The sequence below is a fragment of the Oryza sativa genome, chromosome 1 (assembly GCF_034140825.1).
Source record: "Oryza sativa Japonica Group chromosome 1, ASM3414082v1".
NCBI classification, from domain to species: domain Eukaryota; kingdom Viridiplantae; phylum Streptophyta; class Magnoliopsida; order Poales; family Poaceae; genus Oryza; species Oryza sativa.
This window is the reverse complement of record NC_089035.1, coordinates 37,725,210-37,786,157: the sequence shown is the minus strand read 5'-3', so window position 1 is coordinate 37,786,157 and position 60,948 is coordinate 37,725,210. Positions and strand designations below refer to the sequence as shown.

The 60,948-nt window shown below is 43.9% G+C and overlaps 6 protein-coding genes and 1 non-coding gene across 12 annotated transcripts in view; 3 read left to right on the top strand and 4 right to left on the bottom strand.

Annotated features, from left to right (window-relative positions):
• Window positions 1-1,809: 1,809 nt before the first annotated feature.
• Window positions 1,810-5,796, bottom strand: LOC4325060 (uncharacterized). 4 transcript variants are annotated; one of them, XM_015767022.3, is made up of 6 exons: window positions 5,672-5,796; window positions 4,522-4,787; window positions 3,152-3,435; window positions 2,844-3,055; window positions 2,496-2,760; window positions 1,810-2,348 (listed from the first exon to the last, which is right to left on the bottom strand). In XM_015767022.3, the coding sequence occupies exons 3-6, from the start codon at window positions 3,407-3,409 to the stop codon at window positions 2,040-2,042; spliced, it is 1,044 nt and encodes a 347-aa protein (XP_015622508.1). In that variant the 5' UTR covers window positions 3,410-3,435; window positions 4,522-4,787; window positions 5,672-5,796; the 3' UTR covers window positions 1,810-2,039. The 4 variants fall into 4 exon arrangements, with proteins under 4 accessions (XP_015622508.1, XP_015622510.1, XP_025878131.1 ...); XM_015767024.3 differs by having other exon boundaries at window positions 4,604-4,787; window positions 5,672-5,776; XM_026022346.2 differs by lacking the exon at window positions 5,672-5,796 and having other exon boundaries at window positions 3,553-4,704.
• Window positions 5,797-9,987: 4,191 nt separating this feature from the next.
• Window positions 9,988-12,251, top strand: LOC4325059 (protein TRANSPARENT TESTA 1). Its single transcript, XM_015770348.3, has 2 exons — window positions 9,988-10,898; window positions 11,359-12,251. The coding sequence occupies exons 1-2, from the start codon at window positions 10,203-10,205 to the stop codon at window positions 11,791-11,793; spliced, it is 1,131 nt and encodes a 376-aa protein (XP_015625834.1). The 5' UTR covers window positions 9,988-10,202; the 3' UTR covers window positions 11,794-12,251.
• Window positions 12,252-23,795: 11,544 nt separating this feature from the next.
• Window positions 23,796-25,631, bottom strand: LOC4325058 (sialyltransferase-like protein 1). The gene has a single exon (NM_001428177.1). It carries the CDS (start codon window positions 25,347-25,349, stop codon window positions 24,168-24,170), a length of 1,182 nt encoding a protein of 393 aa, NP_001415106.1. The 5' UTR covers window positions 25,350-25,631; the 3' UTR covers window positions 23,796-24,167.
• A 4,523-nt stretch (window positions 25,632-30,154) lies between these two features.
• On the bottom strand, window positions 30,155-30,293 carry LOC112937698 (small nucleolar RNA Z247). The gene has a single exon (XR_003240360.1). It is a non-coding gene; the product is annotated as a small nucleolar RNA Z247 (small nucleolar RNA).
• Window positions 30,294-33,013: 2,720 nt separating this feature from the next.
• LOC4325056 (uncharacterized) lies at window positions 33,014-36,056 on the bottom strand. Its single transcript, XM_015765994.3, has 5 exons — window positions 35,752-36,056; window positions 35,545-35,651; window positions 34,798-35,299; window positions 34,121-34,236; window positions 33,014-33,440 (listed from the first exon to the last, which is right to left on the bottom strand). The coding sequence occupies exons 1-5, from the start codon at window positions 36,031-36,033 to the stop codon at window positions 33,236-33,238; spliced, it is 1,212 nt and encodes a 403-aa protein (XP_015621480.1). The 5' UTR covers window positions 36,034-36,056; the 3' UTR covers window positions 33,014-33,235.
• An 83-nt stretch (window positions 36,057-36,139) lies between these two features.
• On the top strand, window positions 36,140-40,725 carry LOC4325055 (transcription initiation factor TFIID subunit 12). Of its 2 annotated transcripts, XM_015765993.3 has the most exons (8): window positions 36,140-36,704; window positions 37,770-37,934; window positions 38,246-38,824; window positions 39,406-39,480; window positions 39,759-39,837; window positions 39,949-40,013; window positions 40,117-40,152; window positions 40,386-40,725. In XM_015765993.3, the coding sequence occupies exons 1-8, from the start codon at window positions 36,183-36,185 to the stop codon at window positions 40,491-40,493; spliced, it is 1,629 nt and encodes a 542-aa protein (XP_015621479.1). In that variant the 5' UTR covers window positions 36,140-36,182; the 3' UTR covers window positions 40,494-40,725. The 2 variants fall into 2 exon arrangements, with proteins under 2 accessions (XP_015621479.1, XP_066162059.1); XM_066305962.1 differs by lacking the exon at window positions 37,770-37,934.
• Window positions 40,726-59,873: 19,148 nt separating this feature from the next.
• The window catches only part of LOC9271540 (cytochrome P450 94C1), a 3,913-nt gene continuing 2,838 nt past the window's right edge, over window positions 59,874-60,948 (top strand). For both annotated transcript variants that reach the window (XM_015768296.3, XM_066305961.1), the window contains exon 1: window positions 59,874-60,948. This exon is cut by the window's right edge and continues 779 nt beyond it. In XM_015768296.3, coding sequence (XP_015623782.1) covers window positions 60,150-60,948 — 799 coding nt within the window. In that variant the 5' untranslated portion in view covers window positions 59,874-60,149.

Sequence of the window (60,948 nt, the reverse complement as noted above, 5' to 3'; positions counted from 1 at the left end):
AAACTAGACCTTGACAAATACTATAACTAGAAATAGACTTTTACCTCTGTGTCATAGGCCTTGGTGATGAGGCCCAACATCTTAGCGCCAAGCCCATTAGCGCTGGCACCTCTGACATTTTAAAATGATGCTAGACCCACCTAGAAAAGCAAGTGAGTGTGATGCAGTGGTAAGTGGTATTTGTTTTGCCTTGAAGATCATAATTCGAATCCCCACTGCAGCATGATATTTTTTATGGGAGGCTGGGAATTCCCTAATGGTGAAAAACACACACACACATACAGAGAGAGAGAGAGAGAGAGAGTCACAACGGTGAAACTGAAGACCTGGTGAGGAAAAAAGAAGAATAAACAAGAAATGGCGAGTAAAAAAAAAGAAAACCAAAGAGGTCACGAGAGTATGGGTTTCAAACCCAAAACCTTCCGGTTTACAAGGGAGAAATTTACCACTAGGCCAATTAATAAAATTTGTTAAGGGACAACCTAACATCTTTTTAATATACAGTGCTCAACGCCAAGACCCATGGTGCTAAGGTAGATATTCAATTTTGGTTATAGTTTTTTTTCAAGATCTATTATAAAATAAGTATTATGAAAGGGTCAAAGTGTGAAGTTCTCGGCCATTGCTGTCTAGGGAGCACTGTCATCCACCTAGTCAAGCGCGTAATTCACCCAAGGTCATCGATGCCTTGGTAGTTGGCAGAGGAGAGCTTACGGCAACATGTTGGTCACTATAAACCTCTCAAGACTAGGATCGTGACCTGAGCGGGTTGGTCGACCGCCTCCCCCGCCCTCACAAGGATGGGCAGATGAGCTCGAGCTCGAAGAGGCTAGCCAGTCACCATTGTTGGGCAAGCTTTAGCTTGAGCTCGTTGATGTGTGTGGAAAGGGAATGGGGGAGAAAAAGAGAGGGGCACGGACCTATAAGGTCCATATATTGACTTAGCCATTTGGACTAGGATGAACTAGCCATGTCAGCTGAAACCACTCGAGAGAGAGTCGATGTGCACTCATTTTATAATTTGGAGGAGCCTCTATGCACTAGTCTCATAGTTGAATTGGACCTTTCCCATTGTTGATGCAGCTCAACTTTTTCGTGCCTATATGTGGGCTGAGTGGCACCAAGCTTTTAACCCGAGTAGGATTTTGCGATGGACACGATACGAAAGAGGCCTAGCAGCGATCCAATTACACTCTCACCGTCTCACGGCCCAATATCAGAAAATAAAATACCGTGCCGATTTATAATTAAAATTAAAAATATACTGTTCATTTAATTTTTTTCTCATGAATATTCAGGATGCAAAAATTTTTACGTAAATGTACCATTGATCTCGTACAAACATTGCGCAAGAATAATGTCGTGGACGGTATTGCGCGGCGAAAATGTGAGACCGCGCGGTCTCGCATTATGGGAGAGCGAGACTAATCATTATTAGTTAATTAGGATAATTAGTCTCTAATTACTATTAGTTAATTGTCAATTAAGTAATTAAGCACTAATCAAATGAAGCCGTTGGAAGATGTCGCTGTTTGATTTCGCGAGACCATATAGTCTCGCTCTTCCATTGCGCGCGACCACGCGGTTTCGCACTTTAATTTCAACGCGCGATACCGCCCACGACGTCACACCCACCTCATTTTCGCATAACGGTTGTGCGAGATCGACGGTATATTTATGTAAAAAATTTTACATTCCGAATATTTATGAGAAAAAATTGAATGAACAGTATATTTTCAAATTTAATTATGCCGATTTATTGTTTTGTATGAACGGTTGTGAATGAACAGTCTTTAATTCACCTACGCGGAAAAGAAAACACAATCTATATATTCAACACTAGCCTGATCGGAGCACAGACTGCGGTGCATATCAGAAGTTAGAAATTCACAGGATTTTAAGTTCGATTTTCTAGTTTAGCAAATCGGAGGTTTATTCCATCAACAACTACAAGCACCGCTTGGACCTATATTCCTCCCCAATCTGTGAGTTTGTGTTCCCCTCTCTGTGTAGCGAAACAGGACACGAACTCGATCTGTCTACAAATCTCGCGGCTCCTCGCCGAGCAGGAGCTCCCGGACGATCTTGTCGCCCAACCCGTCGGCGCACATGAAGAGGTGGCCGCCCTCGGGGTGCTCGTGGTACCGTACCCACGGGAGCTTCTCCGCCACGTAGCGCTGCGCCTCCACCCGCACGATCTTGTCCTCGCGCCCTTGCCAGATGCTGACGACGCCGTCCCCGTTGGGGAACGGGTTCTCGATCGCCGTCGGGTCGAACTCCCACGCCCCGAACAGGATCGTCGCGTCGCGGCACAGCGAGTGGTAGGCTCCCTGCTTCGTCGCCCTCCCCTGAAACAGTTTACACGCACGGCGAGCCCGTGTCAAAGCGACTCTCTGTTTCGTTTTCATTTAAGGTTTATTCTGCACGAGTGCGTCTTTTTTTACTCCTAAGTTTTAGTATAGTTGGTGGACATGGGATCCGGTGCAGGTGCTTACCCTGTCCAATTGGCCAGTTCTCTGAATCTCAGCTAGGATCTCCCAGTCCTTTTCAGTGAAAGCCTCGGGCTTCCCCTCCACGATCGGTGAGATCCTGAACCACTTTTGATTGAACCAGGCGTAGAACAGCCAAGGCATGTGGTGCGCGATCCAGAACGTCCTCCGGTCCCCGACGTCCAGCTTGCGGTACGCACTGGCCGACACACTGGCGGGCATCGGCCACCAGTAGTTCACCGCCGGCACGACCAGCGCCACGCCGGCCAGCCTGCAATCGTCCAACCTCTCATCAGATACTGAAAAAGAAAAGACCGATCAGATGAACTGATGCTGTGATGCATATGTTTTGACCTGTAAGGGATGTAGTTGAGGCAGCTCCACGCAACGTAGCCGCCCATGGAAGTCCCAACCACATAGAACTTCTCCCCGAGCTGCAGCTTGTCGGCGAGCTCCTCGACGTCCGTGGCGTCGCTCTTCAGCCCCCGCTTCGGGTTGGCGTCGCTGTCGCCATACCCAGCCCTGTCGAAGTACAGCAGGTAAATCCCCAGCTCCTCTGCCAGCTCCTGCAGTTAAATTAAACAGAGGGGATCAAGGTATAATTCACAACCAAGAACTACATCGACGATCGCGCATGCAAGTTTAGCAGCAGCAGTTGTTACTTGGGACACCGGGAAGTCGGATTCCTTGGTGGAGGCGAAGCCATGGGAGAAAATGATCTTGTACTTGGCGATCTCCCTGCCGACCCCGGCTTCCCTGTAGGCCAGGTGCCGGCCGTCCTTGAGCTGGACTCTCGGAGAGGAGACCGGTGGCCCTCCCGGACCGCCCAAGATCGGCGGCGGCGGCGGCCGCGCGACCTTGTACGCCCAGCCCAGCAGCGCCACTGCAGTGATCAGCACTAACTTGGAGAGCGCAACCATCGCGAATTCCTGGTCGATCTACGAACCTGCAGAGATCGAAGGCAGTGAAATTAAAGAAACTTAGTATAACGCAGGTGACGCCCCGATGATTAGCCGGAGTCCGAGCATGCTTAACACGGTGCAGGCAACATCAACATTTATACCAGGAAATCGTAGAGACGGAGCGGTTCTTCTCACAATCTCATTTGTCAGTTTTACTCGTCAGTGTGCAGCGTGAAGTGGTCACCTCTCGTGGAGTCGTGGTCAGGTTTACATGTGAAGTGTCTATGTCGAACACCGGCAGTGGATCAGACGATCAGTGAATGGTACGATAATGATTGTACCGTGGTGTTCTGCCGGGGTGTAGAGTTGGTCGAACTCGCGGGATCGATCTTGCAGATCGCGGCTATGAGATCCACATATCTACATCATCACCCATATCCATGTCAATTGTACCTGATGTCTCCAAGACTCCACTTGTACACGCGGGGACTGGTACGATTGCTACGAATGGTGGTACCGGCTGGCAGGCTGAATTGGCCGTAACTGCGTTTTTTTGTGTAAGGTGCAACTGCCGAGTCCGTTCTGGCTGCTGAGCTGTGTGCTACCGGGGGGAGCAACAAGAACAGCGTGATGTTGATTTTGTTTGCAGTCCGATCGATCTCGCTCGATCTGTTCGTTTGAGACGACAGGAGGCACTGGCGTCTTCTGAGAGGATTGTTTTACTGTGCTCCTAATTAACACATGATTGTTACTGTTCGAAATGATATCGCACAATGCACATCCTTAGTCCATAAAAGTATTAGGTTGGTACTTGTCCATGATTTATTGCTGACTTCTCTTGATGGAAGTTAGAGTATATGGATTGCAGAGAAAGTGTGGACAGGCTAGGCTTAACAGGCAATACAATCATGGAGCTGGGCAGCTGGACTTGGCCATATAAAGATAAGTAGATAACGACAGATCAAGAACTCTTGCCCGGGTCATCATACGAAACTAGAGGAATAAAGATTCCATGAGAAAAATCGCTGTTCATCCGTTCCGATAATAGGAATGGAACAATGAAGAGGGAAAAGATGTTCGTTCAGAAATGAAGTGAGAGAAGATAGGAAAAGTCTCGCGCGCATACTTACAGTTTTGAGGGAAAAAAAGAGCAGCAAGATGAACATCCGGTGAAACACTATTTTTGTATATGGTTGAGGCAAAGTGGCCAACCAGTTCGTCTCCCTCCTCGCTGTGCTCCGCCTCCGCACTTCTGCCGGCCGGCTCGCCTCCCCGATCCCCGCTGCTGAACCTCGCCGCGCTTCCGCCGCCACGCTCGAGCTCGCCCCAGGCGGCTGTGGATCTCATCCATCCATATATCTCAAGCAGGACATTTTGCCAGCCACTGATTGGTCCACTTGTGTATTCTCAGAAAAAAAACAACCCGTCCACTTGTCAGTTGTCACTGTTAGAATTGAAGATAAATCTTGAAATTACAAACGGTAAAAAAGAAAATGAAAAAAAAAACTCCCTGCACTGCGCTACTTGCCTACTCTCCTCTTTCTCGCTATACGCACATACATCAGTCATTGAAATGTGGACTAAAATCAGGTTCTTGGTCCTTCCAACGGAATCAAGGAAATACAATTACTCAAGAAAAAGATAAAAATCTAGAGCTTTCCAACATATACCTGATAAAAAATCACACAGGAATGTTTAGCTTATATTCATATGGTTATCTAAATCGCTTATTAGCAAATAAAAAATTATTCATGAGTAATTTTTTTATATATGTATCCTTAGAGACTCAAAAGCAAATGATATAAAATAAATTATATCAAATTCAAAATTAAATTCTAAAATTCAAAATTTGGCTTATAAGGATAAGTATAAGCCAAACAATAAGGCCGTAAAAGAACCGGTGAAAAGGATCTATCTCAATGTAAAAATAGATAGGGAAAATAGAAACAGATCTGAACAGGAAAAAAATATTCCTAGATAAGAAAAACAGAAACAAGCGGTGTATCGTAGCCGCCACAAAATTGGAGACAACGAAGACGGTAGCCATGACATTTTCCGGATCCTTTGGAAGCTGTTCATTCAGGGGAGCAAGGGTATCAAGTCGTCGACGACTAGCCGTGATGGTTTATTAGTTCGTAAATGCGGATGCTGGACGCATCAACCAGCCGATGAACACCAAGGTCGAGCATATCCATGCCGTCCATAGCAACAATGGCCACAAGCTCAAGCTCGACAAAATCGACAAAAAGGGAGGGAGCAAGGAGGTCTCCAGTAGGATACCTCAATGGGGAGGTTCGAGGGGCAACGTCGTTGTTGCCGCCATCATCTTCCTATTGCTCTCGCTGGCATCGTCTTCCTCATTGGTTATTGTATCCCTTTTTTATGAGCTCAGACATGCATTATCGGTAGCCATGGCTCCAAGACGCCAGATCTAACAGCCTTCAACTCTCAATGGCCACAAGCTCCAACGACAGCGACAAACAACAAAGCACGATGGAACTAGTGAGCTGTGATGGTGACAAGGCATCGAGATCCTTCCGCCTTTTCTTTTCCTTTATATTTCCTTTTCACCCTATTAAGCTGGTGATCAAATAACAAAGTTGTTTACTGTTTCGTAGTTCTTACAGTGGATTTCCAATCTTTTCTTTTGAAAACTATAAAGTCCCAATCCACAGTTAAAATATTTTATCTATAATAAGTTGTGAGAGTAACCTCACATTCATAGTGTGTTAGTTTTATTACGTGATGGATTTTATTTGTTTAGCTGATTAAATTCAACAATGTTAGGTTTTAGCACAATTTAAAGTATTATAGACTTAGTACAATGTCTCTATATATTGAGATAATCGAGAGAGGGAGGTGTCAAAGAAAAACGGTGTCGCCATGGAGCCCAGGACCCACCTAGATATCTGATAGAAAAAACGATTTAGAAAATGCTTCTCTTCATATATTAACGAGAAATCACATTGACCAAATAAAAAAAATCTATGACGCTTCACGTACCATTATGTAATTTTTTGAAAAAAAAAAGGTCTACGAAAGGGTACAGAAGTAAGTTGTAGACTTTATATAATTCAAACCAAAAAAATAGATCAAAATCATGATTCTAAGATGCATTCCTAATAAGACATGTGTTTTCTCCAATGTGTGACCACTCCGGGTCCACACCAGTCATGCGCACCATGCCTGCGCAACTGCGACACACGTGCCTATGAAACCGCGAGAGTCGACTCTGATACCATTTTGTAACGTCCCGCCTCTCCGAGGCCAGGCCCGCTTATATCTGGTAGCTTTTATAGGTCATAGACTGCCCTCACAGACCAACACAAGTTTTTTCCCATCCCAAATTGCTCCAGGCCAAGCACGCTTAACCTCATAGTTCTTTGGAGATCAACAACAGGCGCGCTCGATCGAGCATGAAAACAAATAAAATGAGAGTGAGAACTAAGCAAAAAAAAAAGGTATGTGTGCAACAAAGGTTTAATGGAAAAAAAAACAATTATCATGAAATTCATGCAAAACTCCTCGGTAGGAAAGAAAAGGATAGAAAGTAAGTAAAGGGAAGATGGGAGAAAAAAAAGTAATGAGAGAAAACAAGGTGATTTGAATAAAATTAGATTTGTGTCTTGATCATTTTTAGGTATTTTTTTATTTGTTTAGCTGATTAAATTCAACATTGTTAATTTGTTAACACAAATAAAAGTATTATAGGCAATTTGTTAACACAAATAAAAGTATTATAGGCTTAGTACAATGTTCCTATATATTAAGATAATTAAGAGGGGAGGTGTCAAAGAAAAACGGTGTCGCCATGTAGCCCAGAACCCACCTAGGTATCTGATAGAACAAAATGGTTTAGAAATGCTTCTATTCATATATTAACAAGAAATCACATTGACCAAATAAAGAATCTATGACGCTTCACGTACCATTATGTACTTTCTGGAGAAAAAAGATTTACAATAAACAATAAAATTAAAGGGTATAGAAGTAAGTAGGAAAAAAACCAATATCAAAATCGTGATTCTAAGATGTGTTCCTAATAAAACATGTGTTTTCTCCAAACGATCACAGGTGTGCTCGACTGAGCATGAAAACAAAGAAAATGAGAGTGAGAACTAAGTATAAAAAAAGGAGTGTATGCAACAAAGGATTGATGGAACAAAAATACAATTATCATGAAATTTATGAAAAACTCCTCGGTAGAAAAGAAAAGGGATAGAAAGTAAGGAAAGGGAAGATGGGAGAAAACAAAATAATGAGAGAAAACTAGGGGTTTGAATAAAAGTAGATTTGTGTCTTGATTTTACACCCTATTTCTTAGCACTTACATATCATTTTTAGGTATATGTTAGATTTTAGTTTTCATTTTTTAAAATATTCATCTGATCGAAACTATGTATTGCTAATACTCGATGTTACACAGGCTAAATACCCAGCGTGCCAACGTGCGCGCTGATTTTCTAGTCTATTCTATCAGCAGGCCAGCAATGTTTGGTATCTAATGGGCCCGTCGGACCACTTATCGGAGGACTTGACATTGGGCCATATCACTTACTGGGCAAGATTGGGCCGATCAGCGTATTGTCCATGAAGGCTGGAGAGAACGACGAAACGGGGCTCCAAAAGCCCGCATGTGCTCATAGGTCGTTATGGCCTTATGGGCCTTGCCGGAATTAGCCAATTAGGCCTTACAATTCCAACGTCCGACGTCGTCTATTAGAGACGTTCAGCTCATCTCATCATCCCCCAAAGGCCTAAGCCCCCACGATCCCCATGCCGCCGTGCAGCGCACTCGTATATTCCACGCGACGCGAGAGACTCGACCGAGTCCAACACGGGCGCTGCTTTTGAATCACCTCGCCACTAACTTTCTACGGTTTGGTCCAGGTTTAATGATGGCGCCACCGTTTCAAAAGGCGACCGATCGATCCAAATCGCTAGCTCGTCCATGTACGCTGCACGCGTATGCCTACCTACGCGCGCGCGCGCAGCTCGTGCATGCACCCGCCTTGAGCCCTTGACACGTCCCAGCTCAAGCTCAAGAGCTTTGAACGGTTGATGGTTGGCGCGCGGCGTGGTGTTGTAACGAACCATGATTTTTTTTTTCTCCCTTCCTTCGGTGCGGTCTGGTCACCCAGACTGGCGCCCATCGGTCGGTCGATCGCCTTTTTGACGGAGTCTCGCGCGCGGGCCACCTGATCAAGGGCGTCGCTCGTTCTACTGGGAGTAAGGTAAAGTTGCACTCTGCCATGTCGGCATAAGTATTTTTCCGGCTCCCGCCGATCTTGCCGATCACGAGGGCGATCACTGAATAGAGAGAGAGAGAGAGTAGATCATTGATAGAGCAAGTTTATAGTATAGCCAACTACTGGTTACAAATTATCTATAGTCAACTTAATAGCTAATTCATATAATAGTTACCTATAAATATATACTACACAATCAATATCTGGTCCCACCAGTCATACACACATGCGTCTTGGAGTTCGTGTTACAGCTGGCTACAAGTCTGTAGTCCGCACTCTTATCTCTTCTCTTTTATCTTCTTAAAATATTGTACCTGCTTTTAGAGGGAGTCATCATGAAATGAGTTGGTTCAAATAACATGGATTTTTTTGTTCCTTGCTCTCCTCCCTCGCGATCGGGAAAAATCCACAACGACCGCTTGTTTTTGGCTTTTCGGCGGCAGCAGCAGCAGCACTGCGTTGCCCCGCGTATGGCAGTGTATAGCATTCTGGCGTATAGTGGGAAGTGGATTTTTGTTCCAAAGAGACATTCTCTTGTTTTGTGCATCTTGTGTAAAAACTTTTGAGCTCTTCTTGCGTGTGTACACTAAATAACAAAAAGAAAAATTAATCAGAAAATAAATCCAAAACAGAACGGCAAAAAGAAATAAAAAAACTGGACACCGCTGCCGCCGTAGGTGCACCGGACAAAGACACACGAACAATTCTATCGGGTAAAAAAATAACAAATTTAATTGTAAATATACATATATTAATTTAAATTTTGTTTGTAATTTTTGTTACAATCTGTAAAAGTTGAATTTTAACTTGTATATTTGTGGATTGATACATTACATATTGATCTATCTTATTTATATTTTTTCATAACATGTAACCAACGGTGGACATCCACTCGAGTTAAAATAGTTTCCCCAATTCTATCCTCTGTCTCCCTGATTCCCTACCCGGTGTACTGCACTTGGCCAACCGATCAGCCCTGCAGTCGCGACGACGCTCCTGCAGCCGCGCGGCACGCGTGGGCCGCCGATGCAAGGTCCGAAACCAGGCTAGCTAGGTACGCCGCACGCAGCAGCCACCAGCACGTACGCCACAAATAGCACCAGCAGCCAGCGATCCTCAGCGAAGAAGGGCCACGCAGCTAGCAAGCGCGAACATATTCACACTCTCACGCGCTATCCCATGATCCCAATTCCCAACCCTGGCGGCGGATTTGCCCAATTTGGCTCGTGTGTGAAAGCCTCCAAAAGAACAAAAAAACCATCAAGAAGCGGCCTTGCATATACTACGTACTAAGAGACATACACCCAAAGGCATATAAATGGCCCCCAGCTCCCAGCCAGCCATTTCAGTTTCTTCAAGACCGTGACACATGCACTCCTTGACATTAGGCTATATACACATTTCTTCTAGTTCTTCCTCCCCCTCCTCATCTCCCATCTTCCCCACGCCACCAAACCCCGAGAACAAGAAAGCTATATACCATCTCTCATGCGAGTAAATAATTAAGTGAGAGCTCTCTGTGTGCGTATAAGTAGAGATCGATCGGTATAATCGAGGACTACATGAGGATGGGGCTGCGGACCTGCAGCGCCATGGAAGGTGAGGTCGTCGCCGCCTCGCCTTTCTTCGAGTGGCTCAAGCCACCGCCGCGGCCGGCGTCATCCTCGTCGTGGTCGTCGTCTTTCTCCTCGTCGTCCTCGATGGCTTCCAGGGATCAAGAAACAGTAGTACCTGGTGAAGATGGCGGAGGTGAAATTCAAGAAGATCATAAGAGCGGTATGACTTGTTTGCCGCTGCTCAGCATGCTCGAGGAGGGGAATTCGAAGAGGCATGAGCACCCTGTGAAAGAAGAGATCATGAGCAGTGCACACGCAGCCGGGGTAGTGGAGCCTGGCGTGGAGTTGAATATCGGCTTGCCGGTTACAGGATCTAGCGCTCAGGAGGTCACCATGGAGGAGGACGATGAGGAGGAGGATGACGACGACGTAGGGGAGGAGGAGATGGACGAGTGGAAGCCTATGCATGGCGGTTGCAAGGTGGAGGGGGATGAAGAGCAGTACGGCGAGGCGGTGGCGTCGGTGGAAGGGTCGAGCAGCATCACCGCCGTGGGGGATATGTTCGGCGGGGTCGGGGCGGAGAGCGGCGTGGCGATGAGCAGCCGGTATTGGATCCCGACGCCGGCGCAGATCCTCGTCGGCCCGGTGCAGTTCATCTGCCATGTCTGTAACAAAACCTTCAACAGATACAACAACATGCAGGTACTACATGACGTCCTTGATCTTTGTCAGCTAGCTTCCATTTTGATTTTTACCTAGTACATCCCATGTTTTCATAAATTTTGAAATTCTTATATGCTCATCTTTGGAAAAGGAAATCCCCCGCAGATAAATCTAGTTTTAGAAAATATATTTTCAACTGTGAGTCTGTGACCGACACGGACATCACAAACTCACAAACTGAATCTACAGGTGGTGTGACTGCCTGAAGTGTTACGTATCTGAGAATGTACAAAACACACAATTATTTCGTATACAAATCCCCACAATGAGATATTCTCGTGCTTCGGCGCTAATAAGTGATCGAACACTAACACACACTATATAACCACTTCATTCGTTTCTTCAATTATTCAGAACACATACTCCAATTATCGTATAGCTCTCTGATCGATCGTACGTTGCAATATTAATTGATGATGTGGGGATGATGATGATGCAGATGCACATGTGGGGGCACGGGCGGGAGTACCGCAAGGGCCCGGAGTCGCTCAAGGGGACGCAGACACTGGCGATGCTGAAGCTGCCGTGCTACTGCTGCGCGGCGGGGTGCAAGAACAACGTCGCCCACCCGAGGGCGCGGCCGCTCAAGGACTTCCGCACCCTGCAGACGCACTACAAGCGCAAGCACGGCGCCAAGCCCTTCCGCTGCCGCCGCTGCGCCAAGCCCTTCGCCGTCAAGGGCGACTGGCGCACGCACGAGAAGAACTGCGGCAAGCGCTGGTTCTGCGCCTGCGGCTCCGACTTCAAGCACAAGCGCTCCCTCAACGACCACGTCCGCTCCTTCGGTGCCCACCACCTCCCCGTCGCCGAATCCGCCGCCGCCGCCGCCACCACCCCCGCCGACAAAGACCGCATCATAAGCTTCCAACGGTGAGAAATATCGATCGGTCGAGGTCGACGATGATCGATCATGATGTGTAGGCTGCAGTTACCTGGTTCGTTACTAAGTCTATGTATACGTGAGCACTGCTGCTCGCGTATATATCTACTTAGTAAGTTAACCATGCAATTGTCCAGCATATAGACAACAAGTTAATCAAACTATAGCTACTAGCTAGAGAGTAATGTATGCTGATATGTGCATGCATCCGTGGGGATTTAGGAGGAAATTTAAGCAGACTATTAGCACACAATAATTAAGGTGGCTTTCAGCCGGTGCCGATCGAAAGCTGTGAGCCTGTGAAGTAGATGAATTTTCTTCTGCCAGAGTGTGAGCTGTTTAGTGAGGCTATGTCCCCAGCTTTGTATCGGAGAAAATTTCTCAGCTTCACAGGCTAATTAAACAGGTAATTTGGAACCTATTTTAATTTACATGCATTTATTAAACGATTATTGATCAATGAGAGAGCTGATTAATTCTTAACTTATATCGATCGGATACTGCTTAATTTACCATCATATATCTGTGTAGTTCTTGATTAATTACCCTTTTCCCCCATGAAGTAATCTTTTTTTTATTAATTATGCATGCATGCACTACAATTTTTTTTATCATCAGTATATATATAATTTTGTTTTCTTGAAATCTGCCTGTTTCAAAATTTATAGAAGAGCAAGTAGAATCATGGAGTTCTGATAAGATGACTGAAATAATGCTATATGTTGAAGTCATTTCTGTGGTTTTCCATGCATGATCGAAATTCTTGGGTCGATCATACATCTGCAGGGGAATTCTCCTTTTGATAGGAGAAATAGTGAATAATTATGTTCATATATCCATGTGAGACCGATATATAATGGTTCAAGTTACATACCAGTACTGATTATTAGCAACTTTAAATAAGCTCCCACATTAATCGGAGAATTAGCGAATAAATTGGCTATAAATCCAAGTGGGAGCAAGATAATATATATATAATGGCTAAGATTAAAATAAGAGCAAGTTGTTAGTTAGATTTTTCATAAATTTTAAATCATGACAATACTATAGTGAAGGCTCCAAACCATGTATAACTTTGTAATATCAACTCCTAATCCCCAAACTGTTAAATGAAAACCTAAAATTAAGACTCCATGGGAATCGCAAATTTTTATTTATTAATTGAAAAACTTTAAATTATTAAATTAAAAAACTTTAAATTATTAAATTAAGAAAATATAAAGAAACTGAAATGTTATTAGGTAGATTCTACATGATCTTTTTGTAAGATCTATGTTTCAATTTAACCTATGACCATTAATTAAGTTAGATTATTTTATTTTTATGTAAATACAATAAAGTTCACGTATAACCTATACCGGAATTTCGATGGAGATTATTAGACCGTTTTGGAATGATACACATGTTACGAACCAGTTGTAAATAAACCATGCATTAGGCAGAAAATTTTGCCAGTTAGCAATACCCATGTATAAAATTGTCCGAGTACAATTTTTTCTTTACTGAGAATAGAGTGTTTATATTAACCCTGATGGACTAAAAAGGTTAATTTAGATTGTCACCCTTAGCAACTGCTTCATGCCACCTGCAGCTAGCATATGACAACCCCGGGGAATGATTTTTGCAGGTAGGAGTAACTGTTCGTCTGCAATCTAAAGAAAATCAATTACGTAGTACTCCCTCCGTCCTATATAATATAAAGGATTCTGAAATAATGTGACATATATATTCTAGTACTATAAATTTGGACAGAGAGTATTAGGATGTGTCACATTCTTCATATATAATATCTTATATTTTGGGATAGAGGAAATAGTGGATACGAGTGGTTGCTAGCTCTGTTTAATCTCTAAAGCAACTCCTGCTAATTGCCACAGGCGATATATGTAGGTTTGCAGTTAGACACCTAACTAATTTCGACTCCTACGACTCTACTAGTTGATCACTTGAGTCAGGCTAGCTATAGGATAGCATGCGACGTGGAGGATGCTATGCAAATTTTGGCATGGGTTGTGTTTAGATTTAAACTTTGGATCCAAACTTTTAACTTTTTCTATTATATCAATCTATCATACACATAACTTTTCAGTCAAATCGTACCAATTTTAACCTAAACTTTTAATTTTGAAAGAAATTAAACATAGCCCTGGTATGTGGTGCACCGTGCACGCCTTATATGGCGTTTGCTAGCGCCATAGCCGTAGCTAGCAAAAATTTCAACATTCTTCGCGGAGGCATATGTGGCGAAGTCAAACTTAGAAAACGACGGATTCACGCGCAGCTAGATACTAGCTAGCCACCGATCGCGTCATCAGACACGGCCAAAAATCAAAAGGCTAATCTGGACTCAAGTGCGGCGCGGTGCACCTAGATTAAGCGTAAACGCGCGCGGAGACACCCACCAACCCGGACTAATTATTATGAGGGCTGCTACCCCACGGGATTCCGTTGCTTCTAGCAGTCACGGGATAACTAAAAATCCCGAGAGATTTAATAAGCACCATCAATTTCGTGGGGAAGCCCACACTATCCTGCGATTCCACCTTATCCAATCCTCCCTGGTACCTTGGGTAAGGTACCGAGGTGGTACCTAGTACACTGATATCAGCTGGTACCCCGGTATCGACTAATACCTGGTACCTGGGTATCGATTGATACCTGGTACCATGGGTATTGAGCTGATACCTAGGTATCAGGCCTTGGTACCTGGGTATCGACTGATACCTGGTACCCTGGGTATCGAGCTGATACCTAGGTATCAGGCCTTGGTACCTGGGTATCAGTGTAATATCCAAAGAGAGAGGAGGAGGAGGAGTCGCGGGTCAGGGAGGTTGAGCAGCGGGGCGGCGACGGAGGAAGAGGAAGAGGAGGCAATATATCTGGTGCCTACCTTGTGCCATTCCGTCGCTCGTCGTCGTGCCTCGCTCCAAACCGCCGAACCCGTGGCTCCATCGACGCCACCTAGAGCAGCTCCTCGTCGCTCATGTTGTGCCAAGCGCTCGCCCCCGGTGGCCGCGTCCCCCACTCCCTGACCGTAGGAGGCGCCAGCGCCGCCGAGGAGGAGCAGGGCGGCAGCGGCGAGGAAGCCAATGACAAGAACGACAAAGAGGAGGAGCGGCTTGAGGAGCTTGATGGGGAGGCTTCTCGGCTGTCGTCGCCCGTGGTGGTCGGGAGCCCCGCTGGCTGTCGTCCAGGTCGTCCGCGGGGGTTGGTGGTGACGACACCGTCGTCGTCGTCGCCATCGTTGCCACCGCCGTCGTCGCCGTCGCCGTCTCCGTGCTCATGGGTGGCAGTCACAGAGAGAGAGATCGAGTGGAGGGGAAGAGACAGAGACAGAGAGAGAGAGAGCGAGTGGAGGGGAAGCGACACTGAGAGAGGGGAAGAGGAGATAAGGCAGTACTACTATCCCGTCTCTACGGGATGCCGTTAGGTAGTTTTTTTGAATTATTATGGCAAGAATATATATATTGGCTTTATCGAGCTAAGAGCCCAGGTGCTTTCCCTCGTCCACATTTCTAAAGGCTTCTGCGTGGGGGTAATTAACGACGACGTAATAACGAGCTTTTTATTTTTGGATCGACCAGTTAGTCCAACTTTGTGGCTCCCCTGGACCGCAACCAGCTGGTCACACACACGCAGCGATGTGGAGCAGCTTGTATCGTCTCCAGCCTTCACTTGGAGTCTTTGTGTGAGTGCGATGGTAAGCACGGAAAAGGAATTTTGGATCGTGTAATTAAATGGTTTCTGTGTAGTATCTGTGTTAGTGCGCTACCTTGACCACGTGAAAACAATGTGATCGAGTAAAACTACTAGTCCATGTGCATGCATGTTTACCAGAGTCTCATCATGTATACGCCCGGGCAGTATGTTAGCAAAATGAAAAAGGAAATGGCTTAATATATATACTTACGCCGTATGCATAACACTCACGCATGATCGATGTACAGTAATCCTCCATGCTGTATCTACTGCCTCGTCATGGGTCTGAACATGTACCGACGACGACGATGGGTCGGGGGAATGTCAAAAAGGGGAAGCGCGCGTTGGCAAAGGTATCGTGAACTCGCGATCGGTCGATCGAGCAACAGGCGGCCGGGGCCGGGGGAAGGTGACCGGTGGTCCGGTGCAACGCATATGCCTCCCCTCGCGTTAATTCTTTCCTGCCTCGCGCATATATACCGTACGTGCTACATGGGGAGAATATAAGGGCCTGTTTAGTTGTGGTGAAATAAAACTTTTTTGTGTCACATCGGGTGTTTGACCGGATGTCAAAAGAGGTTTTCGGATACAAATGAAAAAAAAACTAATTTCATAACTCGCCTGAAAACCGCGAGACGAATCTTTTGAGCCTAATTAAATCGTCATTAGCATATGTGGGTTAATGTAACACTTATGGCTAATCATAGACTAATTAGACTCAAAAGATTCGTCTCGTGATTTTAATGTAGATTGTTCAATTAATTTTTTTATCTATATTTAATATGCTCCACACATATGTGAAGAGATTCGATGTGATGTTTTTGTGAAAAGTTTTTGGGACTAAACAGAGCCTTAAGAAGAACCCGCTGCGCACCACCAAAGTGGTACAGTGATCAATCGATTTAACCCATTAAGCATTATTAACCCACCACGAGCGCTTGTCGGTTAAATAATCGGCCGCCCATGAATGATCCCCATTTCGGCCGCCCGGCCGACCGCGCGCCGGCCAATCGGACCAAGGAAATCACGCGTGCACGTGGCACCAGCAGCCACAGCGGCGCGAGATGCGGGTACGATATACGTACGCATGCGTGACCGCGCGACGACTGATGGGAACGCGTAGTAACGTACAGTGCGGCTGGGGCTAATTTTAGCTAGCTAGCTCTGACGTGCGGTTCACTTGTTTGTTTGCGATTGTGTCCCGCAAGCGATATGTATAGTGCTCGATCGAGCGAATTGATTAAGGCCAGGTGTACACGAGATCCTAGCTACAAGTAGTAATTTGGATTTTGGATTTTAATCATGCGTAGCAAATTAGGGACGAAATCTCTCTCTCGACAGCGCATGCAGCAGAGCAGCAGCAGTTATACAAGGATGCATGTTCACATGGACAAACGCGGTTTACCGTACGTTGCATGTACACGTGTTGGATCTGATCAACGTCATGGTCACACGTAGGAAACGAATAACCGATCGGTGCTATATATACGTGCAGCAGCGGGGCCATATATACGTGCACGATGTGCACTGACATATGCATGTGTGAATATGTGATCAGATTTCGTGCGTACTGCTAGTTGCATATTTCATCTCGTTCACGGTCACCGAGTCTCAGGGGATCATGATTATAGACGCCGGATGAGAACGACTTTAACCAGAAGACTATTGAGACAAGGGCCAAAAGCGAGTAGGGGTCTCGTTTTGTTTCACACATTGTCAGGAGCTCTCTGCAGACATGTTGTCCAAAATCTTTCATGCACCTTCCAATCTCCTTTTCAACATCGGCAAGTTTAAGGCCATAGTTCGATTCTCATGCATTTTCCTGTCTCTACATTCTGCTATTTGCGGCAGCAAAGCCAAATAATGCATCATGCATGCATATTTCTACCCATGCTGTACTTGCCCTGTTGCCCAACGGGACAATATATTGCTCGAACCAACTAATCACGTACAAATACCGATTAATTAACCATAATATTCATCATAATCAGCAATGTTTTATGCAAAGCAAAACCCCTCTACCTTGGGGACGATATAGGTGCAGATGCTGGTGCAATCTCAAGATGACAAGTTCATTTTTAAAACCGTTCTAATCTGCATGCTCTCGTCACAATACGTACTAGTATAAAATTCCAGACAAGATAAACTTAGCAATCCAATGAAGATTGCAGCTGCCGACCGGTAGAACCAAATTATCCTTTACAGTAAAATAATCCACAAACATAATCAGTGTTATCCTGGCTGAGTATGGTTTGGGATATAGACGTATGTGATTTCTGTTGAGATTATGGGCATATAATGATTTAATTTATTCCATAAATAAATCATGACATTACATATGAAAACTAGCATGAACGCATCATTAGATCTACACATGTAAACTACGCAGAATAACATGAACAGATCAAATATGCGTAACATATTGAACACGTACCGAGGTGACGAAAAGACCGGCTGCTTGGTCGAAACTTTTCGCAGGTGTCTACGAAGGCACGAAACACGCGAGCGAAGAGGAAGGCGAGCCGTCGCGAACGAACAGGGAGCAGTCGCGCGAAGCGCTTCCCAAAAACCTTATTGCCGCCTTCTCCCGGTGCAGGACGTCAAAGGCAGAGGTTCCGGAGACCTGCTCTCCCGATCGCTGGTGCACGCCGGCGAGCGGGATGGAGTAGTCTACGAGCGACGGCGCAGTACAGAGTAGGAGGCAAACCCTAGATTGATTTTCGCATATATTGCGTGAAGACGGCGGGTCGGTTTATATAGAGAAGGGTCGCTTGATCAGGGCGCCCGCACGATCTCTACTGCGCGTAACCGAACCGGATAAGTCGCGCGTAACTTATCAGCAAAACAAAACTGCAAAAGGAGGCTGCATCTGCGCAAGGGTGAGGAGCCAATTTTTCGGACCATTCGACGCGTACGTCGTGCACGCGCGCCGCCCGCCCTGCCGCCCTGCCAGGCGAGGCGAGCGAGTGCGCGCGTGTGTTTCCCCTCTTCTCTCCACCACACATGCTTCAAGTGGCTAGGAGGGCATCCTCCCTTTTAAGGAGGTCCCCATCTCCTAGAATAAGCAAGGTGGTACTAAACTCCACATGCATGTCATCCCATGAGGTGGGCTTTTGTGATTTTCCAAAGAATTAATCTTCGAGTGGGCTAAGGCCCATTCATTAATTCCAACAATTTCATAGCATGCCCGCGGCAGGTATGCAAGGAAATGTTGAGCAAAACAATATTAGACAATGTGCGACAATCACATCAGGCAGATTACTGAATTTGACGACCTGTTAATTTATTTTGAGCCTGCATGCGCCCATAGCTCGACCACTAGATGCACTCAGAAAAGCGGTCCTCAAAATCTCAAGAAAGGAATAAAGCTGTGTCGGTTTGACATCTAATTTGGTCCTCGTACAGCTTACCTGACGGAAATAATCTACGCCGTCCTTCTCAAAATAATATAAGTATTTTTAGACTTCAGCATAATTTTTGAGATACTACTTTAACCAATAATATTTATAAAATTAAGATATTTTAAATAAAAAAAGTTGCATGTTAGAATAGTTTGTTTAATAATAAATCTAGTGACATCAATTTTACATGATTGATTTTTTTTTTTGTTATTAATAGCCAACGTTTAAAGTATTTGACTTGGCACTATTCTAAAAATGCTTATATTTTGGGACAAGGAGTACTTATCTGTTTTAATATATAAGAAAATTTGATTGAATGCGATATATTCTAATACTACGAATGTAGACATGCTCCTTGCATTGTCTAAATTCATAGTACTGAAGATGTGTCTTATCTAACCAAAATATCTTATATTTGGGGTGGAGGGAGTAGAAGAACTGATGCCTACTTCCATCTATCCACAATAGGTTTATCTTGCACCCTCTTATTTATCCTAAAATAAATTCATTTAGCAATCATTCAATCAAAGTTTATAAAATTAAAGAACAGTTATCTTAGAACTAAATAAAGTGAATAATTATACTAGAATATGATAAAGCGGTAGTGTATTTTAGTTGTTTTATATTTTATTAGTATGTATGAGATAAATAAAGAATAAATTTATTTTATGATATATGGAGTATATATTTCGTTTTCAGTATCAGTTGAGCTTATTACAACATCACTTTTACACAGACTTGCTAGGACCCTAGGGGTATATAACTTTGATATAAGACAGATGATACTGTCAATTTATGCTGCATGTGCCCTCTGTCGACGAGTGATACTCGCGGACCAGAAGAATAGGGTATTGGGGTACGTTAGAACAGGATCTACGTAGTACGACATCAAAACAGACAAAAGACAATGATTACACTGGTTCAAGCCCCTTATCAGATAATAGTCCTAGTCCAGTTTATATGGGATTGATGATGATGAGAACAGATTACAAAGAGAGTAACCGAACAGACAATACCGATGAGATCGTAGTCGAGGGACTCGACAAGATCTCCCGGCGAGTTGGCTCCGTGGACTCCGGCTTCGTAAACTTTGGTGGGTGTGTTGGCGATGAGGTGCGATGCCTTTTGCCCCTCCCTAGGGGTCCCTTTTATACCGTGGGATACCTTGACCCTTAAGTAAAACTTGGAGATATGTAAACCGACACGATATACTATAGATTTTACCCTTTCCGAGTAGGACTTTTGCAATTCCTTAACTTCGTGGAGATATTTTCCCTAATTTGAGGTGAATTCCTAACGGTGTATACAGAAACCAACCGTATACGTGAAGGTATACCTTATCGGTATATTCCATAAGTCGTAGGATAGAGGGTATGCCTTATCTGTAACCCTGACACCCTCCATCCCAAAACAAACTAATCTTATACTAGAATGTGATATATCTTAGTACAAAGTATAACAAATTGAAACATATTTTATATCAGATTTATTGTATTAGGATGTTGATTTATTTTGAGATAGAGCGATGGAGTACTTAACTTTCTCCTGTCAACCACCGTGTTGAAGGTAGTACTATACAGTATTCTTTCACTGATCAGTCAAAGTCTCCATTAAAAACGACAATACATAGCTGTCTGAATGCATTGGGTTATCTGTACTTTATGTAATTGACTGCAGAGGAGGTGGTTCCGAGTTCCGACCTTCCGGCGTAGTGGCGACAAACAATGGACTTCCAGTGAGCTTGCATCAGAACATAGTCACGCTGGCGAAGCACGCACAAACTCGTTCGATAGCTGCACGTACGTCTCACACTGTCAGACACACACACACACACACTTTCAATCTTTCATGGCTCTGATTACATTCAAACAGTCAAACTCTGCCTTTGGACAAGTAGAGTCTTCAGGATGGACCATATTAAAAAGTTAATCAACGAAGAAAAAATCGTATGCAACTATGCATTGAACAGGAAAAATACAATAGATGACAGCAGGTCAATGGTAGTAACTGGGTGAACATATGTGTAGGAGTTCAACTTGGTTGAACCCTGTAATTTTTTTTCTCTTTCTGAGAATTTTCGGTTGCCGTCTACTCTTCTGAGTTATGGGTGGTAAATATCACAATCAGCCATTTAGCTCCCAAGTCAAATTAACCACCTACCACAAAATAACCACTACTGGTATACACTCGAAACAGCACCTTAACTGGTTGACACTGAGTCTGTGACATTTGTCTGTCTCTTTCATTCTCTGAATAATAAAATAAGCTCGGCGTCCATGGCATCATGACATGCTCAGCTCAGTTGCTACGAGTCACTAGTCACACTGCTGGCTCTAAGGTTGGGTTCTAGATTTATTGATTTTGTCTCTGTACTCACTGATTCTGGTTTAGCCCGGTTGTTGGAGGGAGGCTGTAATTCTACACTCGGACCTTTACTGGGCTGTGTTGTCATCGTTTCAATAGGCTGAATCTTCACCGGACTCTTTTTAGGAACTGAAGCCCATCTTCATACTACTCCAATAGTCCAATCTGCTCAGCTGCGGAGTTCAGACTTCAGACTACAGCCATAAACTGGCAATCTGTACCTGACATACGCACTCCAATGTCACAGCAGCACTAGCAGCAACAAAGCATGATGCACCACGAAGCCGGCAAGGACTGGTGGAAGGCTGGGAGCATCAGTGAGCTCCAAAACATGACTAGGCTGTCAAATCACTTTATTAGGATACACCGATTAGTGGCAGAAGTTGCAAAAGTTCCTTGTCAGGCAAGCGATAAGCAGCTTTTAGGTACTGATTCGAGTATTCTTTTAATGCTAACTGCAGTAGCACGGGCGCGTCCTTTGAATCAATCCTGGTAATAGTAGTAGGTTCATGGTGTAAAACACATATGGCTGTGTTCGCTATGGGTTGTTCCCAGTAGCACGGAAAATAGAGCGATCTATTAGCACGTGATCAATTAAGTATTAGCTAATTTTTTAAAAAAAAATGGATTAATTTGATTTTTTTAAGCAACTTTCGTATAAAAACTTTTTAAAAAAACTCACCGTTTAGCAGTTTGAAAAGCGTGCGTGCAGAAAACGAGGAATATAGGTTGGGAAAATGGACGCCCGTACACAGCCATATGCGTGGTCGTCGTTCCAAGTTTCAACCAAAGTACATAGTGGTAAAGAACAGGTAATAGGACCATCTATCTACTCAGACCCCAGTACAGTGGTAATATTACTCATTTACTCTATTGATTGTACTGTAGTAACAGCTAACAAGTGGTCTCACATGTGGACTATACATGTACTACTTGCATCTCAAATGCTCACCATGGAGCTGGAAGAAACTCAATATGACATGAATCAAAGTCTCAAAGGGTGTCTACTGTGGCGTGCCTAATCTAGGTATAGGCATGTAACAAGTTGAGGCATGCAATCAAACACATATTTCATACTGAGATCAAAACACAAGATTCAGATTGTAATGTATATAGGCAAATCCTCCTACTCCTTTCGAATGGTTATATGAAAAGGAAACTTTCAAGTGATATTTGTCGAAAATTAAGCAATACAAGCAAAGAGCATCCGGATCATCCTGACCAAGTGCAACCATTAACAATTTAGCATATGATTCATCGAAATGGATAGCCATTTCAAAGTAGGAGTATACTATATCAGGATCATTTTGTGTATGGATCCCGAGTTCATAAAAGAACCTCCCCATTTCAAGAGAGTAGCCCCTCAGTATCAGTACACGCTAGCACTTCGATCACTATAATAGGGACGATTATTTGAGTCAATCACTAGGCGGGATCGGAAAGATACAAACAGAAGAGTCCTTAAGACAAGGATAAATGTCAAAAGTGATATAAAGTTGTTATAATTTGTAGTACTTAGTACTTTTAGTTTAAAATAAGCTCCAGCACACTCAATATCATGCCGGGAGTTTCCTTAAACTTAATAAACCACCGCGTGATGTATAGCGGATCAGCAGATGTGTATTCCCTCCGTTCTATAAAAAAAAACCAAACTAGTACCGGATGTGACACATTCTAATACAACGAATCTGGATCTAGAATATGTTACATCCTGTACTAAATTCGAAAACCAATCTAGTACCGGATGTGACACATCCTAGTACAACGAATCTGGATCTAGAATATATTACATCCAATACTAAATTCGTTTTTTTCATGACGGAGGGAGTAACACGGTGGACCAAATCATCAATCGCTTACTCCGTATTTCACACATTGATCTGGATTAAATAACAACGGTGAAGTGGTTACTCCCATAATGTATCCTCATCATGATGTGTGAAGGTACATGAGGTGCGGAACTGGCGCATCCACGAACATGGTGGATTCACTTCAAAGAAACAAGGAGAATATTGTTGTCAGATCAAATCATGGCCGGCCATGAGATCGTTTAGTTACAGTGGGAAAACATCGAGTATACTAGGGAGGTTTTGGGATTTAGGGACTAAACTTTAGTCCCTCTCACAAAAGTATAAGTCCCTCCCTAGAGACTTACGGTATGTTTTTGAGATCTCTCCCAAACATCCCCTATAAAGTACACAAATACAAATCCTCTAGATTCACTGTTAAGTTTGTAGTGTTGCTCCCTGAAATATCAAAGCATCTTTTTCTCAGCACAGGTAATACATTAAAGTCATAGTAGTGCGTTCACCGCAAAGAATTTATAAAAATGAAATGAACATAGTACTACAAAACATAGGAGTGGCAACTGGCAACACATACATGCACAAACCAACCTAGTGCAAAGCTTCGAGCCTTCGGTTAGCAATCGGATTAGAGAGGTAGAAGAAGTGCATTGGCAGGGAAGGACTTGCACAAGTTATTTTCCGAGGTGAAATGAGCAGTCAAATTGGAATTTGGAAGGTACACAGATGACACAATGCAAAGCTAAAGTTGTATTTGCCATTTGGGAAACATGGAGAGCAAAGTTGCAGCAAGGCTGTATAGAAGATGTACAATTGATTCTTCATGAAATTACGAAGAAAGATCAGTCTAAATTACAGTTACAGTGCCAAAAGCGGAAGAAATCGTCCTCGTATGCTAATGGAGGGATCCTAATGCTTAGTACACACCTCCAATCCCACCATCATATCAAAATTTCGCTACTATTTCAATTCGTCTATCAATCTAATCACAAAAAATAACCCACCTTACGAAGCAACATTTTACACTGAGCCACTAATACAACACAATCCTCCACCGGAAAAAAGTGGCATAACGTCGAGCACCTTGCGCGCACGCGCTCTAATGGTAGAACACGACGGGCGGGACGGCGATACCGGCGTCGTTGAGGAAGGGGACTACCTCCGGCCGGTCGGCGAGGTCGCGGTAGAAGGCGTACTCCGCCTTGTAGTCGTGGAGGTCCAGCTCCGCCTTCTGGTTGCTGTGGTAATGGTGCTTCGCGTCGGCCGCCTTCCCGAACCCGAACACGCTCACCCTGTCGCACACTCCCACGGCGACCATGATGGCCTGCATCCCCGACGAGTAGTGGAACATGGCCGCGTCGCGCGTGCTGCTCCACTCCTCGGCCGCGCGCCCCGTCTCGGCGACGAAGCGGCGGAGCGAGTAGTACTTGACGATGCGCGCGCAGAGGACGTCGAGGCGTGGATCGGTGACGGAGATGGATGCGGCGTGGAGGGAGCGGGAGGAGGCGTTGCAGGAGGCGACGTCGAGGAAGTGCGCGGCCTGGCAGATGTAGAGCAGGATGGGGACGCCGTCGCCGTAGGGGTGGCAGAAGCAGTTGGGACGGCGGGCGCAGAGATGGAGGACGTTGCTGTTGATGAAGGAGAGGTTGGTCTTGGCGCCGACGTTGGCGGCGAAGCCGGAGATGCGGGCGTTGTTGAGGCGGAAGACGGCGGCGTGGGAGTCGATGAGGGCGCCGTGGCTGGCGCCGAGGAGGATGCCGCTGTTGCCCACGACGGCGCAGGAGGGGATGCGGCCGGGGAGGGAGAGGAGGGAAGGGAGATTGCGGAGGACGCCGGGGTCGTGCCGGCGGAGGCGGTGCCAGGAGCGGAGCGCGCGGCGGAGGGATGGGTCGAGGTGGAGCTCCTGGCGCGGGAGCGGGTGGAGGAGGGGGTCGTGGTCGTGATCCGGGTGGTGGCCGCGCCGGTAGACGGGGAACTGGTGGTGGCGGAGGTGAAGGTGGAGCCTGTCGCCCCGGAGGCGCCACGCGCGGGCGCGCGCGGACGACGCCGGGAGGCGGCCCTCGAGGAGGTCGTCCACGTCGCGGCGCAGCGGCGCCTCCGATGGATCGGCCGCGGCAAGGCGGAGGAGCGTGGCGTTGAGGCGCGCGGGATCAAGCGGCGGCAGCGGCGCGAGCACGGGAGCCGGGCCCACCGACCTGCGCAACACGGAGGGGAACGAGGCCGCGGCGCACAGCACGACGAAGAGGAGCACCGCGAACGGGCGCCGCAGCGGCCGCTTCATCGCCGCCGCCGCCGCCGCAGCATCCGCCGCCGCGGGCTAAGTGGGTCGGGGCCGCCGCATGGGGGGCGGCGCATCAGGGAGAGAGACACAGGGAGGGTTGTGTTCCGTTCCGTGCCGTGCGAGCTGAGCTCCGAGTGCCGCGCGGTGTGGGGCGACGAGTTTTTTATCGGACGCGATGCGTTCCGGTTCGCGAGGTGGTACTAAAATAGGGAGCGTGATATGTTTGCAGTTTGCGGTTGGTTGGACCTTGGGTTCGGGGGAACGGGGGATCCAATGTGCTCTGGTTGGGTTCGTGCATTGGAGGGAGTATATAATGATTCTCTGCAGGGAACAGGGCTGCGGGCGTGGGTCCCACAACAAGCCTGTACGCATGACAGGTGGGGCCGTCGGTATGAGTTGCTAAGCTTGGCGTGGCCACGTGGTGTCCAGCGTAGCGTTCGATGTGTGTGATTCATGCAGAAACGCAATGAACTCTGTACCTCGCGCCACATGACGCTTTTTATGATTGTTATACGGCCTCCTCGGAGTATTAACAACCTGCATCCAGTGTTTTACGTGTGCAAGCTACACGTTCAAAAAAACTAGTACTACTAGTAGTAGCGTATGTTTTCGGCGTGTAAGCTATGACAAAAACAGAGAAATTTCGTTGTGTTTTACGTGTCTGTATAGTAGAATTTAAACTCGTCGCAATCGATTCATTGAATTCTTTCCAACTCAGCCAGCCTAGGCCGGTAGACTTGGGGTCAACTTTGGCCGGAACCAATCCGCCTCGGTTAATCCACGCCCTGATGTTGCCGCCCCCAGCCGTCCTGGTCTTGGTCTTGTCTTGTTTATCAAACATCAGAGGTTCAGAAGCGTTCAACCCTCTCAGGCCGTACCTTTGTTAATCTTATATTAGCGATAATAACCACCGCTGTAGGTTACAGAGATCGGCGCAGGTGGATGGATAGATATGCTCCTATTCTATTACAACAAACTCAATCTAGCCTTATCTAATCATATCTATCCATCTAACCATGCCGTGTGCATCACACAAATACATATCACATGTTTAACACCCTCCCTCAATCATAACTTTCCTAAGTTAAGATTGTACTTAAAATTCTCCAACTGTCGAACTGACAAAGCCTTTGTAAAACCATCTGCAACTTGATCTCCTGTAGGCACAAAATCAATTTCTAACAATTTCCTTGAAACTCTTTCTCGAACAAAATGATAATCAACCTCTATGTGTTTAGTTCTGGCATGAAACACAGGATTAGCAGAAAGATACTTAGCTCCTAAATTATCACACCACAACTTTGCCATAGATGGACTCTCAACTTGCAATTCTGCCAATAAAGTCTGTACCCACATAATCTCTGCTGTAGCATTAGCCAAAGCTTTATATTCTGACTCTGTACTAGATCTAGAAACAGTAGCTTGTTTCCGTGCACTCCATGACACAAGATTATCTCCTAAGAATACTGCAAAACCTCCTGTAGATCTCCTGTCATCTAGGGAACCAGCCCAATCTGCATCTGAACAAGCACTTACTAACATAGATCTAGACTTGCTTAACTTAAGTCCAAGTCTAGTACATTGCTTCAAATATCTTAAAATTCTCTTAACAGCTGCCCAATGGTGTGTAGTTGGAGCATGTAAAAATTGACAAACCTTATTTACAGGAAAAGCAATATCAGGCCTAGTCAATGTTAGATACTGTAAAGCACCAACTACACTTCTATAATGTGTTGCATCATTTGGTCCTAAAGGATCTCCTTCATTTATAGACAATTTCTCACTTGTAGACAGGGGTGTACTAACCGGTTTGCAGTCAAACATATTTACTCTTCTCAACAAATCATTGACATATTTATCTTGAGTAAGAACTATACCACCAGACACTTTAGTTACCTCAATACCAAGAAAGTAATGAAGATCTCCAAGATCCTTCAGAGCAAACTCCTTTTGTAAATCCTGAAGCAAGGCTGGAACAGCTTCCTGTCTAGAACTGGTGACAATAATATCATCAACATAAATGAGTACAAATATAATCAAATCTCCTTTGTTATAAAAGAACAAAGAAGTATCAGCCTTGGACCCTTGGAATCCCATATCATATAACTTCTTGCTAAGCCTAGAGTACCAAGCTCTAGGTGCCTGCTTTAAGCCATATAAAGCTTTATCAAGCTTGCACACATACCCTGGCAAAGAACTGTCCTCATAACCTGGTGGTTGTTTCATATACACTTCTTCTTCGAGAACTCCATGAAGAAAAGCATTCTGAACATCTAACTGTCTCATACACCATCCTTTAGAGACAGCAATGGAAAGAATAATCCTGATTGTAGCAGCTTTAACAACAGGACTAAAAGTATCTTCATAATCTATGCCATATCTTTGCTTAAACCCTTTTGCAACTAAGCGAGCTTTATATCTGTCTAGACTCCCATCTTGTTTCCTTTTAATTTTATACACCCACTTACAGTCTATAACATTTCTACCTTTCTGAGGTGGAACTAAATGCCAGGTCTTATTATTTTGTAAAGCCATAAACTCTGCATCCATAGCTTTTTTCCAATTATTATCTTTTAAAGCGTCATCTAAATTTTCTGGCTCTCCAGTAACAGTGAGAAAAGTAGTCCTATATTTAACTGTACCATCAGTATAAACTTTTTCCTTACGAATAATGCCACTTTGCAACCTCGTAGCCGGTCTAGATATTACCTGGTGCTGTTGTTGCTGTGTATCTACCTCCCCTGCAACAGAAGCATCAAGAGACGTGGATGGCTCCTGTGAGTCAGAGGAAGCAGTAGGAGACGTGGCATCTGGAGATTGCATGGCCACGGGTGAGTGCGCCGGTGTGAGCTCGACATGCAACCGATCAGGAGAGCAGGAGGACTCTACGGTGGCCTCCACACGACGCTGGAGGACGCTCGAAGACGCTGCGTCAGAGGTGTGAGGGGAGTCAGCCGCTGGATCTTTCGTGGCAGCTGTGGCTGCGTCCGCACCATCTGGAGCTGCATTATTTGCTGCCAAATTTTCCTGTAGCGATAATTCATCTCCAGAAATTTGATTAGCAGGATTAGTAGGAACATTAGCCACAGTGGTACTCATTTGTTGCACCCCAGGAATAATAGGAATATCAAGATGGGATGGCAATAATAAAATTTCAGAACGCAATTTTGCACCGGCATTGGGATGAAGTGAGGCAAAGGGAAAAACATTCTCATAAAAAATTACATCACGGGATATGTAAACGCGACCGGTGGAAGGATCTAGACATTTGAACCCCTTATGAAGGGGACTGTAACCTAGAAAGGTACATTGTTTGGAACGGAATTGTAATTTGCGAGCATTATATGGTCGGAGATGAGGCCAACATGCACACCCAAATACACAAAGAATATTATAGTCAGGAGTTTGTTTAAACAGACGTTCCAAAGGCGTTGCATATTTCAAGAGTCTGCTAGGAGTACGATTAATGAGATAAACAGCAGAAGTAAAAGCCTCATCCCAAAACTTTAATGGCATAGATGAGTAAGCAAGAAGAGCAAGACCCATTTCTACAATATGCCTATGTTTTCTTTCAGCTGAGCCATTTTGCTGGTGTGTGTGAGGACAAGACACATGATGAGTAATACCTATTTTGGTAAAGAAGGAATTAAGTTTCTCATATTCTCCTCCCCAGTCAGATTGCATCGCTAGGATTTTTCTGTTAAACAATCGTTCAACAAGAGCCTGAAACTCATGGAACTTTTGGATAACTTCAGATTTAAACTTAATTAAATAAATCCAAGTAAACTTGCTGAAATCATCAATAAAACTCACATAATACTGTTTGCCTCCAACAGAAGTGGGGGCAGGACCCCAAACATCAGAATAAATAAGTTCCAAAGGATGACTAGATATACTAGATGATATAGAATAAGGCAATTGATGACTCTTTGCCTTTTGACAAGCATCACACACAGACTGTTTATTAGACTCAACTAAACATGGGAGATTATTTTTGCTAATGACCTTCTCTACAATTGGAGAGGAGGGATGACCGAGACGACTGTGCCACCTTTCAAAAGATGGCTTGGAGACTCCATAAACTTCTTTGGTTGAGTGTGCATGTGGCGGTGTAGATGGAAGAGCATAGAGACGACCACGGCAGGGCCCCCTAAGCAGAAGTTTCTTCGTGGCTAGATCCTTAAGATTGAAATATTTAGAATATAGTTCCATAAAGGCAGAATTATCAGAAACAAGACGTTGAGCAGAAACTAAATTTTTGTTAGCCTTAGGAACATGTAAAATATTGCGTAAATGAATATCACGACTGGGGGTTTTAACAATAGAGTGACCAATATGGCTAATTTCCATACCTGCACCGCTAGCGGTATGCACTTGATCATGTCCTTTGTAGCGATCACGAACGATGAGCTTCTCCAACTCTCCTGTCACGTGATCAGTTGCCCCAGTATCCACATACCAGTTGGTATCGATACCATAGGAGGTGGCTGCAGAACCTGCATACTTCTCATCTGGAACAAAATCCTCATCATAACGATACCAACAGTTGATTACCGTATGTCCTCGCTTGTAACATAGCTGGCACTTGGGCCTAGTGTCGACGCCACCTCCTTGACGTCCTCCATTGAAGCCGCCATTCCCGCGACCACCCTTGCCGCGGTTTGCGCTGTTGTTGCCTCCATTGCCGCCGCGTCCACGGTTGTTCCCACCGCGTCCGCGTTGGCCTCCGTTGCCGCCGGTGGTGCCGCGCCCTCGATTCGCCAGGTTTGCTGACGACTCGCCGCCGTGACGGAGATTGTTGCGCTGCTCAAAGCTGAGCAGTTGAGAGAAAGCCTCCCCGAAGGACATCGGCTCAGATTTGCCGACGATTGAGGAGATCACCGGTTCATACGTGTCGTCGAGGCCGGCAATGATGTAGGAGATGAGATCTTCGTCGTCGACGACCTTGCCAGCCGCCGTCATGTCATCACCAAGTGCTCTCATCTTGGCGACATATTCTGTGATGGAGAGATCGCCCTTTTTGGTGTTGGAGAGAGCGATCCGAGTGTTGATGAAGCGTGCCCTTGTCATGGAGGTATACATCTCCTCCAGCATGCTCCAGGCGGCAGCTGCAGTGCCGCAGGTGGCCACCTGCGCCAGAACATCTTTGGACAGGGTGCTCAGTAGAAGCCCTAGGATCTGCTGATCCGTAGCCACCCATTCATCGTAGGCGGGATTAGCCGCCCTGGTGGCCTTGTCGCCTTCCTTCTCGCCTGGCACGGAGATGGTGATGGCCGGCGCTGCTGTGGTGCCAGTGAGATGCCCTTCAAGACGAGCTCCTCTCACCGACGCCAGGACTTGCGCTTTCCATAGCGCATAGTTGTTTTTGGCTAATTTCTCTGAGATTGTGTTTCCTCCGAAAGGATTAGTGGCTGCCATCTTGGACGACGAGCTGGCCATAGATTGGATCGGGATTTGTTTAGTGGAAAGGCTCTGATACCATATCAAACATCAGAGGTTCAGAAGCGTTCAACCCTCTCGGGCCGCACCTTTGTTAATCTTATATTAGCGATAATAACCACCGCTGTGGGTTACAGAGATCGGCGCAGGTGGATGGATAGATATGCTCCTATTCTGTTACAACAAACTCAATCTAGCCTTATCTAATCATATCTATCCATCTAACCATGCCGTGTGCATCACACAAATACATATCACATGTTTAACATTGTTCACTCGATCCCCTCAGATGGTCGAAGCCGTTTGGATTAATCCGGTTTACGTCGCTCTCCTTTGTTCCGCCGTGCAGCTCGATTTCTCGGATTATCATTGGCACGGCGGCAACGTGGAGTCGTCGCGTTTGCCGCTGGATTAATCTGTCTCTGTCCACCACTACGACAACTAGAACTCCAGTGATTATTTATTCTTTGCAGTGTGTTTCCCCCGCCATAATCCTCGGCCTCGCATCTTCTAATCTAGTCGGGATCCACAATGGCAAGCACTAAGAATCTTTTTTCAAGCACTTTGATCAGCTCAGGATTGATATGGAAATCGGAACCTTCAGTTCAGTGCTCGCTCGCTCTTTAGCTGGCGTAAAGTGTTGTTGCGAATGCATTGCACGCCAAGATTAGTTTCAGCTGGGTGATCATGAGATCATTACTGTTGGCCTGCCGAGCAGTTGGTCGATTTTACGTGATGTCTATGACTAAAACCAAATTTGACGAGGCATGTCTGTGACCTGCGAAGCTTAGCACACGAAAATGACTGGACGAACGAACACGATACAAAAGCCAATTCTGTCACACCATCATGGAAAGGAAACGATGAATGGAGACGGCTGTAGACGGTATCCAGTAAAGCTGAATATTTCGTGGCAGAGAAAGCTCTATCTTCTGGTAGAAAGATGCATTCCATGTTGTCCTGGGGAGCAATGGGCGCGGTTATATACAGGCGTGTGGAATGGCGCTACTACCATGTTGGACACGCCATGTTGGACACTGCCTGAACCTGAAAAAGTTGTATTCCTCCGTTTTATAAGAGATAACGCTCTTAACTTTAGAACACTCCGTTTTCTAATAGATAACACTATGAACTTTTAGACACACGTATAATTATTTATATTATTTAAAACTTTAATGCAGATGCATAAGGTACCGTAATGTTTTTTTAACTGTTCGGAGTGGCTTGTCGTCGGCTTCAGCTCTGCAGAGCCAGCAAAGCACTTTGTGTTGGTATATCTGAAAACTCAAATGGAAATGATTGAATTAGGATGTTTGCAGCTCGTAGAGACCTTTTTTATATATAAAAGTTACTCCCTCCGTTTTATAATGCAAGTCATTCTAGCATTGCTCACATTAACATCTATATAAATATGGGCAATGCTAAAATGGCTTACATTATGAAACGGAGGAAGTAGTCGATATAGCGGAACGACGACTAATCTTCTCGATCGCTTCAATCAATGATCACCCAAGACACGTCAGATAACGACACAAGAACACACAATATTTGTTAACGAGGTTTAGCCGAAGCTTATGTCCTGGGGTTTTGATTATGGGCGCTCCTCAACCCATATAACTCCTAGCCGCTACAAGTCCATGGCCACACCACCATCATCTCCATGCCTCTCTATTTAAGAGAGTTGCTAGGTTATAGAGTCCGACTCTACCTCTACCCCCTACCACCTATTACAACTTTAAATCCAACTGTAACCAAATAGAATTAGTATATTCGACATCTATTCTAACAATTTTCTTAGATCTCCCCCGTTCCTTGCGAGTAATTGTCAATGGGCATGGATGATTTGAAGGATGCTGTTGATGGCAGGTTCACAGATTCTATTGTGGAGGACATCTGCTGCCAGAAGAGATGTTCACAATGCAGAGATTATTGCGGAGAGGAAATGATCTGGTAACTCGGCCAGTTTAATCAAACATTTGACAGCATATCTTAGGGGACTCAGTGGCTCAGGAAGTTAATCAGCACAGAACACCATTGGCATGCAAACCTGAAAAGGTTATGCTGCATGAAACTGACTGGACATACAACCCCTGTATGACTGCATCAAGAAATAGTGAATCACCATCTTCAGTAGATTGTCTTTGGGGTTTGACTGCTCTCTATTTGATCGGTACAGATATGATGATACTACATGTTAGCTAGCATCTCATCTAGAACAAACATCATAGCCCAAGACATACAACTTTCCTAGTTTCCTGGCATAGAGTGGAGCAATTACACATTCTAGTTTCAACGAGAAGGGAATCCATGTTAAGCACTTGTGCATTAGATAAAAAGATACTACTCCGGCAGGCAGCATCAGAGAAACTGACCGGATAGCATCAGAACGGAAAACTGCAAAGGTTTCCAACATCTTCTCTCTAAAAAAAGAAGGTAGCATGAATCATCTAGATATTTGCTACTCCAACAACATATGCATTCCAAGCATCTGCTTGATTGAAATGCTGTAATTCTTCATATTTCACATCACGGTTGGCATTATATTCTTTAGCATTTCCACTTGATTGGGTATTTGGCATCTCCCTGATCCAGACATGGATTGATTTAAATCCAGCTTCCTCCAAGCAGTCTTTGATTTCTGGTATCGACCACCTACAAAGGAGCAACATGAATTTCGAATTTGAAGGTATCCTTCCTCTTTGCACAGGACTAAGATGTCCTGATACTCCAGTGCAACTCTAAAACAAAGTTAACATGCGAGGAAGTCATGCAGGTAGTGTAGGGTGTGTTACACACAGCACTTGAAAAACAATCCCGTACATCATACTCTTCATTATGAAGAGTGCAAAGATATAGCACGTGAAAAATCTCCTCAGAGATATAGTAGATGTAGAAGTGGTTGGTATCAATATATCACAGAGGTAATAAAGTGGCATTGCCTTTGGTTGTTCCCTGTGTTATAATTTGGGAAGAAGATGTAAATGGGTAATGAACTCTCTGTTATCTTGAGTTAGGCCTAAAGGGAAAATATAGATTACAAGATTGGCCTAGAAACGGGAAATGACTACAATACCCTTGACTAATACACATGTATTCTAAACACCTTGCACATGATATTAATACCAATCTAGTTTCCCCCCTGAACCTGTAGACCGGAGGACCGGACTAAGCAAAATATTTTCAACTTTATATTTTAATAAGAATTTCTATAGTTCTTTTTGACAGTTACAACCTTGCAGGTTTTCCATAACACGGTGAAGATCCACTAAGGAAACAGGAGAGCAATAATAATTATGAAATATACCATTCTCAATAGTATGTGATCAACTTACAGGCGCCAATGGTACGTGAAAGCATGCCGTAACATTTGCTTCTTTCCAGCTTGGAAGTGGAGACTGATCCTTGTTTGGTGACTTATGATATCGAACTCTTCTTGCTCCCAGAAATACTGAATGCATAGTTGTATCTTGTATGTAAGAACAGTAATATAAATCTATATATAATCTCATTCTCATTCTCCAAATCGCACGCCATTGATAATTGGACAACTCTATCTGTTGTTTATTTCAACTAGAATAAACTACACAAGGGAAAAACCTATATGACTGATAAGTGAAATGGACATCGAGTCATAAAAAGGAGGCACAAAATCTCACCATAAAGGGTAACAACATAGCATATATACTTTACAATTATTTCAGAATAGCTAGATTGAAGTTGTATAAAAATATAGCTAACCGCTTTAGAATCTATAAAAAGGAGGCATGGTCAATAGAAAATTGTATTTCGGACTAAAACATTCTTTTATGTTGCATACTACTACTACTGCAACATCTTTATGTTGGAATAAGCAGATTCTACAAGCAGATAGTGTGAATTTTCATAAAAAAGAACGCAGTTTTTTCAGGGCATTATATGCCTACCACATTTCTATCTGGTGAGCAAGAAGATAGCATTTAGTGGATTCGTAACTAGTATAAGGGCTAATAACTAACACAACATCACTCACAGTGAAGCTGGGGAACCTCCTCTGCAGACGTAGCTTGCGTTCAGATGATGTGCCACCATACACATCCATTACAAATATACCACCTCGTTTTGACAGTGCATTGAAAGCATGCCTAAAATACAAAACCAAGTCCTTTCTCCTGTGGAGACAACAGCAACTGTAGTTGAATGCACAAATAATGTCTCTTGCCGGCAAAACCAAATCCGACATGGTTGAATTGGCTGAGCATTTTGGGCTAGCAGGATCCAACTGATCACAGATGTTACTTGCTAAAGAGTCATTATCATTGTTTACGTGCAGATCTTGCATGGCATCACAGATCTTTTGCTTGACTAGGCGAGCTACATTTGGCTGTAGAACATTTCCATGGAAAAGTAGCATTCTTGAATACCCATCAGCTCCAATCTTGCTCAGGTTGTTTTCAAGACACCACTCAAGTGACTCAAGGTCCAAATCTAAGCCAACTGCTGTACGCCTTGCATCAGTACGAAGCCACTCAGCACTGCCAACAGGAAATCAAACAATATATCATGACCAAGAAGCCAAAAACACATGCATCACACAGTCACACACTAAAGTTAACTGATCTCTTGATTGTTGAGCATCATTGATCAAAGTTCTCCAAAGAATAACCATTCAAGCATTTGGCACATTTCTTGCTAATGGAACTGCTGAAGTCTTCAACCACACATGCAATGTGTGAAAAATGACAGACATGGACTTCATCGAAAAGTTTAGTGCATTGACCTGAGGAGGGCCGTGCCACAGAAATCCTCTTGGAAGTGCAGAGGGACGCGCCCGCCGACGTACATAAGGAAGAACTTCTGCAGGTAGCTAATGTCCCCTTTTGGCGACTAAACACAGACGCATACTGTTAGCATTTCGTCGAACAGGTTCGGTGCACGGAGACTTAATTTCACCGATCTATCCCACTAGTGAAGCTAGCGAGATTACCTGGACGGAGAGTTGGTACAGGTGGAACTTGGAAGGCATGGAACCTACTTCCCGCTGCTCCTGGTCACCTCCATCCACACCCCCTTCGTGTTCGTCCTCGGCTGCTGCTTCGTCGGTGTCGTCACCGTCGGAGTCCTCGTGGTGTGGCGGTGGAGCATCATAGGCAGATGAAGGCAACTCGTCACCATCCTCGTCGCCGCCGCCGCCGCCGCCGCGGAAGCGTGAGGCACGGCGGCCTCGGCCTTGCCGGTGCGACTCCGTCTTCTTCCCGTTCTTGCCCATCGGAAATGTCTAGTGTGTTTAGCGAGCGGGGGGCGAGGGGTTTAGGAAGACCTTTTCAGAAGAGAAATTTTGCATTCAAGTCCTCCCCTTCATCTGTATTTCTGCCATCTTATCAAAGACACCCCCGCCTCGCTGAGCCGTCGAACACCATGGACGCGCCTCCGCCCGCGCAACCGGACGCCGCCGCGGCGGCGCCGGCGGCGCCGCCCACTTCGACCTCGGCTTCTGCCCCCTCATCCGCGCCACAGCCTAATCCCACCCCTTCCGCCTCCACCGCCGCGCCGCCCACCCCCGACACCACCCTTGCCCCGGCCCCCAATCCCACCCCAGCCCCCGTCCAAACCCTAGAAACCCCAGCTCCAAGCCCCGCCAGTGCGCGGCCGCCGGTGCCCCGCATGAGGCCTCCGTACACTCACCTGGCCTCGCCCATCACGATGTCCTCCTCTCCGGCCACGGGCGCGGCCTCTTCCTCCTCTGCTTCCGCTCCGGCCGCCACCTCTGCGTCCTCATCTGCCATGCCACGGGGAGGTGTAGCCCTTGGGCTACCAGCGCACCCGCGTGCGCCGCAGACGCCCGTCGGCTACACCGGGTTCGTGCCGCCGCCGACACTCGCCGCGCAGTTCGGCTCGATGCATCGGGGTCCTGACCAGCCCCCACCATCCTCTACACAGGTCTGTATCTGATGCTTAGCTCCGCACTTTTATATTCTGGTGTGATTAAGCTCTCGGTAGTATGAGGTTTTCATTTGGTCAGGAAATAACTGATCTGGATGACAGCAAGAATTACATTCTTTTATATAATAATGACACGATATCTGATCCCATGTTAGTAAATTTCTTGAGGAAACCATGACTTAGTAGGATTATCTTGCTTGATGTCACATGCTTGTTATCTGCAGTTTTGTGGAACCCATTTTTCAATTTTAGTTATCCTTATTCAGCATGGGGGTCTGAATGTGGGATGGAGACCAACAAGTCTTCGCGAAATCTGTACCTTGGTGATTTGGCTGCTTAAATCCTACCCCCTGATGTTTTAGCTAATTTCTTTCAGCCAACAATCCCAGAAATTGTCAAATCCAGCTGACATTTGTGTGCGTAGAAGAAATGTAGATGCATCTGACAGTTCAGCTGCGTAAAACATTAAGTGGAGCTTATTGAACTCTAATATTGTTCTTCTGTGACTTACTAATTACTACTGTTCTAAACGACTATAGTTGTTAATACTTCTTCATCTTTGGTACTTATAATATTTTAGTTGGTGCTAATGAACTAATGATGATTGGTTGGTTACGGGCATGTTCAGATTGTAGCCAAAATAAACCTTTGGCAAGATGGCAATATTGCCAAAATTTTGGCAGGATTTCTTATGTATTTACCAAATTTGGCAACAAACTAAACGTAGCCAAAATTTTGGCAACTTTGCCAAAAAATGGTATGGTTGAAAATGGCATCAAAGTGAACAGGCCCTACATGCTCCATCTCCTCTCGCATAAAATTTTTTACACCAACACATTCATCCTCTCTAGAGATCATTAATTCCCAGTTCCCACGCAGCCAACTCAAATGTACATACAAAAAAAAACATATATAGTCCGAAAAGTTGTTCAATATAATCCAGTATAAAGAGAGCCAATTTCCATTGCAAAGTACATGCACGCTGTTAGTTGAAACATATTGCACCTTTTCTCTATTGTTTTGAATTCAGTGAAGATTCTTAGTAATGATTATGGTCTTCAGCCTAGGCAGCCTTCCCCTGGGATCCAAAATATTGGGACAGTTGGTTCCATTAACACATCTCAGGTGAGACCAGGAGCAATCTCTAGTCTGCCACAGCAGACAAGGCCAAATTTTCCATCTTCAACAGCACCATCTCCATCTGATAGCCAGATTGCAAGTTCACAAGTAAGAAACTTTCACTTGTAAAAAGCAAAGACTGGTCTATCTATAGGCAAATAAGCTTTCTGTTTCAGTTATATGATGTACCTAATTATGTGAATAAGATTATTTACAATATAACTTATGCTTCCTTGTACATATTTTGTCATTTTTCCTTGGCAACTGTAACTCATTTATGAGTTTACCTTGTTCTGTGAATAATGAGATCAATTGGAACTTGCACCATTGTTTATTTTTTGTATTTTTCATTCCTCAATCCAGTTACAAGGGAACACTCCTCTTATTAAACCTAACTTCATTTAACTATATTCCAACAGAAAACCCCCATCCAAGCTTTGGCAAGACCACCATCTATGGCTTCTTCCCCCTCGATGCCTTTACAGCAAACTCCGCCAAATGTATCTGCTCCACTTAGGCCCCCTCAACATAGGCCACATCCAAGACCATACCATGCTCCTGCAATTTCGCACCCACAGAATGCACTTTTAACACAGCAGCAGCAAAAACTACCACAACATCAACATTTGCAGCAACAGCAGCAGCAGCAGCAGCAGCAACAAAAACTACAGCAACAGCAGCAGCAGCAGCAACAAAAACTACAGCAGCAGCAGCAGCAGCAGCAACAAAAGCTACAGCAGCAGCAGCAGCAACAACAAAATCAGCCACAACATTCCTCGCAGCAAAGTCAACAGACTACAACACTCAGAAACCAGCAACAAATTTCTCAGCAGCAAACTGCTCGTACCCCTGTCTCAATGGCTCAGAAGCTAGATTCTCCTGCTGTACTAAAAGCTACTAATGTGCAATCTGGAGACATGGCTTCAGTCGATGTGGATGCTGGAGGATCTGGTAATCGACTGCTTTCCAAGAGGAGTATACATGAATTAGTTGCACAGGTACACAACTTCCTGAACTGAAACCTGAAAGTATACCCTTCTTTAGTAATGAAAAAAACACAGTTAAACCATATCTAATATCCAAAGAAAACCACGCAATAGAAAACAGAAAAAAAAAAAGGGCACACTATCTTAACAGATTTTTTGTTTAATCTACATTGGTTAAGGACCAAGTAAAAATCTTTTCAAAATAATGTTGTTGATTCAGAAGTGCTTACGATAATTGATGATCTGTGTGAAATCTATGTTCCAGTGTACTTGAACAGGTAGAGGAAGTAGGCTGTTACCTGTAATAAGTATGTTAGATATGATAGCATATACTGTTGCTAATACTTTGTCATAAAATTTATCTGGGTCATGATTGTCTAGAGTTGTTGAGTGTAGGGGCTGCAACCATAGGGGTTCACGGATGTTATGGGTATTGTAGGTTCATAAACCCCACTGCCTGTGATGGATTTAGTTGGTTCTTTTACCAATATTTATCAGTTATGGATCATCATCACTTAAGTAGAAATAGGCATTTTATTATTTGCAAAAGTTAAGTGTCATCATAACTTTCTCATGCTGTGATCTTCCAACAGATTGATCCTTCAGAAAAGCTTGATCCTGAAGTTGAAGATGTTCTTATTGACATTGCAGAAGATTTTGTTGAATCTGTAAGCCCCTTCCCTCCACCATCATTGCTGTTCTCCAATAGTTTCTTTTTGCAAGTATGCTTATTACGGGGATGTGTTCTCTGGTTCTTCTTGTGTGAGGAAATAGTAAACACTGCCTAATGGTTGCTAGAGGCCTAGAAGCTCTGGGTCGAAGTTATGCTGTCTTTAGATATAGAAGAAAGTTGTCACCCTTTAATCATCAGCAACATGTGAATTTGTCATCCTGGTGTATCTAGGATGTCTTCTGTACCTTTTTTTTAATTAGCTGTTTTGAGCAGGTTGCAACATTTGCTTGTTCTTTAGCAAAACATAGAAAGTCAAGCATTTTAGAAGCAAAAGATGTACTCCTCCATGCAGGTAACTTGAATATTTTTGTTCTTCTAGAATCTTTGTGGTGATGCTATCAAGTCATAGCATTTCAAATTTTCAATTGCATTTTTCATATGATTTAATTGTCATCCATTGCAGAGAGAAGCTGGAATATTACCTTGCCAGGCTTCAGTGGAGATGAAATAAAACTGTACAAGAAGCCGGTAATTCATACATTTGCATACTTATTTCTTCGCTTTTGATTGCTTGCTATGAATTCTCACAATTGTTTGTAACTGTAATAATCTTTTCCTTTACAATTTGCAGCATGTCAATGATATTCACAGGGAGAGGCTTACTCTGGTAACTGTTCTTCCCATCTTATATCTTGGAAACATATTGTTTTGATTCCCTCTATTCAAAGTAGTACAAACTGTGAATTGACAAATATCCTAATCTATTCTCAATGCTGTTTCAAAATTAACCTATTGATGGTCATTTCTCATCACCAAATACAGCGTTCTGCCGATACGTCCATTTGATTGTTGTCTTTGCTTGCGGTGTGATATGTTATTGTTTTGTCTGAACCTGTCCAGATCAAGAAGTCAATGGCCAGCGAAAGTAACGCAAAGGGCTCTGCTGCGCAAGCTGCAGCTAACCAGAAAAATCAGACACCCAAGCCACCTGCCACAGGCTCTCCATGAAAGAAATTCAATAGGATTACCCTCCAAATCCTGAGCCATCAATGCATTGTCATCATATTCGGTGTTTGGACGATATGTGCTGTAGTACATCTTCAACTAATTGGCATTGGCTTGTTGTATTATAGGACTGTACAACTGTTGGGACCGTTAGTAGGACTGCAAGATTACATGTACAAATGCTTTTTCTGAAGAGTAGATCTATTGAAATGCTAATTCAGTTATTTTGGGTTCAGCTGCAAGTTGCAACCGTTCAGCCGTGGTAATACTCAAAACTTGCAATGGCATGGTGCTCCAATTCAGGATTTCTGCTTGAGAAATTGGGAATCACATCGGGCCCCAGACGAACAGTCATTCTATAGCTGATGCCTGGCTATGGGGCAGCGGCCAACAGCTGCTCACCAGTCACTCCCTTGGAGTGGAGCGTTACTTCTGTCTGACCCTATCTTGTGTCAACTGATCTGTCATTGGCTACTCATTGCCGTGAAACCAATAATATGTACTCTGTTCTGTCTAAGCCCAGAGAAGAAATGCCGTTTGGACTTTTGCCTAAATTTGATTCTCTACAAATAACCAATATTAGGATTCTAGCCATTTGAGTCACGTCATCAGAAATAAATATCTTCCTTGATCCGTCCTCCTCACTGCAGAACACCCATCCTGCACGTCGCTTTTGCTCTACAAATGCTGCAAGGTGACCCGCATCCTCCCTTGATTCCATCCACGAACGTCGCTTAATCAGGTGTCCATCTGTACGACTGTACCCTCGCCGCAGTCAAGTCATCTTCGGCGTCACCGCCTCAACGGTACCGCGTCGCGAGGCCGTGACGTTTTCACTGATGATGCTGCCTCGCTCTCGACCGGTCGGCCACGATGGCGATCGCTTTGTTCCAAAGAGACAGTACGAGGGTGCGGCCCCTCGCGAACCACCACCCATCGTTCCCCGCCAATTGTGACTTGTGTGAGGCCGCCTCGGCGCGCGCGGAAACCACCAGACCTCGTCGTCTTCCCTGGCTGGCTACATCGACCGCGGGATCAACCCTGTCCTTACCTTTCCCTGGAGAGTTGGAGACATTATCTCGTGCAGTCACGTGTCGCGCCCGCCCCCGCGCGCGCGCTCACGAATCGGTCGGAGGCTGGCCGTGGCGGGGGCGGCATTGCGATTTGCGAGCGAACGGCTGTCCTCTCAGGCTCTCACCAAACGAAGGCCACACAGACCGCCACGCTGATTCAGGCGTACGATCCGCACAGGGCGAGGCAGGCAGCCCGGGCCCGGGGCCGGCCGGTTCCGGTGCGAGGCGCCTCTCGCGGCGGTGACAAAGGACGGGACGGAGCCCGCGCGCGCCAACCGTCGCGCCCCGCGCTCGCCACGACGAGACGGCGATGCGCGCGGTGAGGCCGTGATCCAAAGAAAACCTTCCGGCCGGCCGCCCGGCTGTCGGCTAGTGAGACGTTGCTGTTGCCACTCGCCTCTGCTCCGCGCGCCACACGTGGGTAGTAGTAATGCGCGCGTTTTTCTCGCTGCCGCTGCGTCCATCGTCTCTCTCCGCTGCTGATGGCGCGAGACGTTGTCGTACGGCGGAACGAGGACGAAAGGATGATGGCTCATAAACTCGGCGGTGGTTGTTGTGGCCATCTCGTGTCGGAGGTCGGCATCCGTCCGTCGTAGTAGCAGCGTAGCACACGTTCGGTCGTCCGCCCCAGCACAAGGAACAGTGTAGCTTGTACGGCAGCATCACATGAAGCCCACCTCTTTACACGAGGATGAATGAGCCTCGAAAGAGTCGAATCCATCTCGAGTTTGGGGCCTTTGGGCCAGTGGTCACTCACGGCAGGGGGACATCGATACCACACCAACATTTTGTTATGTATTTGCCACTATAATTAATCACGTGTTAATGTACTGTTCCATTTTTCATGTATAGGAGATGGGTTCCCAATACTCACCCCCGAAAACAGCCTAAAGTGTCTCTCTTTATGGACCACGGTTAGATGTGCTCACTCCGCCATTGATACCTATCAAGAAAAGCATGCATACAATGGACAGCAGTTTAAATCCACTTGTCAACTGGGTCGGGTCCTACACTGAACTTTGAACATAAAGACAGATGCTTCCAGAGATTATCGCCCAGCCAACCGGCAAGGCCCCATTGTTTATTGCCTTTGGACCTGAGTTCATTCAGACATCGATTGTGTTACTTGAAGCAAATTGTACGTTGATTACTACTTTCTTCGTTCCATAAAAATTTAAAGTAGTTCTGGATATGATATATCATAATACTATGAATTTAGACACATCTCTATCTAGATTCGTTGTACTAAAATGTGTCACATCTAGCTTTATATTCGGTTTTTTTATTGGACGGAGGGAGTACTAAGAGGCTTTCATAGTCTCTAGTCTCATCTTAGAATGTGCTGTTGCGATGCTAACATTATTTTTATTCTTTATGATACAGCTCGTTAGTTTACGCCGATTTCAACTTTCCATAGCTTTTCATATGCCGTGCAATGGAAGAAGTATGATGGAAAAAATGTTAAGTTAAACTTTTTAAAAGCTTAACCATTTTATAAAAAAATATATAGCAACACTATAGCATAAAATTAGTTTCATTACGTCTAATGTTGAACAATTTTTTATATTTTTTATTGTGCATTGAAAATATTGTTATATTTTCTATAAATTAAATTAAACATAAAAAATTAATTTAAAAAAGTTAAAATGACTTATAGTATGAAATAGGGGCAGTATTTGTCAACCTCCCAGTTTGGTGCTTATACGTAAATATGTTATACTACTAGAAAAACCGCGTGGCTTTGCCACGCATGGTACCCCTTTATTTGAAAGGAAAATATAGGATTTTTTTATTCTGTATAGGAACAATATTTTTTTCTATAGAAATTTTTTCTATATGATTTTTTGAACCAAAGGATTATTGAAAACTATTAAATCCTATCAAATTTCTAAGGAATGCCCAAATTCATATTAGATTTTGAGATTTTTACCATGAGGTCTGACGGAGCGTGGGGCTCCTCACCGGGAGACCGCGCAGGCCCCCCTTTGCCGGTTCGGCCGGGGGCCCTGGGTGAGGTTCTAAGCTCCTAGTCTGTGGAAAGTTCGCGAGATTGGAAAAAGCACAAGACACGGGCGATGTATACAGGTTCGGGCCGCTGAGAAGCGTAATACCCTACTCCTGTGTTTTGGTGGATCTATGTATGAAGAAGCTACAAAAGAGCTGGAGAACCAGAGAGCTCTTACCCTCTCCCTCTCTGATCGTTCTGGATCCCAAAAAAAAATCATCCCCTTTCTAAGTGGGCAAGGTCCTCCTTTTATACCTCAAGGGGATACCACATGCACCATCTCTCTCTTTTTTGTGGGGACTTATCCTATCTTTTCATAAACAGACGGAGACTTGTATGGTTGCCGTCCGAATGACCTTCTGATGGGACGGCCCATACCTACCTCCACTTCCGCCGGAAGCAGGCGCGACGTGGGAACATGGCTGTCTGCTGACGACATGACCAGTGTCAGACCGGTCACAAATCGGTCATTCTTGTCCACCACGTGTCAGTTCATCAATCTGCATGTTTGCCCCTCTTCATACAATGTCTTGCTTGTAATGGTTAGGATGAAGCCTGGTATATATCTGACCGGGACCAACGTGCCATCTCCAGGAGCTAACACGCCGGCTCCGGCTAGGGACGAGTGCTTGGAGGCTCTCATCCTGACGGGATGGGGCGAGGCGTGCGTCAGACCGCCTGTCGCCACCTAACCCACGATCTGATCGGTCTGTGACTGGTCACTGACCGGATAAACGAGCGCGCTGCACTGCGTTACATGCGGCGTGACGCGCTCGTCCAAACCGCAATAAATGTGGTTAGGTGAGCCCCGCTATGCTCACCTACCCCATATACGCGGCGCAAAACCCACAAGGGGTCGGGGTGCCTCGGCCCTCGGGGCCGAGACGGGAGCGGTCCGACCCCTCGGGGAGACAAAGGGAAGGGCGGCCGTATCACCCTCGGGCCCGACCCCCCCCCCCCCCGAGGGGGTTAGGCCACGTGGGTGATCGTGTCTGCCTCAAGTCTCTAAGTCATGATACTCCCGGTCCCATGTCACCGACAAGGTCTAATATCATAAAAAGTCTCTCATGAGTTTATCTCTCTCATCCTATGTAATCAACTTCATGTAATCTGAATGCCCCATCCATCTCAAGTGCTCTATCTCTCTCTTTCTTTTTTTCTTCCAACATACAAGTCCTATACTCCTATGCAATCCGAATGCCCTTAACTTTCTTATTTCTTTATTTATCATTCCTATTTCGATACATTTTCTATCTATGTTTTTCCTATCCAATAATCCGAACAAGCCCTGAAAATGGTTGGGATGAATAGCCCCTTTTTTTTCTTATGCTTAAGCTTATGTCAAATTTTGTATTTTAAAACTTAATTTTAAAGTTGATTTTGTGCTTTGTTTTTCATCGAAGTTTATATTGTAGCATTTGCTTTTGTATTTTTTTTAATTAGTGATAAGCGGTTGAGCATATACGTAGATGAAAAGATAGTGCCAGAAGTGATGTCAGGCTGTTCGTAATGGTCTCAGCGCATTCTCTCCCACAACTTTTTTTTAGGGGGGGCATTTGCAAATTTGCCATTGTTTTTTTCAATTTGGTAAGGATGCCACTCGAATGACAGTTCTAGTGGTATTTTTGTAATTTTCTAGTGGCAGTCTTACAATAACGATTTAAAATAGTGATAAATTTGCCATTGCCTCTTTTTTTTTTCTAGTTCATGCATCGATCAACATGCATCGGGTATTTGCATGCATACATAATATCTCGTTTCACCTAGTGTGTTCTTGTCATCTTGTGCCATCACATAGCCCGCTGAGCCATGACCTATGTACCTAAATCATCTACTAATTGCTTGATTGATACTCCAGAAAATTTTGGACGCCCGTTGCACGCACGCACACGAGCATTTCCGGATTGCTGCACGCGCGCTAGCAAGATCGAGCCTGTTCCACGAAATAGGTGTTGCCATGTGGCATAATTTTCCTTGCGATTTCTTGCATGGAATTCGTATTATAAGATTATGCCATTAGCTGAACCAGTCATTACCATTCTGGTAGTACACGTTCCGAGTCTGACTACCTAAATGCCCCTGACTGTTGCAGCGTGATGAAGCAAAGCATATAATTGCATTCAGATTTCAGAGCGAAGAGAAGTAAACATCGATTGAATGCGGATGGTCCGTGACCCAGCCTTGATTGCACATAAGTTGGTACTTATGTAGACAGAACTAACACAATTAGACCATCCAATGAGTGAAACTAATCATCTTGTGGGAGCACAAATCCCTGCCGGGGAGGCCCCAATGTCCCTGTTCCATGTCCAATATGGCCTTTATTGTCATGCTGTCTGGTAAGATCGATCTTAATCGAGCTAAACATTAGTCGAGGAATTAACAATCACATGCACCCTTCTTTGATTTGCGTATAGATAGGATGATTTAGCTTATAAAGCCAAGATGCGCCATTTCACGTGTGGAATAGCACTCCGATTCGGACCGAAAAAGACCGAAGGAATTCGACGGTAAACATGTTAGAAGATAGTAAAATGCAGGTATCTACGTCAAGAAAATGTTCCTAAAACAGTTTATGACGGATCTAGAACCAATCTTCCACAGTGTAGTTTATGGCTGGTTTTTGCCTCTAGTTTATGAGCACAGTGGTTTCATGGTATCATCAGTCATCACGTCCCACCCAATGGAACTGTTCAACCACGTCCAATGATGCAGTGGACAGTTCTTTCCACACCTAACTTATAACTTGTTTATTTTTTACATGTGACCTATAAGCCACGTTAAATGTTAAATTTTGATTTTTAGAACTTAATTTAAAATTAATTCAGCGTGTTTTTTTTCTTTTTTTCATCACACGCTTTTATACAATTGTTTTTTTATTGGTCATGTATCTTCGGCTTATAAGCCGTAGCCTAATACTTAATAAATGATTTTTTTTTTGCGATAGGACTTAATAAATGACTTCTAAGCAGGCCCCAGACGTCCATGTGTGAGTTCATGTGCAGGAATAGCCCCCTAGGCGAGAGTACAAGACTTCTTTTCATAAGATGGCTCAGTTCTTGCTGCCATTTCTTTATCAGATTATCATGCCTGACGTGGTATAGAATACCTAAACGGCTGGGCACCTTTTAAGGCCGTGTTTAGTTCTAAAATTTTTCTTCAAACTTTCAACTTTTCTATCACATCAAAACTTTCCTACACACACAAACTTCTAACTTTTCCATCACATCGTTTTAATTTCAACCGAACTTCCAATTTTAGTGTGAACTAAACTAAGCCTAAGTTGTGAAACTGAGAGGCACGGGCAGCAGTAGCACTCAACTGGAGATCTGTCTCACTGTTCTCGTAGTACTCATAGTTCCTACCATGTGAGATCAGATACAACTATGGCTGTGTTTAGTTCCACGTTAAAATTGAAAGTTTGACTAAAATTGAAAGTTTAAAGAAAAAAGTTAAAAATTTATGTGTGTAGGAAAGTTTTGATGTGATGGAAAAGTTGAAAGTTTGAAGAAAAAGTTGGGAATTAAACAAGCACTATACAATGTGTTTTTGCCAATGCTACATGATGTATGCCCACCTTTACTCTCTCTCTCTCTCAGCCTCGGTTATCTCGATATATTTGCATGAATCTTGAATCAAAACCCTTATTGTATATATATACATCTTAGACCAAATATAAATATGTCATAGTACAATACTATGTTTACGTAAAAACACCAATCAAATATACTAAGACCGAAGGAGCAAGGATATCAAAGATAAAAAAATGGTGGTCCAGGGCTTGAGGCTGCATGGTTGCATGGGCTTAAATTTATTTAAAGGAACCACACAAGACAATACAATGTTTAAATAGTGCATGTAAAAATTACAAGACTACTACTCTGAAAAGAAAAAAAAACACAATACTGTCACCATGCACCGACAGCACCTACACACAACCAAGAAAAAGGTCTAGCACAGGATCGGCCACCGCTAGACTAACAAAGGAGCAACAATTGTGCCACGCGCCTAGCACCACTCCCTAAAAATCGAGCACCTAGCCTCTTGAACATCACCAAGACGAAAGGTTGTAGAAGGAGAGGGTAAGAAATATCCCTCTCCCTCGCACAGACCTGCGACCTGCCACCATCTAAGGGCTTCGCACCAACTGTTTGAAAAGCATATGAGGCAGTAAAGGGGCCTCCTAGACGACACCTCCAATGACAGACGCAACATAGGGAGTGTCATTGTCGTCCGTCCAGATCTTCAAGCTAGAGGATCATGACAAAGGTTTTTACTATGAAGTCCAATCAGGTAGGGAGGGAGGCGTCTCGACAATGCCCTTAAGAGGGAACACGTCGCCAAGAGACATCATCCTTGTCGGCTCAACGACCAGGCAATGCTTTCACCTGCCGTATTGGGTTTAGATTAAGCACACAACTGTGGAAAATCTCACCTGCCGTATCTCACGAGTTATATCTAATCAAATTTGAATAATTGAGTAAATTTTACAAAACCATACGTTCTGGGACATTCGTAACAAAAACCCCAGATTTTGCAACTTGTTTCAAAGAACCTAAGTTTTAGTGCAAAATGCTTCATAAAACCCCATATTAATGCATATATCTTTTGTTTGGCAATTATACTTATGGATAATACATGTATATAAAAATAATGTCATATTTTTAAGTAGATACATATATTAGTTACTTTCTCAATAAACGTCAATTACCAATTACATATTGTTGGGTCTATGTACTCCATTCACGTGATGCTGATACAGTAAATTGGGGGAGTTAGGAAGTAAAAAGAATAAATGGTATAGAAATATGTATTCTCGGCCTATATGCTTGAAAATATTGGATATTATAATGAAATTGGAGTATTTTGTACAAGTATGAGGTTTGTGGAACACTTTGCCCTAAAATTTGTGGTTTCTTGAAATAAATTTTACACACGGAGCTTTGTGATATAGATGTTTAAAACCAATTGGTTTTATAAATACACCTAATAACTAGATCTATCTAGAACAGCAAGGGAACCATCAAGCGGCATTATTTCGCATTAGTTCTGTATGAGCTTTTATGTCAAACATCTTTTATGTAAACACATCTTAAAATGTTACGGAAAATGAAAAAAATGTTCTCGATAATATCTTTTGTGCTCTCCAAAACATCACATAGTGGGTCATACTCCCTCCGTCCCTAAATATTTGACGCTATTGACTTTTTTAAACATGTTTGACCATTCGTCTTATTCAAAAACTTTTGTAAAATATATGAAACTATAAGTATACATAAAAGTATAATTAGCAATGAATCAAATGGTAGGAAAAGAATTAATAATCATTTAAATTTTTTGGATAAGATGAACGATCAAATATGTTTAAAAAAATCAACGGTGTCAAATATTTAGGGATGGAGGGAGTATCAAGAAAACCATGCCAAGTAGGAGTACCAAACAAAGCCATGTGTCACCATTTGGTGATGAGAATTTCAAGCCCTGACCGATCGCCATCACGAGGGGGAGAGCAGGTTTTCACCCTCTTTCGTTTTGTCTGATGTGCCTATCACGGTTCAAATCATTCGTTTTCTTGTTATAATTATCGTGCTTACAGCAACGCTTGTCCTCTTGTGTCATGCTTGCAGGCGGATGATTAAAGTATGACGTGGCTTGGTTATTCTTATGCTAATTATAGGTGTGATATTAAAAAAAACACTTATTCTTCAGGGCAGTGTAGGTGTTGTACTGCAGTGCAATATTGTAAGAGAAAACAATTAAGGTATAGCCATTGTCCAGTCCAAAGTTTCTGCCTGCCAGGAATACTAAAATCTAGAATCATCAACCGTCTGAATCTTTCATATATTCTACTGAAAAGGAACTGGAGAGAAAAACAAAATAACGTCATCTTGCAGTACTACATCCCTCTGTTATATATATTTTAGAACTCTGTTTGTTTAGCTTGTTTTGATTGTTTAGCTGGTGCATATCTACCTAAATGACACGTGCTAGCAATCATGGTTCTATGATTGTTTGTGCTATATATGGCTAATAATTAAGTTGTGGAAAATGACTAGAGCAACAAAAATAATTTATAAGTATTTTTTATATATTTTTGTTATTAGTGATTTACATGTCAATAACAAAAGAATAGGCTACAATGGAAGAAAAATATCAAAATACTCTAAAAGTTCAAAAAAAAATTATGGATGATAAACCAACAAGCAGACGATGAAAGGTGACTGCTTGAGTTGCGGCTTATAGAGCTTAATTTTAGAAAAAAAAATTGGTATTTTCTATTTGATTACCTTTATTTTTTAATTGCCCAAAGTATAAGTATACAAAAATATTTTCTGTTGCTCCCGTTATTATTTTGAACTTATCCGTAACCTAAAAATGCCATCCAAGCTGTTCCAAAATTTTGATAGCAAACAAAATAATCAGAGAGAAAAGAAGTGGTCCACTGATCTATCATCCCTGGAGACTTTTCTAAATGACATTTTATTTGTGAAATTTGATACCATGGAGGCCCCTCTTAACCATGCTTTACTTTAGTTAGCTACATTGAGCTTTACACCAAGACTACCAAGTTCGAATAGAAAGGCACACCTTGATCACCTACCAGAGGGCCGAAGGCAGACCTAGCTACACCATAAGATGGCCCCTGCTTTGGCCGTTCTTCTTCAAGCAACGTGTACACGACACAAAGGAAAAGAAATAGATTTTGAGTGCGGCATTTAATTATCACTAAATTGATCCGGCTTGCTGGCCATGCCGAGATCTGGTGCACATCTTTCAACTCTCCCATCTCACAAATAGCAAACAGTAAGACCGGTTGTTGGTGCAGTGCCCATGGTGTAGTACGTCCTCCCCAGTCACCACGAAAAGACCCCGAAATCATTTGGTTTACGGAAAGATATCGGTGTAAAAAAACGCAACAGGACAAGAAAGGTCACCATTAATCGAATGCTTCTGGACGTTAGAAAAGAAAAATATATAGCGTTTGGAGGATAAGCGAGCGAGGGAGAGAAAGTGAGCACGAGCGACAAAAGAGCGTAGATCCTAGATGGCGTATAAACACAATCATAGTGTTTATTTTTGTAGGTCCTGCAAGTGGGCGATCGACGACGTGTGATCTCCGCCCGTGGTGTTGACAAATCCGAATTGCACTCGTGCCACACCTCCGTGATGGTGCCATCTGTGCTACCGTCTTCTCTTCTCTTTGTCTCGATATGTACTGTCGTCGTTTCTATGGATACATATACGCCGGTCGTGTTCTGCGTCAAGTCATTGCAAGCTAGCTACCACGATCGGGAGCTGTAATTGTGTAATTGTGTACGTGTTTTGATGCGCATACCGCTGCGCGCGACCGATCCGTGCGTGGATTAATTGGCCGAGGCGAGCGCGGCGGTTGCGCTCGTTTTCCTGAAGTGTGTCAACTGTCACGTGCCGGCGAACCCGTGCCTTCTAGACGTGCCGGCCGCGCGTCGGCTGCACGTCCCTGTCAGGCACACACACACACACAATCAGAGCAGCGGCGCGCGCGCGGTATCCATCCCTGTCGCCTTGCCGAGCCGCGCCATCTGGGAGGATCGGATCGGTTGCCATGCGGCGTACGTCCCTCGCTGCTCGCTTCGATCGATTACCGGCGCCGCGGGGCATTGCCTTGCCGCCGGTCCGCGCGCGTCTCGTTGCGTTGTGTGGGCACTGCACAGGTTGACTCCGAGCGGTCGCGAATGGCCGTAAACCTCGCGCGCGAGGCGATCAACTCAACCGGAGCGGAGCCCCGCGCGCGGCAGGGCCATGCGTGCGCGCGTGCAGCGGTTGGCGCGTTTGTCCGTATCGTTTAACGGTTGGTGGCCGGAGGTGGGGGGACCCCGGGCGCGGTCGAAAGGAAGCGGATGGATGGGCGGGCCACGGGGGGAATTGGCAGCGCAACCGCAGCGTGCCGGAATCGTGGCGATGTCAGGGTCAAGGCGCCCCCGGTGCCCGAAACGGGGAAAAGAGACGAGTCGTCGACTGTCGTGTCGGCAAACACCTGCATGCCGCCGGTCTAGGGCTAACAGACAGGTGATCCGGATTCGTCCTCGGCTTCATCCTTCCAGGTTAGGCATATCGATATAGACGGCTTTTTAGTTCTACTAAAATTTGGTAACAGCCTAATGGTTACAAGAGTCTCAGTAGCACATGTGGTCCTTGATTCGACTCCCCACAAAAGTGGATTTTTTAGAATTTAACGGCGTTGTGCTTTCAGTGGTAAGCGACGTAACCGTCGACAACAAGGCGCCTGTGGTGACTTCGTCAATCTCTCAAGGATTTGCCGGCCTAGTCTTCGAAGATACTCATAGGGGTAAGTTTTACGTGCGTGTGTTTATAGGGGGTGAGTGCGCGTGCGTTGTGAGTGTCTGCGTTGTACTGTGTAATTCTTGAAAATGCTTTAGTCTGGCCGACCAATGCGAAGGGGAAAATCAGACGGCTTGCTGAAAATATCAATATCAGCCAACCCACTAAATACCCAATGCTCTATCTATATGGTTTCTTTCTCCTCTCTGCTGCATACTCGGTCTGCACACAGCCAACCACTTATGTGTAGCAATTTTTTTATTTTTTTTCTTATGATCCGATTATACATTATATTACTTACAATTAAATCTTTTTATCAAGATCTCACATGATTATATTCTGATAAATATATACATATGTTGCATAAAATATGGTCTTTGTGTTATGGTCAGTTTTTCACCAGTGTTACATTTGATCGAAACATTTTTATCAAGCAGTGAAATATTTTTTATCAAGTGATAAAACACCCAAAACATTTTTTTTATTGAGCGATGAAACATCTGATTTTTTTTATATGTTTTGAAGCACCATTCAATATTTCGCAAATATGAGATATCTGGGCCGTAGTATCCTCAGGTAATTCTAATAAACTAAACATAGCCATTGCCACTGTACTAAAATTTGATAATTCCAAAATTCCAAACCAAGCACGTCCATCGGTACCAAAATTTGATAACACCAATATTTATTATATATAAAATTTTGATAAGGATGATTTTAACAATAAAAAAGTTAACAATTCCATAGTTGTAGGTCCCAAGTCTAAATAGATGACGTTTAGCCTCCTGAAATCATGATATTGGATTAAATATTCAAATACGTACACTGTTCATACAAAATTTCAAGAATATAACAAAATTTTAAGAATATACCTTTAAAGAAATAGAAAATATACCCATGTCATCACTAGCTGCGATGACATTTGCATGACAAGCTAGTTGGGCTTTGTAGGGTCGTTAGACTTATCGCCATATGGCGGCAATGAGGGTATCACCACTTGCTGTGACGAGACAGGTATATTTTTAGAATTTTCTTTAAAATATGTATTCATGAAGATTTATGAGAGAAAAATATTTTGAAAAAAAAATATGACATTGCGCTAGCTACAATATCCAACAAGAATAGACAATCGGCGTGCTTACAGGAGTACTCAGAAAACTCAACCTCGTACTACAGCATGACACATCCTAATACAACGAATCTAGATATACTTTATGTTCAAATTTGTTGTATTAAAATGTGTATATTCTAGTATTAGGTTGTATTTTTTTGGGACGGAGGGATTATTAGCAAATGACATGAGAGTCTGATTGGCTACAAATCCTCTCAGTCGGATCATGTACGGAGTAACGCCTGCGGTATGAATATTCAGAGTTTCAGACAACTTTAACACCTTCTAGTAAAAGTGCAACAGTTCAGATAGAAATAACCTTTGGAAAAGTGCGCCCAAAGCAACAAATTTGCACAAAATCAGTACAGATAATCGGGACATAAAACGACAAAATGAAGGGCCTATCATTGAACAGCGGTAAGAAAAGGATATCTTCCCTCCTTTTATCTCCAGTGACCAGTAGGATAGACATCCGGTCCATCCGGACATTGGTCGAGCACACCAGGCCTACTGCTGCCAATGTTATTACTATCAGGTCCCTCTGCGACAACTATTTCAAAGATGACGGGTATAACAATCTTTGTCTTAAGCGGTTGACACTGACAGCGACGTAATATGTACATGTGATCTATATAGTACATCTTCAAGGCACAGCTAGAAATAATCATTGAATGGCAACAAGGACAAGAACTATATAGAATACAAACGGTGGGTCCTTTCGTAATTCAATCAGATACGTCCACAGAAGGCAGAACCACTTTTGCCTGAAGAAAAACAGAACTTAATTAATTAAGATTATTAGAACCACTATTATTCAGGAATCTAATAATACACTCACCATGCATTGCATGTAGTACGCATCTCGCAATATAGTGTGGGATATCGGTGCCAGGGCAACACGTGTCTACATTAACTCATCTCTCTTCGCCGCAACATATATTGGCTTGGCTCTGGTCCAGCATGATGACAGAAATATATAAGCACAGCTCACCAACCCTGAGTAGATATCTTTTAGATTGATAAGGTAACCAGATAAATAAGTAGACTAAAAATATTCACGAACACGTATATCACCTTGCATCATTGCGCTGTCATGACGGCGTCTTCTAGCTATCTTCGGTCATCATGATAAAAATTTCACATAACTACGTATGTTTTTTTTATCAAACTGACAGCAGACTATATTTAAGCAATTATATTACAAAACAACAGATTTAGAGTTTAAATCCTACTCCCTCCGGTTTTATTTTAATTGATGTTTTGGATAATGACACGGTCTACAAGATATATGTTTGACCTTATTTTTCTATTATAATATGTATAATAAACAAATACATGTTTACTTTTATTATAGTGCTTTAAAAGATAAATCTATATATATTGTTCTAGTTCCTTTAATCTAAATATTTTTAAAGTTATTGATGGTCAAAGTTATAAAAGTTTGAACTCAACCTTGTCCAAAACGTCAATTAATATAGAACCGGAGGGAGTAGTATTATTTTGTGAAAATTTTGTTAGTAATCCTTACTTTTATGACATATCATTTTAAATCTATAATTTCATGATGTAGTTTGTAATAGTTTGGTCAAAATATATGTAGTTTTGTGAAATTTACTTTAATATTTATAAATGTAGTGTTAGTAATCGATTTTCCCAATCCTTTGGTCTTGGTTATGTTTAACTAGACTAAAAATTATAAAATCAGATATGCTACTTCACATTCGATACAAAACATGAGGTAAAATCTTACGGACTCGTCCTGTTCTTTTGTCCAACAAGAGTTGGATGAATATTAAGATTTTTATGGTATGCTTTTTAAACTGCTAAACGGTGTGTTTCGTGCGAAAACTTTATATATGAAAGTTGCTCTAAAATATCATATTAATCTATTTTTCAAGTTTGTAATAATTCAAACTCAATGGAGAAAAGAACACCACCTAGTGCGCCAGTACCTTAGACTACATCTCTAACGTGTTCTCCATGATCTCCAACAAGCCTATATGGTTAGGTTTCTGTGGGTTAGGTCATGGTTTGAGTGGGGTGGGGGAGAGGGGAGAGGGAATGAAGAGGGGAATAGTTCTCTGGTACTTCCTCCGTTCTTAAATATTTTGACGCCGTTGATTTTTTTAAACATGTTTGACCATTTGTCTTATTAAAAAATTAAGTAATTATTAATTATTTTTTATCATTTGATTCATTATTAAATATATATACATATAGTTTTACATATTTCATAAATTTTTACATATTTCATAATTTTTTTTAAATAAGATGAATGGTCAAACATGTTTAAAAAAGTAACAGCGTTAAATATTTAAAAACCGAGCTAGTAATTTAGAGGGAAGCTTAGAGTGGCGAAGGTCTGGCGATGGGCAACGGAGTCGGAACGTAATATAGTTAAATTATCCATAGAAGACATATATTGGACAATATTTTAGTACCAACTGACCAACACAAGCTCACATGGCTTGCTCCAACTGTACATACGTGTCTACACCACCATGCACGTTTTGGGAATCTTGTTGCGCAGGATAGGATAAAATACTGAAGTGATGAAACTATTAATTAGCATGCGACATACCTGATTAGATTTAAGTATCTGATCAAGTCAAGATATCATATTTGTGCACTAGATTCGGTGGGTCGTCGGTTGATGACAGTGATGTTATATATATGAAACTTCCCATGCATATTTAGAACGATATAACTGTTTAATTTCACTGCATCTGTCTCAAAATATAGCTAACTTTTTTAATTTCAATTCAAAATTACATCTCCAAAATAATACTATAATTAATGTCCCCAAATTATACTATTATCGTGGGGTAGCTAAATAATCGTCCGCTGCAGACATATAGCTTATGAAATTACATTTCCAACTATATTGCTAACATCCTCCCGTTGTTAAATCGTGGACCAGCTAAATTCGGGTTGTTTTGGTGGCTAAACTTTGTTATACTTTTGACAACCAAATCTGATCAAGTGAGATAAATGTTTAGGGTCTTATTGATTGCCCAAAAGCTTATTAATTATAATCCTAACGGTTTATTAGTGATAAAAAATATTTTTTCTGTAAAACTTTTATATATGTGTTTTTAACAACTTAAAAGTCAATGATAAAAAAGAAACTAGATTAAAAATATCTTAAAATAAACTTCAAAGCTACTTCATCCATTTCATATTACAAGCCGTTTTGATTTTCTTCTAGTCAAACTTCTTTAAGTTTGATCAAATTTGTAGAAAAAATTAGCAACATCTACAACATCATATTATCACTACTAAAAAATCGATTTTTCATGGTGTCAACCTATTTTTTTTCTCTAACAGCCATACATGATCACCGTCAATGAAAATACTCCGAGGGATGAGGGGCTATGGACCGCCAGTGAAAATGGATCTTCGCTGGTAGCCGCAGCGAATATGTACAACTTTTCGCTGGCAACCCACTTAAACAGCCGTCAACAAAAATTCGATTTTCGTTGGTGGCCACTAGAGAGCATTGCTAGTGAAAATATCGCCACATTAAAAAAAATCCACCGCCACCCAACACCTCCTCCTCAGCTCCTTTTCCCAACTCCCCCTCTTCCTCTAGACCCACCCAGCCCTCCTCCCTCACCGGCGACAGCTCCCTCTCCTCCTCCCTCCCCACCGTCGGTAGCTCGCGCAAGCGGTGGTGGCGAAGAGAAGCACGGGGGGCGGGGATCTGGCGCAGGGAGGGGTGGCGGCGGCGGAGATAAGTGCGGGCGGCGAAGATTCGACGCCGGGAGGGGGCGGCGACTGAGGAGAGAAGTGTGCATGCTTATTCCTCCTCCTCAAGGGCGCGTACATGACGACGAGCAAGGCGTCATCGTCCTCTTCGCGCTCCTCGACAAGACCGGCATCCTCCCTATCGACCATGGCATCATCTACGCGCTGCTGCTTGGCGGGCTGGTGCTCGATGTGGATGCCATCCTCATGCTCCTCTCCTCCAACCAGATGATCTTCTTCTTCGACAGAAAGCCAAAGCTGGCGTGGCTTGTAGGGTGGCCAAGGCCGTGCTGCTGCGGCCAAGGCGATGGTTGGAGTGGATGGATTTTTTTTTCATATTTTTTTGTGATCTGTGAATGGATATGTGTTTAATTTGTGATTTGTGAATGGACTAGGGTGGGAGAGGATTTTGGATTTGGAGTGGGGTATTTTGGATTTGTGTGGGGGATTTTTGCTGGCGGTTCTCTTTACGGACCCACCAGCAATATTTTCGTAAGTGGTTAATTCCAGCCTATGAAAATACTCTATTTTCACTAACCTTTTCTTGCCAGCGATTGGGCTGGCCGCTAGCTAAAATATAAATTGTCCGCCAACAAAAAAAGCTTTTTTTAGTAGTGTTAGTTTTATTAGATGCAACGTTGAATATATTTTGATGTTATGTTTATTTTGTATTGAAAATGTTACCATTTTTATCTAAACTTGATCAAATATAAAAATATCTGACTAGAAAAAAAATCAAAATGACTTATAATATGAAACAAGTGAAGTTTTTTAAATTTTAAATTTTGCTTTGGCCTATTCTCTTTAGGACAACCAATAGGCCATTAGCTTACAGCATAACTATGTCATGTCACACCTTTTTAGCCAATAAATCCATACGTAGACATATCTTTGCAGCATAAATATTACTCCCCCGTCCCATAATATAAGCGATTTTGAGTTTTTGTTTGTACTGTTTGACCACTCGTCATATTAAAAAAGTTTGTGGCAAAATATAAAGCCCGTAAAAATGTGTTGCGTCCAAGTTTTTCTGAAGGTTCTGTGGCAAAATATGATGCTGTCCAAAGAGTTCCTCGGAGTCGGAGACTACGGTTAAAATATACTGATGTGCAAACAACTGTACGGTCAACTCTTTAGTCATGATATATATCCGACGTGGACACGAGTAAATTCCTGCAGTGCGCCCTGCCGTCGATAAGCTCTCTCGACCGGCCAGTCGGTAGTTAGCTCGTGTAGGTGCACTGTACCACACGTGCTGATCCGATCCTTTTGGTTCATTTGAACTGGTACTACCTCGACCAGAGAGCGAGGCTATTTATCTCCCCTGGAATCGTAGATCGTCACATAGGGACGAGGACACTGAAGGCTACGTGCACTGGCCACTGGCCAAAGCAGGAAGGTACTCCCTCCGTCCCATAAGTGATTTTGATAATTTGCTTCCACTGTTTAACCACTTATCTTATTAAAAAAATTATATAAATATAAAAAACAAGAAGTTATTCTTAAAATACTTTAGATAATAAAGTAAGTCACAAATAAAATAAATATGAGTAAATTTCATCATGGGCTATATTTTTTTTACCAGTGTTTCATATTGGGCTAGGGCTAAGTCAAGATTTTCACTTTACACCATGTTTCTTTGCCAATTGCCAAGAGTTGCACTTTGGGGTAGGGTATGTTTACAACCTGGGCATGTGTGACTGACCTCGCCGTAGATATTATGATTGGATTGTGATGGCACTCAATTCAAACAACTTTTTGATGCGCGGTGTGGCACGGTTTAGGTAGAGATGGCTAAGCCCACTCATGACATGACGAAAGAAGGAGATGTGTGCTATCGTTTCATGCGTGCAGAACTTCCTTCGCATATCTAGGTGTTGCCACATTGCAATAATCTCTATTACAAGCTTGCCGACGTCCACAATCCAATCATCTCCATCACAAGCTTGCCGGCGTCCTCCCTTATCTCCTGATCTACTGACATGTGAGAGCATCTAGTCCAAAGTGAAAGCTTTTGGTAAAAGAAACTAGCCCAAAGTGAAAACTTTGTCTTTAGGATGGTCCATGTTGAAACTTAGGTAAAAATACCTAGACCAATGTGCAATTTACTCAATAAATAATAATTCTAATTTTTTAATAAGACGAGTGGTTAAACAGTACAAGTAAAATGTAAAAATCCCTTATATTAGAAAACGGAGGGAGTACGTGGTTTCAATTCTCTCTCTTCCGTTCAGTTGTGTTCTCTGCCGAGTGATGCTTTGGAGCTCTCTACTATCACTAAAAATAATATAAATCGTTTGCTATTAAAGGTAAATCGGTAATTTACTAATCCATGGATTAGGGATAACTTTGTTATTTATAATTTTTTTCTAGATCGATATATGGCCATTCATTCTGTTGTCTCTATAAAAAAGGCAAAAAGGAATAAAAATATTGTCACAATTAAATAATTATTATATCTATCTAGACCTATTTTTTACAATAATACCCTCTACGTTTGTAGTACGGCTAACTAGAATAATAGTATAAATAGATCTATACTCTTCGATCCAATGAGATTAATGGTTTATATTGTCTTATATTGTCTTTTAGAGTAAATTTCAAAGTACATATACTTTGATCAAATTATCACATAACTACAGATTAACTTGATGTATCACAAAACTACACATTTAAGATGAAGTGTCACAAAACTACTTGTTTAGTAACACAACTACAAGTTTAGAACCAATTTAGTCACACAACAATAATGTTTATAGCTCCAGCATAATTTTGTGATAACTTCAATATTAAATATATAGTTTTGTGATATTTAACCTTAAATATGTAATTTTGTGATAAATATGGTGTTAAATCCGTACTTTTATGATACACATTTTAAATTTGTATTTTTGTGATAATTTAATCAAAATACCAATAGTTTTATGAAATTTACTTATTTTTTTATTACCAAAAGAGAACATCCTAATGGGGCTCGGGGGTAAAAACCCACCGGCGCAGGGGCGATGCATGTGTCCACTGCAGCGACGGAATCATGCAGATGAAATTATCAAGCACATGCTCCGCCTCGCCAACTGAAACACCCCCACACGGGATGGCGGGAATCAAACATGGGAGGAGGGGAATAACAACGTGCTGAATGGGGGCCTACCGGAACAATTGAGCGGTCAAAACGTCCTTGCGCGCGCACACGGACGTGACACGCGACCTCTCAATCTCTCACTCATATATACCCAACCCACCCCTTATCACGGGCGACGAGACGTCCCGCTGGTATAAAACGGCCCCCTCCCGGGACGCCACGATCGTCACAAGCAAACGCACGCGCCCCCGCCTATGAAAGCCCGCGCGCACCACGCACACACGCACGCACGCAGTCGCAGGCGCCGCAGCTCGTCTCCATGGGTGTCGTCGAGGCAGAGGCGTTGCATGGGGCGGTGGAGGCCCTGGCTGGGTCGCTGCAGCCGCACGTGGCCACCGCCTTCTTCGTGTTCTCGGCGTGCACGGTGGCCCTCGCCGCGCTCCTTGCCGTGGTGCGCCTGCGCCCGCCGTGGTGGTGCGACTGCACCGTGTGCGAGGCCTTCCTGACGGCGTCGTGGGCGGGAGAGTTCGACAACCTCTGCGACTGGTACGCCCACCTGCTGCGCACCTCGCCGGCGCAGACCGTGCACGTGCACGTCCTCCGCAACGTGCTCACCGCCAACCCGGTCACCGTCGACCACGTGCTCCGCGCCCGCTTCGACAACTATCCCAAGGGCGCTCCCTTCTCCGCCATCCTCGCCGACTTCCTCGGCCGCGGGATATTTAACGTCGACGGTGACGCGTGGCTCTTCCAGCGCAAGCTCGCCGCTGCCGAGCTCGCCTCTCCGGCGCTCCGCGCCTTCGCGGCGCGTGTCGTGGCCTCCGAGCTGAGGTGCCGCCTCATCCCTCTGCTCCACTCTGCTTCACGTGAGGGCAACGGCAAGGTGCTCGACCTGCAAGACATGTTCCGCCGCTTCGCCTTCGACAGCATATGCAAGATCTCGTTTGGCCTCGACCCTGGCTGCCTCGAGCTGTCGATGCCTGTATCGACGCTCGTGGAAGCGTTCGACACGGCGTCGACACTCTCCGCGCGGCGGGCGACGGTGCCCATGCAGATAATCTGGAGGCTGAAGCGGTTCTTGAACGTCGGGGACGAAAGGAAGCTCCGGGACGCGGTCC

Coding starts and splice junctions, on each gene's coding strand:
- LOC4325060 (XM_015767022.3), bottom strand. CDS start 3,409: ATGGTTGCGCTCTCCAAGTTAGTGCTGATCACTGCAGTGGCGCTGCTG. Junction 3,056..3,151: donor CCGACTTCCCGGTGTCCCAA/GTAACAACTGCT, acceptor ATTTAACTGCAG/GAGCTGGCAGAGGAGCTGGG. Junction 2,761..2,843: donor CTCAACTACATCCCTTACAG/GTCAAAACATAT, acceptor GGACGATTGCAG/GCTGGCCGGCGTGGCGCTGG.
- LOC4325055 (XM_015765993.3), top strand. CDS start 36,183: ATGGACGCGCCTCCGCCCGCGCAACCGGACGCCGCCGCGGCGGCGCCG. Junction 39,838..39,948: donor AGATGTACTCCTCCATGCAG/GTAACTTGAATA, acceptor CATCCATTGCAG/AGAGAAGCTGGAATATTACC. Junction 40,153..40,385: donor ACAGGGAGAGGCTTACTCTG/GTAACTGTTCTT, acceptor GAACCTGTCCAG/ATCAAGAAGTCAATGGCCAG.
- LOC4325056 (XM_015765994.3), bottom strand. CDS start 36,033: ATGGGCAAGAACGGGAAGAAGACGGAGTCGCACCGGCAAGGCCGAGGC. Junction 35,652..35,751: donor TGTACCAACTCTCCGTCCAG/GTAATCTCGCTA, acceptor GTCTGTGTTTAG/TCGCCAAAAGGGGACATTAG. Junction 35,300..35,544: donor TGTGGCACGGCCCTCCTCAG/GTCAATGCACTA, acceptor TCCTGTTGGCAG/TGCTGAGTGGCTTCGTACTG.
- LOC4325059 (XM_015770348.3), top strand. CDS start 10,203: ATGAGGATGGGGCTGCGGACCTGCAGCGCCATGGAAGGTGAGGTCGTC. Junction 10,899..11,358: donor ACAGATACAACAACATGCAG/GTACTACATGAC, acceptor ATGATGATGCAG/ATGCACATGTGGGGGCACGG.
- LOC4325058 (NM_001428177.1), bottom strand. CDS start 25,349: ATGAAGCGGCCGCTGCGGCGCCCGTTCGCGGTGCTCCTCTTCGTCGTG.